Source organism: Anolis sagrei, chromosome Y (genome assembly GCF_037176765.1).
Source record: "Anolis sagrei isolate rAnoSag1 chromosome Y, rAnoSag1.mat, whole genome shotgun sequence".
In the NCBI taxonomy this organism is placed as follows: domain Eukaryota; kingdom Metazoa; phylum Chordata; class Lepidosauria; order Squamata; family Dactyloidae; genus Anolis; species Anolis sagrei.
Window position 1 is genome coordinate 72592904 of NC_090035.1, and position 71136 is coordinate 72664039.

At 43.0% G+C, this 71136-nt stretch overlaps 2 protein-coding genes across 3 annotated transcripts; both read right to left on the minus strand.

The window, feature by feature from the left end:
• Positions 1 to 218: 218 nt before the first annotated feature.
• On the minus strand, positions 219 to 32746 carry LOC137095711 (CLK4-associating serine/arginine rich protein-like). Of its 2 annotated transcripts, XM_067462510.1 has the most exons (21): positions 32627 to 32746; positions 27615 to 27729; positions 25756 to 25853; positions 25546 to 25647; positions 23879 to 23958; positions 23519 to 23603; positions 22786 to 22931; positions 20814 to 20910; positions 18516 to 18594; positions 18155 to 18228; positions 17771 to 17812; positions 15672 to 15917; positions 13940 to 14194; positions 12413 to 12595; positions 10658 to 10697; positions 4766 to 4826; positions 4597 to 4655; positions 2471 to 2517; positions 2269 to 2351; positions 510 to 534; positions 219 to 422 (listed from the first exon to the last, which is right to left on the minus strand). In XM_067462510.1, the coding sequence occupies exons 2-21, from the start codon at positions 27711 to 27713 to the stop codon at positions 380 to 382; spliced, it is 1944 nt and encodes a 647-aa protein (XP_067318611.1). In that variant the 5' UTR covers positions 27714 to 27729; positions 32627 to 32746; the 3' UTR covers positions 219 to 379. The 2 variants fall into 2 exon arrangements, 1 of the variants encoding a protein (XP_067318611.1); XR_010908885.1 differs by lacking the exons at positions 219 to 422; positions 510 to 534; positions 2269 to 2351 and having other exon boundaries at positions 2475 to 2517; positions 10654 to 10697.
• A 4824-nt stretch (positions 32747 to 37570) lies between these two features.
• LOC137095412 (transcription factor RelB-like) lies at positions 37571 to 59318 on the minus strand. The gene is made up of 9 exons (XM_067462051.1): positions 58763 to 59318; positions 55064 to 55221; positions 49270 to 49361; positions 47483 to 47614; positions 44135 to 44239; positions 42272 to 42487; positions 41838 to 41906; positions 41640 to 41717; positions 37571 to 40649 (listed from the first exon to the last, which is right to left on the minus strand). The coding sequence occupies exons 1-9, from the start codon at positions 59162 to 59164 to the stop codon at positions 40282 to 40284; spliced, it is 1620 nt and encodes a 539-aa protein (XP_067318152.1). The 5' UTR covers positions 59165 to 59318; the 3' UTR covers positions 37571 to 40281.
• Between the last annotated feature and the right edge of the window lie 11818 nt (positions 59319 to 71136).

Consider the following 71136-nt stretch of genomic DNA (forward strand, 5'->3'; position numbering starts at 1 on the left):
TTATAACTCTTTTCATGAGTTAATTTCCCTTCCCAGGGGTAGATTTCTCTCACTTCCTGTTGTCTCACCCCTGTTCTTATCTATGAGTTATCTGAGTCTGGTGTTTGTAACTTGGGGACTCTGCCTGTTTTCAGTAAATACTTCCACACTGGTGTTAATTAATTGCCAATCACCTAATTTCTAAAGGCTTTTCAGAAAGAAAATATGAATACAGTAAATAGATTTTTTGTTTTTTTTTATTTTTCAATTTAATTTTTGACAACTTAAAAACAAAACCAGCAATATACAGCATTATTTCACAGCATGGTTACAAGGGGCTGGGTGAAATGTGGTGAGGAAGAGAGAGGATTGCCAACAGCGTTGCACCAGGAATCGCTCCCTAGTGACGATAGTGGGGACTCCGGGATCGGGATCGCGAATGCCTAGAAAGAGTAGAAGAGCGGGTCAAATTGCAAGATAAATACCAATATACCTCCAGGCAAATGGAGCGATTAAAAAAAAGATTTTACCTCCGCGAAGAGCTATATTCTCGACCTGCAAGGCAAATGGGGAAAAGTTTAAAAAAATAATTAATATACATATCTAGATTACATCCCCCCGAATTATTGAAATCTGCGTATTGAAGATAAAAGAATTTCCACAAGTGCAGTAATGGAAGGGTGGGAGTGGACATGAGGGTCAGTGGCTAAGAGCACATCTCCGACACTGTCAAAGAGAATTAAAACACGTTCTATGCTCCTCTTCCTATCTGGCAATACATTTTGGGGATCTTAGGTACCCCAAATCCATCCAGAATAGGAACGGAGGAGCTGCCTTTCAGAAGCAAAGGCTGGAAGCACTATTTTGGACAAATCTCCCAGAATAGTATAAGTAGCCTTTGCACTGCAGGAAGTCGTTTGAAAAACCATTTCCAAGCCTTGCCACATCCATATCCTGGACTGGGCTGTGGCACAGCTAGTTAGTAGCCAGATGCATTAAATCACTACTGACCGAGAGGCCGTGAGTTCCAAGCCAGCCCAGGTTGGAGTAAGCTCCCAGCCATTAATAATGTAGCTTGCTGTTGACCTATGCAGCCTGAAAGACAGTTGCATATGTCAAGTAGGAAATTTAGGTACTGCTTTATCCAGGCTAATTTAACTATTTTACGACACCATAAAACATTCCAGCAGCATGCAGAAGAATGCGGAAGTACTCCATCAAGGACTCGATGTCACAAGTACACAGTGAAGCGACAGTTCCCCTTGTGGCCAGAATCGAGCATACCCTCATGAAGCCGGAAAGCTGGAATGTTAAATTGCCTCTTGTGTCTGTCTATATATGTTGTATGTCTAAGGCATTGAATGTTTGCCATGTATCTGTGCCTTGTAATCCGCCATGAGTCCCCTGCAGGTGAGTAGGGCGGAATATAAATACTATAAATAAATAAATAACCCCAGAAAGAGAGTGTAAACGCTGCTTTTCCATGAAGTCCAAATATAAGAGAACAAGGAGAAATAAAACAGATCATATTGATTAACATTGTTTGTTTATGCTGTATCCTCCACCAAACCAAGCTTACTTTTGTTTGTTTGTTTGTTTGTTTACAGTATTTATATTCCGCCCTTCTCACCCTGCAGGGGACTCAGGGCAGATTACAATGTACATATACATAGCAAACATTCAATGCCATAGACACACAACATATAGACAAACACAAGGAGGCTATTTAACATTCCAGCTTTTTCATGAGGGTATTCTGGCCACCAGGGGAGCTGTCGCTTCACCGTCCGTTTGTGACACTGATGAAGTACTTCCTCATTCTTTGCATGCTTGCTGGAGATTTTTATGGCACATTCAAAACTGCAAATACGGCACCTGTACCACCCCAGATACCTCCACCTGCACTTCCTCTCAAAATGGCAACAGGAAATGAAGCAACATCAGTTCCTTTTGCCATTTTGAGAGGAACTGCAGAAAACAATTAGAGGTACCTGGGCTCATTGGATATTGGAAGGGAAAGGTTATAGCTTTGGAGTCATCTGGAAGAGACACTGGTCTGAGGTGCTTCTGCAATCCCTCCCTTTCCTGGGCACCAAAGACACAGCCAGCTGTATTTGCAATGCCTCCATCTCCCCACTAGCAAGTAACCACTAGTGGAAGAGAGGCCTCTGAAGAAGAAGAAGGGTGAGATTATCATTGTTCTGCTTGTGTGGATCATGCAGGATTGTGGCACTATTTTGATTCCCATGGTCCACACCCCACTCCTCTTTCTCAGCACTAGGCACTCACTGTAGCGTGGGGAAGGAGAGCGGCTCTGGCGGCTGTACTGCCTCTCCCATTCCTCCCGCTCCTTCTCCCGACGCTCCCGCTCCCTGCCAAGAGAAGAAGTTGGGGGTCAACAAAAAAGGACCACTGATTCATTCCCTCCCCCCGCTGCATTCCCTTCCCACCACTCCACATCGAGGCTAAGAAAAACCCCAAGAGGCATTACTTCATCCGGATCTTCCGAGCCATGGCACGTAACTCATCTTCTCGCTCCTGGAAGAGAGAAGAATATACTGTGCTCAGCTGACGGACAACTACAACAACCAGCAGGAAACACCAACAACGTTCAGTTATTCCCACTTAAGTGAAAGAAGCTTGGCATTCCACAGTTGCGCCTCCACAGTTACAGGTTTAACTTTTGAGGATTTCATTATTTGCAGATTGGATTGCAATTGCAATTACAGCTGCTAATTCAAACAACCATCCTCTGCTAACCAATGTATTTTTGTAGTGGCATGTCTTTATCCTTGGCAGTTGACATGGTTCTTCAGTCTAACAGCTGAGTTACCTGTGTGCCATTACATGGATGTTTATGAATTATTTATTTATTTAAAACATTTATATTCCATCCTTCTCACTCCGCAGTGGAATCAGGGTGGAGCACAACATATATACGGCAAACATTCCATGTCGGGACATAAAATCATAAATATATGCAAACATTGAAATCACTTATATTCACATTGCTTAAAAACCATCTCAGGACAACATTTTGCCTCACTGCACTGCCTCAAAGGCTTGGTCCCACAGCCAGGTCTTCACCATTCTTCTGAAGGACAAGAGGGAGGGGGCTGATCTAATATTGCCAGGAAGGGAGTTCCATAACGGGGGCAACCACTGAGAAGGCCCTGTCTCTTGTCTCTGCCAAACGGACCTGTGATGGTGGCACGACCAAGAGCAGGGCCTCCCCAGAAGGTCTTAAGTTTCTACGGTGGTTCGCAAAGGGAGATGTGTTGAAGAGTCATGTTTTTTCTTGACTAGTAGTTTTCAAAAGTTGGCCTCCACATGTTCATGAAGATTCACATTTGCCAAACCGATGTGACATCATTTTTCCCTTTTCAATAAGGTTATGGTGCAGTTATTTCCAATAGATTATGGAATTTCCAATACAAACCACTATACCTCAGTAGCCCTTTCACCAATTTGGAGAGTTTTAACTTCACGAAGATAGGTTACACTGGATATTAGTCCTAATAGCTAAATGTGGATGTGAAACATCATACATCTAGAAGCAAGTTGCTGAAGAACAAATGAGCAGCAATGTGCTATTGCACCCATGGCCTACTTATGAACTTCCCATGAAACATGATCCTTCATAGCTGTTGGGGTTCAGCCTGTGTGTGAACCTGAACCTGATTCTCTGATTGTATTTCCTGATGCCAATGAAGATGTTGATTCTGAGGGCAATGTAGAAGATGACGGTTTGTGTATTGAAACTCCTGCAGCCTTAACTCCTGCAGCCTTGGAAAGTGAAAGTCCAAATTCCCATGAGAATGTTTCAGAGCCAAGCGATGAACTTTCACTCCCGTTTCCTCCCAGTCTTAGCTCTCCAGAGAATCTGACACCTGGATAGGAGAGGGCAGATTTGGCAGAGCAGGGGAGAATCTCAAAGTTTACGAAGGTCAGCTAGACTGAGAGAAATGCAAACAAAGTCTGCAGGCGTGTCACGTAATAGATTTCTCGGCCTTAAGTACCTCGCGCCTGGATGTATCTTCAGACCAGGCATCGTTCCAGATTCAAGCATCATCCTTGGCAGGTCTCCTGATTCCAGTGGCCTTATTCCTAAGAGGCTTCATAGATGCTTCAAGTACGGTTAGTGGATTGCTAACAGGTTCCAGGATTTAGCAGTGTTACTGTGGGTTTTTGATCTTGTTCATGGACATTTCTTGTTGCTGATTTTTACTGTGGCTTGCATATTACCTTGCATATTTCCCCTATTTTTGTTCTCATCTTTCTTCAATAAAAAAAGGATTGTTTTTCCTGAAGTCAAGTGTGGTGAATTGTTGTCTGAGGGTCCTGTTTCCTGCTCTGGGTTGCAACAATAGCATTGGACTTGCACCATAATAAGACATGACTTCTCCAAAGGGACAAGTGATAAGAAAGTACAAATACACCCAGACTAAGCAGCTCAATTCTTGCATCAGTTGCCCAATTACACACTTCCCTAGTTTCCCGTTACTGCCCATTTGGTCTATAATAAAGAACACAGGGCTGCATCCCGGATCCATGCCAATCTAATTGAGGTAAAGAACAGGCTTTTCCAAACTTTGTAAATTCATGGCTGCCAGTTACCTGTCTCTCATGTTCCTGCTGTATCATCTTCTCCTGGGCGGCTTTTTTATCTGCTTTAACTGAAGAGGCAAAAAGGAGAGATTAACTAAGTGGGACTCAACAAAGAGAAAGAAGGAGGAGACCCTTGCCTTGCATCCCTCCTTACCCCCACCACCCCAAGGATGCTTACACTGCCTGTTAAGCGCCTTTTGCATGCGCAGCTTCAACTTCTCCTGCGGGGTCAGTTTTGGCTATAAGCAGAAGGGAAACAAAAAGGTGTTAAAAGGTCTGCCTCTTGGCTGAAGCTACAATAACATTGGGAGGTGGCCAGGTACATGCGAAGAAAGGCAAGCCTCGAGAAGCACAAAGCACACAAGTTGACCAAAAAAATGTATGTTGATGCAACCCTGGAAGGGAGGACAATGGGATTTCTGCCAACTAAAGAACTCATCCCCATAATAGGAAAAATTGAGAAGATTTCAAGTCCCAGGAGATTCAGTAGCTATACTCTCTTCACAAAGAGGTCACCCAGTACAACTGGGGAGACTGACGACAACAATCAATGGGGAATTCATTGAGGTTCATGAGCTCTTTTGCCTATAATCGTATTTTAGAGGGAGCTTTTTCATCAGCTTGAAGAGCTGAGGAAAAAACAAGAATTTCTTAGCAAGCCACACAGTCTTTGAGCAAACTAGGTTGAACATCTCTGGCTTGAATGAAAGACAACTAGCAGAAAGATCTAAATAAAGCCCAGATTCCCCAATGCAACCAGCCCAGCCTCCCCAATGAAACCATGTCTAGAATAAAAATAACCTCCAGGCAAGTATTCTTTTTTAAGAGTTCCCCTTCATTCTTCCAAGCAATTATGTCCCCTTCCCTGCCCCCAAAATTACTGTGTTGCAGGCAAGGTGACCAATACAAATCTCTTGACAAGTAGCTCTTGTTAGAAGGGTTAGCTAGGTGCCCTTTTAAAATGATCCGGCACTGGATTAAATATGATAAGTTCTAAAACAACTTAAGGCTGAAACATTTTGAATCTTGCCAGAAATATTAAAAATTAATTAGGTATTTTAATTACAAAAATGTGAGTCAACCACTGAAAGGGTTAAATGGATGCAATGACTCAACATACACTGCAGGTTTGCCTGTAGCTTAGTAAGCCTCTGTAACCTGCAGTTCTATATAAGCATGGTTGCCTGTAGCTTAGTAGCTGTCAGTCTGAGGTAAACCTCAGTGGGAGAAAGGCCTTTGTCTATGAGGTATGCCTCACAGTGTGATGTACGCCTTAGTCTATGAGAAGGAGGAGTGTGAGAAGGCCTGCTGTGAGAAGCTTCAGTGAAAGAAAATCCAAGTTGAAAGCCTCATGTGTTAACTTCATGTGTAAAGCTCTAGTATAAAGGCTACTGTGTGTAAAAAGCTACAGAGGCGGCTCTGTGAGAGCAATGCTGTTTATCTGCATGAGGAAGAAGCCCAGCATGGAAGCAAAGAAGGGAAGTATAAAGGACTTTGTGTTGTGGAAACCTTGTTCTTGTAAATAGTGCAACCAGATAACAAAAGCATCTTTTTTTTAGCTTTGGATAGCATAGGGAAGGGTTAATACTCCAGTGGTGTTTGCTTTGCTTTCTGTGCCCCTGTTTAGAACACTTTGTCAAAGTATTAAATATTAACTAGGTATTTTGAATTACAAAAATGTGAATCAAGCACTGAAAGGGATAAATGGATGCAATGACTCAGTAAAACCTGCAGTTCTATATAAGCATGGTTGCCTGTAGCTTAGTAGCTGTCCGTCTGAGGTAAACCTCAGTGGGAGAAAGGCCTTTGTCTATGAGGTATGCCTCACAGTGTGAGGTACGCCTTAGTCTATGAGAAGGCGGAGTGTGAGAAGCCCTGCTGTGAGAAGCTTCAGTGAAAGAAGCCCCAAGCTGAAGGCCTCGTGTGTTAACCTCTAGACTGAAGAACCAGACACCCGCAAACAAGAGCCTACTTCATTACTCTTACAAAATTAACAGAGTATCAGGTATCATCAGGACTGACTCTCTCCTAAATATCTGAGACAAATATCTTCACAGTCAACACAACGTGCAAGAAAGATGCACTTAAAACAGGCCACAGCAAAAACTGCATTCATCTCAGGAAGTTGGTTACTTCAGCTTCTACACTTCTGTGCTTCTCTGAGGAATTCAAGGCATTCTCCGGTCGCCTCATGCAGGGCAGAATTCCAAAAGTCTTGACGCTATAACCTTCAAAGCCTGGAATATTTCTCCAGCCCTCTGACTCACTATACATTTTCTGGCTTTGCTCAGTGTTGAATGGTATATCCGCTCCTGACCAGGAGCCCACATCAAGATAAACAGCTAAAAAGTTGGCCTTTGATTGAACCCACTACTAGAGCTTGGAATTTTTTTAACCATAGTCCATGCTGGATACTGGAGATGGGGGGAAAAGGAACTTTTCCAAGCTCGACCTACTATCTCTCCTACCTTCCACACTAAAAATACTGCCAATGATTACTGACCCTCTTTTTACAGAGGAAATAAAGCTGGGACATGGAGCAAGATACCTCCAAAGTAATTACCATATATACTCTAGTATATATGGTAAAAAGACTGTAAAAGCTCCCCTCAGCTTATACTTGAGTCAAAGTTATTTAGTATTTTACTATTATTTTTATTACATGTATTATTTTACTCCATTATTATTATTATTATTATTATTATTACGCTATTTTACTATTATTATTTCTTTTATTACGTTTATTATTTTACTCTATTATTATTAATGTATTATTTTTCTCTATTATTGTTAGTAATTTATCATTTTACTCTGTTTATTATTATTACTAATTTATTCTTTTAACTCATTGTTATTATTATTATTACAATTATTATTTCATAGAATGATAGAGTTGGAAGATACCTCATGGGACATTCAGTCCAACCCCCTGCCAAGAAGCAGGAAAATTGCATCCAAAGCATCCCCGACAGATGGCCATCCAGCCTGTTTAAAAGCTTCCAAAGAAGGAGCCTCTACCACATTACGGGGCAGGGAGTTCCACTGGTGAACGGCTCTCACGGTCAGGAAGTTCTTCCTCATGTTCAGATGGAATCTCCTTTCTTGTAGTTTGAAGCCAGGGCACCAGAAAACAAGCTTGTTCTCTCCTCCCTATGACTTCCTCTCACATATTTACACATGGCTATCATATCTCCTCTGAGCCTTCTCTTCTTCAGGCTAAACATGCCCAGCTCCTTAAGCCGCTCCTCATAGGGCTTGTTCTCTAGACCCCTGATCATTTTAGTCGCCCTCCTCTGGACACTTTCCAGCTTGTCAATATCTCTCTTCAATTGTGGTGCCCAGAATTGGACACAATATTCTATGTGTGTCCTGGAGTTTCACTCTACTATTATTACTACATTTATTATTTTACTCTATTATTACAAGTTATTATTACATTTCCAATATTTTACTTTATTATTATTATTTATTACTTTTATTATTTTACTCTATTATTATAGGAAAAATACATAAGCACATTTACACTGAAGAAGATTAGAAAAACGGTTTAATCAGAGTTGGACAGTCTTGTCTTAAATTACAGTTTTATGTAAATATTCAAAAACATTTAACCTATGGATGCCTCAATTAATGTAATTTTATTGGTATCTATTTTTATTTTGAAATTTACCAGCTGCTGCTGTGTTTCCCACCCTCGGCTTATACCCAAATCAATATATTTTCCCAGTTTGTTATAATTAGGTGCCTCGTCTTAAATTCGGGTCAGCTTATACTCGAGTATATAAGGTAGTATTATGCCAGCCCTAATCCAATGGGTCTGAAAGACAATCATTTGGAGAAAATGGGCTTAGAATGGATACTTTTGGGTGCTACATATATTTGTAGAGAAGGGGAGAAGTGGGGATTTGTTGCAGTACTTGTTCTGATGTCCTAAAACAGAGTTGTCTATTTTTCCTCCCTGAGTTGCTGAAGAGTTGGATTGCTTTTATTGACAATCTGACAAAATCAGCTACTTCTGCATTAGCCCTGGCGAAAGCAAGGCAGTGTTTTGGAAACACCGACGTGCTCAACATTTCCTTGGATTAAGTGATGGCTGCAAAGCATGAATCTGTGGTTTTGATCGCACTCCCTGTTCTTGTTTACTGTTTGCTTACTATTTTTTTAACCTAACGTGAGCTTGTTATGGCTTAGAGCTTGAACAAATACAAAAATTAAAAAAGGGTATTCACCTGCAGACTCCTCAAAAGCCAACAGGCAAGCTCCACTTCTACAAGGTACCAGACACACAACACCCTACAGTTGTACCATGGCTTAAAATACATCCTAGACCTCTGGGGGCAGCCTTGCTCACATAAATAGAACTGTTAATAATACTAAGTCCCCATAATGTTATTTGAGAGTTGTTTCATTAGCATTCAATCAAGGAATTCAAACTTCTCTCACACAGAGGAGTATACATGCACTTGTTGTTGGAAATCGCAACCTTCTTCAAGCCTCCACTAGTAGTTTGTTTTGTATCTGATTCTGTTTGCTTACTGTATTGTATATGTATGTTTTGGTATGCAGCTTTCCCTTTACTCTGTTTCTTGAGGTTGTGGGAGGGGCTGCAGACTGCATCACCAAATCTGGGACTGCTGAGATTTCAGACTCCATTTCAGAACACAGAGACTGTTAATAGTTCTGTGTGCCAAGTTTGGTTCAATTCTATCGTTGGTGGTGTTCAGAATGCTCTTTGATTGTAGGTGAACTGCAACTACAGGGTGAGGCAGCAAAACTTCCTTTTTTTAAATGCGCGCCATTCAGTAGGTTGAAGACATATCGGAGCGCTAGTGGTCTCGTTCGAGAGGCGGGAGTATAAAGTTTTGTCCTGACACAGTTCAGTCACCATCATGCGTTGGGACAGTGAGGAGCATGCTTTTGCTGTTGAGGCCTACTTTTCAAACGGATTTGGAGTGGCCGGCCCGCTCTCCAGATTTGGCCCCTCGTGGTTTTTTTCTATGGGGTTTTTTGAAATCCCGTGTTTCTGTGAATCGTCCAAGGACCCTACAAGATTTCAAGACCAACATCCAGGAAGAAATTGCCAACATAACGCCTGCTATGCTGGCAAGAGTCGTGACAAATGCCAGAAATCGGTTTACTCAGTGTATGGAGAATGGAGAATGGGGGACATCACCTACCTAATTTGATCTTCAAAACTACGTAAAAACTATGTAGGTATGCGCCTACATTATAAAAATAAATAAAAAATCCTGATTCATACAATGGTTTTATTAAGTTTTGAAAAAAGGAATTTATGCTGCTTCACCCTGTACAACTCCCAAATGACAAAATCAATCTCCCCCAACTCCACCAGGATCTAGGCGTATCAGGTATTTGTGCCAAATTTGGTCCAGTGAATGAGAATATATCCTGTATATCAAATATTTCTATTAAGATTTATAACAACAGCAAAATTACAGTTCTGAAGTAGCAACAAAAATAATTTTATGCTTGGGGGTCATCACAACATGAGGAACTATATAAAGGGGCCACAAAATTAGGAAGGTTGAGAAACACTGTCCTAACAGGATCCAAAAACTTTGTTTTTTTAAGGAGCTTCTTGAACTTAAAATGGCTTGGGAGACAAAATAATAATAATAATATTAATAATAAAGGTGATGGAAATGCTCCCCCAGGGGGAATTTTCAAGCATTTGGTGCAAAATTTTCACTGCAATAACAAAATTGCTAAAGTCAGTAATCATGCAGAAATACGGTGAGGAATCGTACGCCTATTGTCCATACATGGAGAAAAAAAATCTAACTTTTACCTTGCTTGGGAAAACCTCCTCCCAACTTGCAAAATACCACTCTTTGACATCCAACCCAGCAACGACCAAATTTACAGGTGGTTTTCAAGTTTAGAAAAGCCATCAGCAATCTGACTGTATCTCCATCTACCCTCTGACTAAAGTCTGAAGGAACCAGGTACATCTGCCCAAAAACACACTTTTCCTGCACCGCTATTGCTTCCCCGAGTCTTTTTCTGTACTGATGGGAATTTAAAAGGTGAGGTTTAAATTCTTACTGACTTTGGCAGCTCCTGTCTCTTTACCACCAGCAGTTTCAGCCCTGGAAAAGGAAAAGGGAGGACCGATTAGAGCACAGCACCAACCAATTCTATCAGGGACAGAATCAGATATAAATCCTGTTGGAAACAGCAACCCTCCAAGCCTTCACTACTTCTTTGTTAATGTATATATTTGTTAACCTGTATTGTATGTATATATTGATTTGTCAGTTTAACTGTACTTCTTTGGGGTGGGTGGGACTACAGACATGTAATTACTGAGCATGTTCAGACTCAAGACTCCATTTGTCATCAGTATGTTTTGAGATTTCAATGTTAACAGTTTGCTTTAGACCTCAGTGGAAGTGGATGCAGTATGCTTTTGGACTTCAATGGAAGCAGATGTCTTTTGGAATAGTTTAGTATATGTTTACTTTGAGAAGCAGTGAGTACAGTTACACAGTGAGTACAGTCAGCCTTTCATAAGATGTATATTTAAAGACTTTGGATTATGGACTATTGATTAAGAATGATGCGCGTTCTCAAAACTGAGAAACAACATCCTATCTGTAATTGAATGAATAAGAAACGTGCCTATATACTGAATTAATACAAAACGTTTGTGAATAAACAAGTTAAGTGCATATTTTAAACTAAGAGGTTTCAAGGCAGAGAATACGTTTTTAAGCCACTGCAATTTCAACTTCAACTTTACAGAAACATTTAAAGCTCTGTTAGCTAAGTATATGTTTGGGTTTTTTTGTGCAGTGGCATGTCTGTGTCCCTGGCAGTTCAAAGACATGGTTTATCAGTTTAACACCCGATTTACTTGTGTGCTATTACATGAATGCTTCTGAACATCACTTTTCAAAGGGTTGACTTCTAACAAGGTCATGCCTCTCCTTGACTAGTGGTTTTCAAAAGGTAGTCTCCAGATGTTCATCGAGATTCACATTTTCCAAAAGGATATGGACACCATTTTTTCTTTTCACAAAGGTTGTGAATGCCATTTTTCCAAAAGATTCAAGGTTGGGTTGGTTTTTTAAGTGGCAGATGCTAACACATATTACTGCCATAGCATAATTATTAGTGATGATAAATGATGCAGTAGACCAGTGGTTCTCAACCTGCAGGTCCCCAGGTGTTTTGGCCTACAACTCCCAGAAACTCCAGCCAGTTTGCCAGCTATTAGGATTTCTAGCAGTTGAAGGCCAAAACATCTGGGGACCCACAGGCCGAGAACCACCGCAGTAGATAGTGCAGAGAAACATTCCAGCCATTTTGCTAATGGACACGCCTCCCAACAATTGAACTTTCAGGCTTATCCCCTGGCTGGCAATCAATTCAAATCTCTATTCCTGGACATGCCAAAGCACCATGACTGGGTGCTCTCTCAGTAATGCCGATAAAAGTCATGCTCCCATGGGTTATATTCTGCAGGGGAAAACAAATAAAATCAAGCATAACCCACCTCCCCTCTGACAGCAATGGGAACTGTGCAAGCGGATTTGGCACAAATAATGACTCCTACACTTTCTCTCAGCCTTCTTATCTTCTTCCAAGCTGAAACTACAAAGTGGCTACAAAAAGAGCCCAAGAAGGTCACCTGCAGAAGGTTAACACTTTCAGGCCACTGGTCAGCTGCTAATTATTTGGCTACAATGCTGACTAGGACTCTGAAACCTGACAAAAGAGGCCAAGTTCTCTGCAATCCTCTGTTGAGATAAAATGAGAAAATCAGGAGAACCAATGAGGGGATATCCATTCACATGCTCACTTTTTCAATTTTTCCCCTACTGCAGGAGAAGCCGGAGGCCTCAGCTGTTTCTCTCGCGCTGGAGACGCTGACCGGCTACGGCTTCGCATCTCGCTGTCGCTCCGGCTACTTCGGCTGCTGCTCCAGTGCCTCCCTCCTCTGCCACTGCTCCACCGATAGCGTTCTCCAGACCGGGAATGGCTTCTGAAGGAGGAGGAATACATTCTGGTCATTGTGGTTGTCCTTATCATGAAGGTTTGATGATATAGTGCCATCAGTGTATACAGTGTTTTAAAAGTATAATAAGAATAAGAATAGCAACAATTTTTTATATCCCGCCACCATCTCCCCTGACTTGGCAGTGGCTTACAAGCAGAACCAAGCCCAATAATAACAAAGTTGAACAAGTAAATACACATTTAAAAACACAACAGACATATAACAATCTAATTAAATAATTAAAACAGTAAAGTATAAAAAAATCATAAAATAAATCAAAGACAACCTCAATAACTACAGTAAGGAATATAATGGGCATATCACTCTATTTGCCCTCAAAGAAATGGAAAATTGATGCTTCTGTTCAATGTTTGATGTTTTGTCTTATGTCTGATATAATAGGTTACGTTTCTTTAAAATTTAATTTTAGTTAAGTCATAATTTGTGTTTATATGTTGGGTTGCCAAATTTCATTACTATGGATGTACTGTTGTGTTCGGGCAATGAATGTTTATGTTTGGAATCCACCCTGAGTCCCTCTGGGGAGATAGGGCGGAAAATAAATAAATAAATAAATATTATATCAAAATTAGAGAGGGCAGGGACTGGGCACGGGCTTGTGCAAAAACAAATTATAGGGCCAAGGCTGGGGGTAAAATGCTAAGTTCAATCTGACAGTCAATTAGGTCTGGGCAATCATAGATAGGGCCTGATCATTTGCAAATGCCCATTGAAACATACATGTTTAAAGTCTATACAGAAGGTCTATACAGAAAGTAGACAGAGTGCTAGCCTAACAAGCAAAAACAGTGGGTCCTACCAAAGGTATGCAATCTAAATTATGTGTACAGAAGAAAGAACAGTAAAATATAAATCTATAAAATAATACTATAAATCAAATTTCCCAGATAAATTCAATACAGTACAATATAAAGCAAACTGCCCAATACATGAAATCAAAATTTATAAAAATAATAAACTGTTGCAAGAGGGGGGAAAAAGCAGTTTTGCTCAGTCTTCACCTGGTATTTCTGCACCCAAAAGCATTTCAGGCAGTTATTCTGTGCAGAAAGTATATGTGGTTTTGTTTGCACAAAGCAGCTCAGCATTTCCAGAAACACTGTGCAACACTGGTGTCATTTGTTCAAGTATACAAAAACGTGTTCTTTGCAAAATTGGTATTTGTGCAAAAACCATCAATTTGGAAGAAAAGTAAACAGGAGGGGTACACAAAATACAGGGTTGTGCAGAAAGAAATAGTTTTAATTTTTAAAAAATCCATGTGCATTTTTATACAAAGTAATAAATATTTTCTATAAATCTACCTACCTAGATCTCCGGCGGGAGCCATATCGCCAGCCCCGTTCCGTTGAGCGTGACCTGGAGTGACGGTGGCCATCCCTTGAGCCTCCTGCAGAGTACCGCCTGCTCCTGCTTCGGGACCGAGAGTACCTGTGGCTGCGCGATCGGCCGTAGCGACTAGCTCTGTGGTACCCACTGGCCCTGTGAGACCGCGAACTGGACCGGGAGCTTGAGGAGGAAGAACTTGAGGATGTGGAGGATGAGGACGAGGTGGAGCGTCGCCTACAAAGAGTAAAGACACGATGCTGGCTATTCACACAGATGTCAAGATGCCTGGAAAGTGCAGGGGGAAAGGGGGCTGAGGACACATGCGAGGATACCCCAACGTGGGCAAATCTCAGACCAGCTGATGGTTCCGTAAGCAGAGAAGCATTTCTAAATTATCAACCACAATTGCGGAGCCAGATAAGCCTGACTCCCATTTCCCATCATCACTCTTCATCAAGCCCAATAATGGAAGTTGGAAGGCCAGGGACCCAACACAATGCCAGACAAAGTCGAGTGCAGAAGGCAAGAGGGGTACTGGTTTCCTGCAAGATCTCACTGTGAACGACTTGAGCCAAAAACTATATCCACTTAGTGTCTGAGTACACCAAATCCCATTTTAGAAATGGAGTGCACATTTTTTTAAAATTATCCTTCATTACAAAGGAAAGCTAATTGAAAGACAATATGTTGAAGTATCCCAAGGGTAAGTGGAAACTGTGCATAGGAACAGGTTTTCCCAAGGAAAACCCACAAATTAGGTAAACGACAAGGACACTGTTATTTATTGTTTATTGTTGTTTTATCACTACTCATTTTAACAACTCTTGTGCCATTTTACCCACTATATATTTTCTTAGGTTCTACAATATGACAGCTCAGCCTTAAAAAGACAAACAGAACCATAAAAGGCAAAGGTTTCCCCTTGACATTAGGTCTAGTCGGGTCTGACTATGTGGGGTGGTGCTCACCTCCATTTATAAGCTGAAGAGCCGGCGTTGTCCGTAGACACCTCCAAAATCATGTGGCCAACATGACTGCAGGGAGCGCAGCTACCTTCCTGCAGGAGCTGTACCTATTGATCTACTCACATTTGCATTTTTTCGAACTGCTAGGTTGGCAGAAGCTGGGGTTAACAGTGGGAGCTCACGCCACTCCCCACATTTGAACCACCAACCTTTTGGTCAGCAAGTTCAGCAGCTCAGCGGTTTAACCCGCTGCACCACCAGGGGGCCCTAAACAGAACAATATCATAGCATTTGGATTTTTCTAGCATAGCACTTTAAATTTCAACTTGCAGTAAACCAGCATTCCAGCCCATGGGAAAACAGAGCCCATATAAACTCAGTGTTGCTTCGCTGGGCCTCTGGCCTTCTAAGTCTTTCACAACGAAACCACGCACCTGTTGCTTTCATTGGAGGTACACAATGCATTCCCCAGCTGACCCCACCCACCTTGACAACCCATACAACAACCACCCTCAGTTTCTCAGCATTTCACAGGAAAGGGGGGAATTCCCTGGGTTTTTTCTGACCAGACTCAGCAATGAAAGTGCGACTTGGCTGGGGACTGGTCAAGAAGAGTGACCAACGGGAGTGCCAATCCCCAATATGGTCAGGGAGGATGAGGGAAAAGTAAGAAATCAACCTTTTGACCCCGGGATGGTCTCTGCTTTAAGGTTTGGGAAAGCGAAGCAGGCGCGAAAATTACCGACCGGGAGGAGGCGCTATGACCTGCCGCAGCGCTGCCTTGCTGCACTTGGCCGGAGCGTGCCTTGCCAAGGGAAACAGCCTTCCTAGGAGTTCCTCCGGCTTGAGTGGCGGCGGCTGCGGCGGCAGCAGCGGCGGCCGCTTCCTCATCGCTGCCCCCAAAGCTGGTGATGAAGGTGATCTTCTCCTCGTGGCCCGGGGAAGGCGAGCGAGAGCGGGAACGGGACTCAGACGTAGATTCAGAGGGCGAGCTGAGGAAGGGAGGAAGGAAGAGTATCACTACAGACAGTGGAGCAGGAAAGTGGGTTTGTGTCAGCTTCAAATGCATTGTGGCTATTAATAGTTTATTTACTTATTTATTTACATCATTTCTATCCCCCCCCCCCCCCCATTTCAGCCCAAAGGCGACTCAGGGTAGCACACAAAGTGGCAACAGAATGTACAAAGCAAATATGAACTAACAACTGTGTTAAATGATTTGGAAGAAGAGGATCACGCAAGTGGCCTACAGGTTACACTCTACCCATTCCTGTGCTAGATGTTGCCAGGTTGGGTCATGAATTGCTCCCTTACATCAGTGTGTTCCATCAGATTTCATGGCTTCTGAAGAGCCACACATAGGCTGAATTTCATGCTGCACTGGCAACAGCAGAAAGTGATTATAAAGTGGAACAAAATGTGTGACTTGAGCCACACACTAAACTGGTAAGGTAGAGTCCTTCCAGACCAACCTGACTTATCTGCCTCTCAGTGGTGTGTGTATATGTGTGCAGAATATGTGAATACTGTTGTAGTTCAGCCTCTGATTGTGCCTGCACCTGATCTCTCTGGGAATTCTGGACCTGTTAGTCAACCTGTTGACACAAGGGATTCTGGGCCTGTTAGTCAGCCTGTAGACAAAGGGGATTCTGGGTCTGCAGGTCAGCTGGAGCACCTAGTGATTTTTAGGTCCTGAAAAGGAACAGTCTCTTTCTGAAGGCCACACTGCAACAGAACTGAGCTCAGAGGATGATCATGGAAGTCCAGGTGGACAGACTAATGAACAATTAGAGAAAAGATTTATGTTTCATCAACATAGAGTTTCACATGAAAAAGTTTGAAAGACAAGTCGCTTGTTAGCAAAAAAGTCATTATCAGTTTCCCAGGGGAGAAGGCACAATTTTCTGCATATATTAGCTAGGCCAACAGCATCATTGGTCAGTGGAAGCAACGTTGGAGACTGAGGATAGAACTCCTGTCAGGTCAAAATTATTTCTAGTGCCATGTTCACATTTTCCTGTTTGTTCGTGTTTCGTGCTTCCAAGTGTTGAGGATCGTTCTTGAATTTCATGTTTTGGATTTATTCTGCTCTTGTATTCCTGGTTTTTGAATGCTACTCATGTACCTTGTTTTTTGTAGATTATCTCTGATTTTTGGACTTTGGTTTCTGATACTATTTTGCTAAATTGCTTCAAAAAACTGCTTGCTATTTTATCTTGGACTGGTGTGTGTGTGTGTGTGTGTTAAGTGCAGAGGTGCTTTCCTGCCTTGGAATACAACAAATACATTTATACATGCATTGAACAAGATCTAGTATTTTCTTGGATACCAATAAAAATCTGCACCACCCGACAGGATGGATCCAAAGATACACATAGTAGCAACTACTACCTAACAGAGGAGAGCGACTAAAATGATCAAGGGTATGGAGAACAAGCCCTATGAGGAGCAGCTTAAAGAGCTGGGCATGTTTAGCCTGAAGAAGAGAAGGCTGAAAGGAGACATGATCAATATGTGAGGGGAAGTCAGGGAGGAGGGAGCAAGCTTGTTTCCTGCTGCCCTGGAGACTAGGACGTGGAAAAATGGCTTCAATCTACAAGAAAGGAGATTCCATCTGAACATTAGGAAGAACTTCCTGACTGTGAGAGCCATTCAGCAGTGGAACTCTCTGCCCCGGAGTGTGGTGGAGGCTCCTTTGTTGGAAGCTTTTAAACAGAGGCTGGATGGCCATCTGTCGGGGATGCTTTGAATGCAATTTTCCTGCTTCTTGGCAGAATGGGGTTGGACTGGATGGCCCATGAGGTCTCTTCCAACCCTATGATTCTATGATTCTATATCCACTCACCGTTTGTAGGGATCGTAGGTGGGACTGTCTCTCCGAGCATAGCTGAAATGATAAGGTAAGGAGGACAAAAAAGACATTAATTCTAGGTGAGTAGAAAGCCAACTAAGTCAGTTTTCTGGACATATGCTGAAGATGGCTGAGTCCAGAAAACCCAGGTCACCAGAACTCCACATGGGAGGATTAATTCAAATTTCACTCTTAGTGAAATAAGAACAGAGAACAATGGAAGACATTCCTGCAGGAAAGAGAGGAGGAAAGCCAATCTCCTTCAGGATGTCCACTTCCATCAGTGAGGGATGCACCAAAACTCCTCATGCAGCAATGGAGATGAACATTTTCAGCTTAACATCAGCCAGGTGAGTTCCCCATCATCAAGAGTCTTACCTCGGAGGACTGATTTTCCTTCCTTTTAAACGTTTTTCTCGGAATTCCCTCCTCTGTCGCCGAGAGCGGCGACCCTTGAAAAGAAAACAGATGGGGATATCAGGGAGGTTACTATGTTAACAGCAAAGGCCTTAAAATTTCATCCTAGTATTGAAGGAGAGACTATTCCACCTAGATCCCAGGTGGACTTGGACCAGGACTGAGATTCATCTCTCAGCATTAGCCAAAGGGAGTCTCTTGGCCCAGCTAGCCATAAATGCACTGAGGAAATCAAAGGATTTATGCACTGATTACCTGTTTCTTTCCCCTAGGGAGGAGGCAACAAAACATAAATATGGGATGGCTCCCAAATGTTACCTACCGAGTACATGGCTTTCTCTTCCTCTAAGGCTTTGGCATGTTTAATGGCTTCTGCCTCCTCTTTGTCCTTCCTCAACATCCTTTCAGAAGAAAAACAGGGATCAGAGGGAAAAGATATATAAGCAGAGTTTCAACCTGCAACATAGCTGAAGGGATCTGTTTATTCCTGATGTAGTTATGCTTATGTCTTTAACCTTTGAAAAGTTGTACAGGCTGTCCTCAATTTATGAACAAGACACCGTATATACTCGAGTATAAGCCAACTCAAATATAAGCCAAGGCACCTAATTTTAAGACAAAAAACTGGGAAAGCATATTGACTCGAGTATAAGCTGAGGATGGGAAATGCAGCAGCTACTGGTACATTTAAAAATAAAAATTGATACCAATAAAATTATATTAATTAAGGCATCCGTAGGTTAAATGTTTTTGAATATTTATATAAGTGTAATTTAAGATATGACTGTCCAACTCTGATTAAACTATTATTCTAACCTTCTTCAATCTAAATGTGCTTATGTATCCTTTCAATAATAATAAATAGAATAAAATTATAAATGTAATAATAATAATAAAGTAAAATAATAAATGTTATAAAAATTATTATTATTATTATTATTATTATTAGTAGTAGTAGTAGTATTACAATCAGCAGAGTGATCTTGTTTGCTGTGGACTCATCTTGTGTTTCTAATAATAATAATAATAATAATAATAATAATAATAATAATAAATAGAGTAAAATAATAAATGTAATAATAAAAATACAGGAAAAATACTAAATGTAATAAAAATAATAAGAGTAAAAAATAAATGTAATAATAATAGAGTATAATACTAAATGTAACAATAGAGTAAAATAATAAATGCAATAAGAGAAAAATACTAAATCAGTAATAATAGAGTAAAATAATAAATGTAATAATAATAATAATAATAAATAGAGTAAAATAAGAAATGGAATAAAACTAATAATAACAGAGTAAAATAATAAATAACTTTGATTCGAGTGTAAGCTGGGGGGGGGGGGGTTCAGCATTAAAAAAGGACTGAAAAACGTGGCTTATACTCGAGTATATATGATAGGTTCTGTAAGATTGTTGTTAAGTTGAATTTGTATGTAAGTTGGAACAGGTACATTTTAAGTGCAATTCCAGCCAAAAATATCTAATTTTTGAGCTTTGGATAGCATAGGCAGGTTAGCACTCCTGTGATGTTTCTTTTGCTTTCTGTGCCCCTGTTCAGAAGATGTCACCTCACTTTCTGTCCCTGTGAGAATTGGATTTTGCAAAATGTGGCTTGTTGAGGAAAAAGGAATTTGTGATAAAGCTTCAGTGGAGACCTCTACCCCGTGATAACTCTTTCAGGAATGAATTTCCAATCATAGGGATAGATATCTCTACTTCCTGTTGTCTCACCCCATTCTTAACAATCAGTTGTTTGTAAGTCGTATGTTTGTAATTCGGGGACTACCTATGATTTCAATTTTACTGCAAAATTTTACCTGTGTGCTTTTAATATCAAGGCAAGCAAGAAATACCATGTGAATGAAAAAAAATAATTTGCACACATGCCTCTGAAAATCTATTTAGCCAACATGGATGAAAACCACTCATAAAGGCATAAGCACCATTCTGGAACAGACCAAAACAAGCCTCTAAGTCAGCATTCTCTTCCCACACATTAACCAATTTAGATACACATCTGGGAAGCCTACAAGCATAACCACAAGGGACATAGCACACTCCCATTTGTGTTTCCAAGCAACTGGCATTCAGAAATATACCAGCTAAAATAATAATAGAGATAATACATAGTCCCCTGACTCATAATTCCTTGACAGCCGTATTCTCCATGCATTTCACTCATCTTCTTTCAAAGCAATCCATATTGGTGGCCACTGCTGTATCTTGTGCCAGCAAATTCCATGGTTTAGCTATGTGCCATAACATAATATCCTTTGGTCTTTCCTAGTCTCTCACCATTCAGCTTCACTGAATTACACCTTAAATTATTATTCGTAAGCAAGAAAGATGGAGAAAAAACTCTCCAATACCCACTTCTTTAGAGAGCATTTATAACTTTAATTGGTTCATACCAACCAATCTTTTGACTACCTCCACTCCACTTTTTTCGTCTGCAGGTAAGCTTCCTGAAGCCAGAAACCACAAGAATACTTGTCTGCAGGCTGGATAACACGATTTATTATCCAAGCTGATCACCCCAAAACCATGTCAACTTATAGAAGAAAAGACTGAGCATAGAAGGCTTGACAACGCTGAAAGCACAAACATCTTACCGGACAAAGTCTCCCTCCGCCATGCCATAAGTGGTTGCCTGCTTGTTGAGGTCAGCTACTTGTTCCTGGTTCAGCTCATCTACATCAACCTCAACATCTGCAAAAAACACAAGGGGCATCAACTGATAGATCAGCATTCACAACAGGAATAAGCAATTCTCAGAAGGCCTAAGGGAACATCATCGAGGTACTACATTTGCTAACCTGTATTCTATGTACCGTATATTCCAGGCGTATAAGACGAACCCCAACTTTTTCAGTTAAAATATAGAATTTGGAATATATTTGCCATATAAGACTACCCCTCTTCCAACTCACACCAAATAAAAATTTAAGAAGCATCAGATTTGATTTCAATATAGTAATTTTCCTATTACTGTAACCTCCTTCTCTGCCTCTCAGATCTCGCACATGCACGCCTGCACCACTTCACTGCAGTCTTCAGGAGCAAGATCTGAGAGGTAGAGGAGCAGATCAGACAGGTAAAAGAGGTGTGTTTGTTTGGGCCCAGAGCCACTCTATCTCTTTTTTCCATACCCAGAGCACCCTGGACACCAGCAGCTTGCTCCGCCCTTCACTTACATCTTCCCGGTGAGGCGCCTCTTCACCGAACCATCGGGACCACATTAAGTCCACGAATCCTGATGAATGGATATTCTTCTACCGTACTTGTACAGCATCGCCCTTAATGCTTTCATACAGTCGCTGCATACTGCAGGAATGCGGGCATTGCCATTTTTTAGCTCCCCCCACCATATGCGGCAACCACAGATTCTCCAATCCGATTGGAAGTTTCAGCACCCGCTCTATAAGACGACTCCCGGCGTATAAGACTACTCCTGCGCATGAGACCACTCCCGCGCATAAGACTACTCCCACCTATAAGACTACTCCCACGTATAAGACGACCCCTGACTTTTGAAAAGATTTTCTTGGGTTAAAAAATAGTCTTATACACCAGAATATACAGTATATAATGATTTTCCAGTTTCACTGACCTCTTTGGTGTGGGAGGGTCTACAGTCATGTGACTGTACTGAGCATGTTTAGACTCAAGACTCAATTTTGTTATTCAGTATGTTTTTGGACTTCAATGTTAGCAGTTTGCTTTAGACTTCAGTGGAGGTGGATGCAGTATGCATTTAGATTTCAATGGAAGCAGTCTGCATTTGGACTTATGCAAGAACAGTTTACTAAATATTTGCTTTGAGAAGCAGTGAGTACAGTTATACAGTTTGGACTTTCTTAAGATGTATACTTAAAGACTTTGGACTATTGATTAAGAATGATGCCCTGTGTTCTCAACATAGAGAAACTACATCCTATCTCTAAATGTGCCTATATGCTGAAATAATACAAGGAATTTGTGAGTAAACAAGATGTGTTACTTTTTAAAGAAGACTTTGTTTTTGTCTCTGAGTGCATATTTTTAAACTAAGAGGGACAGTATATGTTTTGGGCAACTGAAATTTCAATTTCAACTTCAAAGAAACATTTTAAAAGTATGCTAGCTAAGTATATTTTTTGTGCAGTGGCATGTCTTTGTCCCTAGCAGTTCAAATACATGGTTATCAATTTAACAGCTGATTTACCTCTGTGCCATTGCATGAATGCTTGTGAACATCACTTTTTCAAAGGGTTGACTCCTAACAAGGTCATGCCTTTCCTTGACTAGTGGTTTTCAAATGGTGTTTCCAGATGTTCATGGATATTCACAATTGCCAAAATTATATGACATCATTTTTCCTTTCAAAAAAGTTATGAATGCCATTTTTCCAAAACGTTCTCAACGTGGGGCTTCCCAAATGTGACAATTTTTATCACCCCTAGACAGTATGAATCCAGCATAGGGAGCAAAGAAGGTAAAGAGTCAAGAAGATTCAAATGCACCATTCCTTTCTCATGCCTTCCTGTCACCGCCCAATTTCATAAAGGCCCAGTGCCAAATAGCAATAGTTTCTTGGAGGTGTACCAATATCAGGGATGACTTCATCCTCATCTGTGTTGCTATCTTCCTCAGAGTCTTCCTCCTCAGGTCGTTTCTCAGATGGGTTCTCAAGTTCAGCCACTGTGCTATCTTCATACGTGTAGCCAATAGAGGCCTTTTTTTCTGCTAACCTGGAGAGAAAAAGAAGAAAAACACACTGATAGGCTTCAGGCTGATTGTACTTTATGGTTTGTCCATTTGACATCTCTATGCCCTCGCTGTGTTAAATTTTCCCTTTATTCAATGCCACTGTGGCACATTTGTCTAGGCCAAACTCCATACTGATGCCAGTGTTGAAGATTCTGACTGTGTTGGTCAGTGACTGGACATCATCATCAACAACATTATTATTATTAGAACCAATATTTGGATGACTGATTAAATGCTACAGTGTGCTAAGGGTCTCTGGACCATAATAAAATTTATCTATCTATTGATTAACTGAAAATGATACAAGTCCTTAAGTCAAGGACAATGTGCAAGTCAATGGTTTATCCGCTTTAAGTCTCTTTTAAAATAGAAAAGGCAGGAAATAATAATAATAATAATAACAACAATACTAAGTGCCTTGGGAATCCTCCAAATGTTTGGGAGTACCATTTTTCCCAGCTCAAGGCAGCCCTTTCGACCAAATAAAATAGTACAAGCCAGAATCATGTACTCTCCCCTCCAGGACAACTCAGTCCTATCTCACTGACCCCAAAGTATAAACACTTACTTCTTTTTTTCATCCTCATTTGGCTTCTGGAGCCCCCCGTACAGCTCATCGATATAGATCTGATAGAGGCATTGTTCTTCTGAGACTATGAGACAAAGGTTAAGACAAAGACTTCTCAAAACTTGATTTAATAAAAGAGAGACAATTGCAAGAAAAATATACAGCAACCTCTCTCACACCTTGATGGTGTCTTCATGCTACTCCTTACCCACATAATGACTGCAGTTTGGAAGAAATCCTTCTTTAGATAGCAATTTGCATAAGTCCTCTCCCCCCCCCCCCACCTCCCCAGCTAGCTAGCCCAATTGCCATGTTGGTAAAAAAGTTCAAGAGGGATTCGAAAAATCTATGAGAACTTACTGCCAGCAAAGTCATTCTGCACCAAACCTCTGTATCTCTCATAGTTGCATTTCCTTTCATCAGACTCATTTTCTTGGGATCTGTAAAAGTAGAAGGGAGAATAATGTTTCTTTGATCAGTGAAACAACTACATCAATAAGTTTATCAAAATTACTGTCTTTCTTTTGTCCATTTGTGACTACTGGAAGGCAATTTTAGCTTTTTAAATCTCTTTTTTAAATTTAATGAGAAATGAGTAACAACATAAAGAATAAATTTTGTGGGTTTTATGTTTTTATTTTATTCATTTTTTCGTATCAAAATCACTGCATAAATAAATATAAAACAGATAAAAATAGAAGGAGCACAAGCGGCTAAATACTCCTTGACCAAAAACAGCCAACAGTGACTGCATTGTCTGCAGCTTTCAACAATTCTTCCCCTGTACATGAGGCAGGACACTGTGGACAAGCATACAAGTGTGGAATTGTCTGTTCTGCTCCACAGTTGCACAAGGTGGAGGATTCTTCTAGGTAGTGCCATTTAGCCAGGTTGTCTTTTGATCTGCCCACTTCAATTCTGAGTCTGTTCAGGGACTTCCAAGTTGCCCATTCTTGGTATGCCCCTGGAGGAGGACCCTCGTGGGGGACCATCCAATTGGGATTTCCTGCTCTAGCTGCCCAGAGGAATACTCTTGTTATTGCTAGGAGAACATTAAGAGGAGTGGTGGTTCCCATGAAACGTTTCCTTTATTTGAGTCTACTGGTAGGAGGCTGCTAGCCATGCAGTAAGTGGCTTTCACAGTGTTCAAACTTACTTCTCTCACAGTTAGCAGCAACATCCCGTTGCACATCGCGGCCGGGGGGGGGGGGGGGGCAATGCCAGCTAGATTGTAGAGTTTATCAAAAGGTGGAGGTTTGAAACATCCTGTGATTATTCTGCATGTTTCATTCAATGCTATGTTCACCTGCTTTGCATGGGCAGACTTGTGCCAAACAGGACAGGCATACTCAGAAGTTGAGTTAGACAAGTCCAGGGCTTATGTTCTTATTATTTTTTTACGTTTAGAAGTTTTGAACTTTCAATTTTGATATAGCTTTGATTAGCACTAACACTAATGTTTCAGAGATTTTGGATACTGGTTGAATCCAAAAATGGTTGTTTGAACAGGATCAAAGTGGCCTCATTTACTCTGTAGTACATTAATAATCCTAGACAAAAATTCTCAAAATCTTGATATTCAGTCATCCTAAGCCAAGAAGTACATTTTTTTTCATATATAGCAGCGTCACACTCCTGGGGAAAATATGGAGTAGGACAGATTTAACTGGAAGTCAAACCTAGTTATGAAAGCTCTCTTTCTGATTTTCAGCCTCCAATTAATCGTTTTTTATGTAAACAACAACAACAACAACAATAATAATAAAAACTTTATTTATATTCCGCTCTATCTCCCCAAAAGGACTCAGGGCGGATTCCAAACATAAAAGGCAAACATTCAATGCCCGAATGCAACAATATATCCATAATAACAAAATTTATATAACCCAACATATTAATACAAATTATAACTTAACAAACTAATTTTAAAAAAAAAAAGCACAGCGGTTAGGAAAAGTCTGAATCTTGGGATCGAAACAAAGAAAGAGTTTGTATCTTGGAATCAAAATATTTTAAAAACACCTTACATTGGGTTCAACAGTGGAGGAGTGTACATGGGGATATAGTCCAAATGGGCTCGTACATCAAAACGGTCAATCATATTGTTGGTATCTCCCTGCCATGGCATCCTGCAAGAAACAATGGAGATACAATACATCAAACAAATGCAATTGTTCTTCATTTACACCACACTGTTTTTTCCCAATCTGTCAGTTCAGAGCATGAAGGCTTCTTACATATTCACAGGGCTTTCAGCTGCAAGAGCCACAGCGGAATCCAAGTGGACTTTGCATGCGCGGCCATGGACCTGCAAGAACTGGGCTGGATCCTTTTTCTGGAAGAGAAGTATGACAGAGGCGGCTCTTTTAAAGAAAGTCAGATCACCAATGTCTATTATCTACACTCTCTGGCAGTAACTCTTAATACTGACTCTCAATATCAGAGTACCCTTCCAAGCATGATCTAGAAATATCTCTGTATCCAAAACTTACATTCTTACAAACACTAAGCTCCAGCCCACTTGTTTATTTCAAAAGATAATTATCACTTTATTATTTATTTATTTCCTGTACTTATACCCCACCCTTCTCACCCCCAAAAGGGGACTCAGGGCGACTTACAAACTATGGCAATAATTCAATGCCAGATTCAGACAATAACAATAACAGTAAAACACAATATTATAAAACTGTAAAAACATAAACGTATCAATTATAAATAATCTTTCAGATGATTAAAATATATCAAAGGTCTAGCATCAACTTAACATTATAAACATTAAACCAATTGCTTCCGCTGCTCTTATACAAGTTCTGTCATATGTATGGGTCATATTGATCCCCAAAGGCTTGCTTAATATTTTTCCTGAAGCTTAAGAGTGAGGGGCTGTTCTGATGTCACTGGGGAGGGAGTTCCACAGCTGTGAGGACACCACCGAGAAGGCCCTGTCTCTTGCCCCCGTCAACAGCGCCTGTGATGGGAGCGGGACCGAGAGCAGGGCTTCCCCAGAAGATCTTAACAATTGCACCAGATCATAAAGCGAGATGTTTAAAAGCAATGCTTTGGGGTTTGGAGAACGTGGCAAAATGGCACAACCTAAAAGAATCCTCCATTTTCTGCAACTGTGGAGCAGAACAGACAACTCCACATCTGTATGCTTGTATGCAATGTCCTGCCTCATGTACAGAGGAAGCATTGTTGGAGGCTACAGATAGTGTGGTCTGTAGTTGCCCGTTTTTGGTCAAAAGTTATTTAGCCACTTGTGCTCCTTCTATTTTTATCAGTTTTATACTAATTTATACAATGCTTTTGATATGAAATAAATAGATATATGTTTGGACAGGTAAGCTGGACCAGAACCATTTAGGAATTTATAGGCTAAGGCCAGAACTTTGAATAGTGCTTGGAAGCAAATTAGCAGCCAGTATTACTGACGTAAAAGGGTGTTGTACATTCCCTGTTTTCCACTCAGGTTAACAATCTGGCTGCCACCCATTGGGACTATTTGGAGCTTCCAAACTTTATACTGATTATTACATTTCCTTGTGAATTTTTAGACTTTTTAAATATTATTTTAATGTTAATACATTGTATATTTTAACAATTGCTGTAAACTGTCTTGAGTCCTTGGGAAAAGACGATAAATAAATTTCTCAAATAAATAAATAATCCTTACAAACATTTTCCTTAGATGCTGTCAGGATTGTGGGGACAAAGTGGTGGTGGGGGGGGGGGGGAGTAATAAGGAAGAACTACAATGGCATAACCCCCACTGGGATGGTCTAGGAGTTTGATATTATAGAACAGGGCACCCATAGAAACGTCTTTTATAGTCATCCCTTCCCAATATACGAGGCTGCTTTTCTGAACAAAATTCAGCCACCAGGAGAAAATCTGCAGTGGTCCTTCTATGTGTCCTCATTACTTGAGGTAGACAGGAGCAACTGGGCAGAGGGTCTCCTCTATAGTGGTATCCAAATTGTAAAAGTCTCCCTCAAACAAGGACTGAGATTCTACATTGGCGAACAGCCATGAGATACCATGAGACATTGCCAACCCTCTTTTTAGATTGCAGATCCATAAGGAAAACACTCACTATCTTTTCATAATACTCTCTTCGACGTTCGGCGCGTTTCTTGTAATCCACCATCATCCCACGGAGCTTCCGCTCATGCTTTCGGGCTTCGTGCCACATCTTGCCCTTTTCCAAGCTGTTGAGGAGAAGAAAAGCACACGAAGATGTAAAAGGGGAAAAGTCAAAACTTTCTCCCTCTGTTTGTCTATCTGTCTCTCTCACACACAGAGAGAGTGTGCCTTTCCATATAACTCTTATAAAGTTTGGGTGCTGGCAATGTGGGAATCCTCATTAAGCATTTGCCTGAAGAAATTGCAACAATTTGAATCAGCAATTCCCAAAACGTTCACCAGGAAAAACTCTTGTATCACAAGAACGAATCCTCTTTAGTGAACTCTCGCTTGTTGTTGTTAATGCATTTACTTCCTCCAAGCCTAATCCAGCTGGAATGTTATATTCAGCATACTAGATAAATAAAGAGGACAATAAAATGTAGTCTGGCCTAACCACTTTTCAACTGGAAACCATTCCATTTCTCCATATTCTGTCCTGACAGTAGCCTCTTGTCCTGAATATAGATTACCAGGACCTCATTTATTTTAAGAGCAAGCCATAGTTTTTCATGATAAATACCATCAACAGCTGTTCTGTAATTTATAATTTGCTATAATCTACAATCAAGTTTTGCCATAATCTATATTGCTTGCGTCTTGTCTCCACTATATTTTAATCATAGTTCTGTGAATTTTAATATATGTATTTTGTAGAAATATATTTTAATATATTTTACATTATGATTATGATTTTTAGCTATGTTGTAATTTGCCTCAAGCAAATTACTTTTATTGGTAAGAAATAAAAGTATTATTATTTGTTTGTTGTCAAAGGCTTTCATGGCTGGAATCACTGGACTGCTGTGAGTTTTTTGGGCTGTATGGCCATGTTCCACTACTGACAAATGGCGATACTGTCCAAAAAACTCACAGCAACCCATTATTATTATTTAGCACAAACCGATTTTCTTTTAAACTTTTTGGTGTGCTCCATGAGCCACCATACATTTGCAAGATTATAATCTGTTACGGGTTTATACATTTTTGAGAGATGCCCTGCATGTATGCAGAAGCTTTTATAAGCACACAGATATATGTATGTGTGTGTGCGTAGAACCTTATATATGCATATATACCTATAAAATTATACAAGATGCCTTCAAACAGTTTCTGCATGTTTATATTTTCATTGCAAATGGTGAGGGTGGGAGGAAAGCCTGGAAAGTCAGTTAAACTTGCAATTTAGTTTAAGAGTTGTCACACTGTGCGCGAAGATAGCTGTGAAATGTATACATTGCACCAAAGACGAACAGAATTTTGTCATTTGCTTTTTGTAGGCAGAAAGTGTGTGAGGAGCACAAATTCATCTCCGTATGTGTACTCAGTGTGGGGATAAAGTTTTCTCTCATAGAGTCATCTATGAGTGGACTGAAATGTTCATAAACGGCCATGCTGGTGTGACTGATGCAGAGTACTCTTGAAAGCCAGCTACAACGAATAAAGAAAGAACTCTGGCACTGATTTGCAAAAGCAGAAGAAGAATAGCTGAAGAAGTTGCAGGGAAGCTGAATGTTGGATCTGCCTACGCCCTGATTCCTGACAGCCTTCAGTTCTGTAAAGTGTGTGCCAGGCAGGTGCCTAAGCAACTGACAGAGGATCAATCAATTCTTAAAGAGGAGGAAATCTGTCAAAAAGAATTGTGTTGTTATGGTACAATGCCTGCCCCCCACACTGCAGTCCACACACTGGAAACCCTTAGACCAGTGGTTCTCAGCCTGTGGGTCCCCAGATGTTTTGGCCTTCAACTCCCAGAAGTCCTAACAGTTGATAAATTGGCTGAGATGTATGGGTGTTGTAGGCCAAAACATCTAGGGACACACAGATTAAGAACCACTGCCTTAGACCAAGGGTCCTCAAACTATGGCCAGCAGGCCAGATCCAGCCCACCAAGGTCATTTCCCTGGCCCCTACCCTAAACTGCCACTGCCATTCACGCCCCACTATCACCACCTTGTTGCTCCTTAACTCTTATTTCCTCTCCTCTATCTCCTTCCAAAACGGAGGGATTCTCTGAACTTCCTTCTTGCTCCTTAACTCTCTTTTCCTTTTCTCTATCTCCTTCCAAAATTGAGTAAATCCTCTCCATTCCATTCTTGCTCCTTCCAAAACATAGGGAGGGAGGAGAAAGAGAAAGAAAGAAAGAGAGACAGGAAAAAGAAAGGGAAGGAGAAAAAGCAAGAAATAAATTTTAGGCAGGAAACAGTTAAAGAAGGAAGAGGAGAAAGGGAGGGAGGTAGAAAAAAAGAGAGGGAAGGAATTCATAAAGTGTGGCGTAGTGGTTTGAACCTCGGACTATGGCTCTGAACCCACTGGGTGGAAGAGAAAGGCAAATTTTCTTTGAATAAATCTTGACAAGAAACCTTTGTGACAGAGTTGCCTTAGGGTCGCCTTAAGTCTGACACAATTTGAGGGCACACAACAGCAGCAGCAACAAATTATAGTCTGACACACACATCCCAACAGTCTGAGAGACCTCTATTCAAAAAGTTTGACTCTTGACTCAGACAATTGAAGTGGGAGATTATGGAACACATGCACATACATATTTGCAAACACACATATATACGTATTTACATAAATGTCAAAAGCAGAGTGAGAATTACAGAATCATAGCATAAAAGAGAAGACACTACATGGGTCAGCAAGTCCAACCCCCTATCAATTTTAATCCTGCACTTTTAATCCTGTACCCTTTACTCTGGCCCGGCCCAGTTTTATTGTGTCTTAGTGTATTGTTTATTGCTTTTTGTTTATATTGCTTTAATTGTTTTTAATTTGCTTTAGGTTTTGTAATGTTATATTGTGTGTTGAGGCCTTGGCCTTTGTAAGCCGCATCGAGTCCTTCGGGAGATGCTAGCGGGGTACAAATAAAGTTTAATAATAATAATAATAATAATAATAACCCTTCGTCTAAGTCATCAATAAAGATGTTGAACAGGACCGAACCCAGGACGGAACCCTGCAGATGGCACTCCGCTCGTCACTTCTTTCCAGGATGAAGAGGAAGCATTGGTGAGCACCCTCTGGGTTCGTCCATTTAACCAATTACAGATCCACCTCACCATAGTTTTGCATTTTGGACTACAACTCCCACAATCCCTAACAGCCCACATGAAAAGCCGAAGTTTGTGCATGCCTAATATGACACATCACATAATAAAGATATGTGCCTATAGAAGCTCCAAAGCAAGATATACCGGATCTGAATGCAGCTAGCTCAGGCCTGGGCAAACTTGGGCCCTCCAGATGTTGTGGGCCTTTTTTTGCCGCCACATCACATTGTTGGCTCATGTTCACCTTCCTGTCCACAAGGACTCCAAGATCTTTTTCACACGTACTGCTCTCGAGCCAGGCCTTGTCCCCCATTCTGTATCTTTGCATTTCATTTTTCCTGCCAAAGTGGAGTATCTTGCATTTGTCACCGTTGAACTTCATTTTGTTGGTTTTGGCCCATCTCTCTAATCTGTCAAGATCGTCTTGAATCCTGCTCCTGTCCCCTGGAGTATTGGCTATCCCTCCCAATTTGGTGTCGTCTGCAAACTTGATGATCATGTCATCTAACACCGCACACTGCACTTGCCCTATAATCCTACATACCTCCTGTCACATCAGCACTTTTAATCCTGTACCCTTTACTCTGGCTCGGCCCAGTTTTATTGTGTCTTAGTGTATTGTTTATTGCTTGTGGTTTATATTGCTTTAATTGTTTTTAAATTTGCTTTAGGTTTTGTAATGTTATATTGTGTGTTGAGGCCTTGGCCTTTGTAAGCCGCATCGAGTCCTTCGGGAGATGCTAGCGGGGTACAAATAAAGTTTAATAATAATATTTATTTATTTATTTATTTATTTCGAGGTTTTATATACCGACCCTCTCACCTTCAAAGAGGGATTCGGACCGGTTCACAACATGTGTTAACATACAAAGAATATACAATAACAACACAATGCCACTTCATTACACGATTAAAATATCAGCACCATACACATTAAAACATTATCATCACAGTTAAAAGAGCCAAATCGTCCAACACCATCGCAATCCCATTCATCATCCTCCTTTCATGTGGGCAAAGAATTAAATCAGTTGTCAAATGCTGCGTTCCACAACCAGGTCTTTGTTAGTTTTCTGAATGTCATGAGGGAGGGGGCAGTTCTGATCTTTAATGGCAGGGTGTTCCAAAGTCGAGGGGCCACCATCGAGAAGGCCCTGTCTCCGTGCTTGTGCAGGTGGTGGGACCGAGAGCAGGGCCCCTCCAGACGATCTTAGTGGTCTTGATGGTTCGTAGGGGAGAATACGTTCGGAGATAATAATAATAACCCTTCGTCTAAGTCATTAATAAAGATGTTGAACAGGACCGGGCCCAGGACAGAACCCTGCGGCACTCCACTCGTCACTTCTTTCCAGGATGAAGAGGAAGCATTGGGGAGAATCACCCTCTGGGTTCGTTCATTTAACCAATTACAGATCCACCTCACCATAGTTTTGCATTTTGGACTACAACTCCCACAATCCCTAACAGCCCACATGAAAAGCCGAAGTTTGTGCATGCCTAATATGACACATCACATAATAAAGATATGTGCCTATAGAAGCTCCAAAGCAAGATATACCGGGTATGAATGCAGCTAGCTCAGGCCTGGGCAAACTTAGGCCTTCCAGATGTTGTGGGCTTCAACTCCCACCATTCCTAACAGCCTCAGACCCCTTCCTTTTCCCCCTCAGCCGCTTAAGCTGAGGGGGAAAAGGAAGGGGCCTGAGGCTGTTAGGAATGGTGGGAGTTGAAGCCCACAACATCTGGAAGGCCTAAGTTTGCCCAGGCCTGAGCTAGAGTGAGAGAATGAGCCTGGGGCAAAGGCACTCCCTTCAGGGAACGCCCAGCCGGCTCTGAATCCCCTCCTGGGCCTTTTCCCTCTTCTCACCTGCCTCCGAAGAGCCTCCTTCTTCCGGCGGCCGAAGCCCCGACCGCGTCGCCAAGAGGCTCAGAGGACAGGAGACGCCTCTTCCCTTCTCAGCGCCTGGACCGGAAGCGGAAACGACGCACGCAGGGAGCGCGAGAGAGAGCCTCCCATTCGCTGAGGAGGGTCGCGTGACGGCCAACGCAGCAGCCAATCACAATCTGCCTCCTCCTCCTCCTCCTCCTCCTCCTCCTCCTTCCTTAAGCTTTCAATTAGCCACTAACGCTGCGGATATTTTTTTTCTGTTGGAAACGACCCCCCTCTAGTGGTCAGCAGTGGAAGTGCAATGCATCTGCACTGTAGAATTCATGCAGTTTTGTTTAGTTTTTTTTTTTTTTTTGCACCACTGCTATGGAGCCATGCAATGAATGCAGGCATGGGCAAATTTTGTATAGGTAAAGGTGTGCAGGTACAACTCCAATTTTGTTTGCTTTGCATTTAATGTTTCTTATAGTCCTAAGTTTCAGGGACTCTGCACATAGGTGTCTTCTTTTGGCTGCAATCATAGGGCAAGCCACTTGTCAATTATAGTTAGGTTCCCTGGTCCCGCCTCCTTTTTGGGTTTCTGGAGGGAATAGGAACCTTTTTGAGTCAGTCCACACAGAGCAGCTTTCCATACAGGACATGAAACCAAGAGCTCCTGTAGAAAGCTTTGTCTTCTATGGTTTGGCCGGGGTTATACAGCCTACAGCTTGGCTTGGCTGGGGTTATACAGCCTACAGCTTGGCCGGGGAGAAAAGGCCCCACAGCTTGGCTGAGGATTTTACAGCTTTACAGCTCCTTTGCTGAAGGACTTCAGCCAGCCATCACTGAAATCTGAACTCCTTCTTTTCCCCTGGAAGTCTACAAAGCTCTGCTTGGTAAGGGTCGCTTACGGAAGCCAGACGCAGTTGGTACCGGGTGTAGGGGCTCCACGCCAACAGAGGCAAAGACAGATTGCCCAGATTAGAAGTTAAGGATTTCCCCATTAGTTAATGTACAGTTTATGAAGATAGTGCCTGTTCCCTGTGGACAAGATTGCAAGAGCCAATAGACTGTTAAGAAAGCTTGAAAGTACCCGTTTGTTTTCCTTAATAAAGAACATTGTTGAACCTTTAAGCAATCTAAAGACTCTGTGTTTTAAGGAAATCCAAAGGCCTTTAATCTGAGGCAGCCCCGGCGTCCCGTTGGGCACACAGAATTTATGTCCTGTCTATAGTCTGATGTACAGGCCCAGCGTGCGACAGCAAAAAAAGGTATGATCAAAAATGATCAAGGGTCTGGAGAACAAGCCCTATGAGGAGCGGCTTAAGGAGCTGGGCATGTTTAACCTGAAGAAGAGAAGGCTGAGAGGAGATATGATAGCCATGTATAAATATGTGAGAGGAAGCCACAGGGAGGAGGGAGCAAGCTTGTTTACTGCTTCCATTGAGATTAGGACAAGGAACAATGGCTTCAAACTACAAGAGAGGAGATTCCATCTGAACATGAGGAAGAACTTCCTGACTGTGAGAGCCGTTCAGCAGTGGAACTCTCTGCCCCGGAGTGTGGTGGAGGCTCCTTCTTTAGAAGTTTTTAAACAGAGGCTGGATGGCCATCTGTCAGGGGTGATTTGAATGCAATATTCCTGCTTCTTGGCAGGGGGTTGGTCTGGATGGCCCATGAGGTCTCTTCCAACTCTTTGATTCTAAGGTAAAGGTTGTCCCCTGACATTACATCCAGTCATGTCTGACTCTGGGGTGTAGTGCTCATCTCCATTTCTAAGACAAAGAGACTGCATTGTCCATAGACACCTCCAAGGTCATGTGGCCAGCATGACTGCATGGAGCGCCGTTCCCTTCCCGCCGGAGCAGTACCTATTGATCTACTCACATTTGCATGTTTTCGAACTGCTAAGTTGGCAGAAGCTAGAGCTGACAGCGGAAGCTCATGCCGCTCCCCGGAATAAAACCTGCGACCTTTCGGTCAACTAGCTCAGCAGCTCAGGACTTTAACATACTGTGCCACCAGGGGCTCCTTTGTGTATTTTGGCCATATACTTTATTTATTTATCTATCGTGCCAGGAGCAAACCAAACAATTGTATTGCATTTTTAAACAAACAAACAAAACACAAAGTTTGCAGGCTTGGTAGTTGATTAAATGTCATTTGACCACTAGCTGGCCACTTGGAGTGCCTCTGGTGTTGCCTCAAGAAGGTCCTCCATTGTGCAAGTGGCAGGGCTCAGGTTGCATTGCAGCAGGTGGTCTGTGGTTTGCACTTCTCCACACTCACATGTCGTGGATTCCACTTTGTAGCCCCATTTCTTGAGGTTGGCTCTGCATCTCGTGGTGCCAGAGCGCAGTCTGTTCAGCGCCTTCCAAGTCGCCCAGTCTTCTGTGTGCCCAGGGGGGAGTCTCTCACTTGGTATCAGCCATTGGTTGAGGTTCTGGGTTTGAGCCTGCCACTTTTGGACTCTCGCTTGTTGAGGTGTTCCAGCGAGTGTCTCTGTAGGTCTAAGAAAACTATGTCTTGATTTAAGTTGTTGACATGCTGGCTGATACCCAATAGGGGATGAGCTGGAGATGTCTCTGCCTTGGTCCTTTCACTATTGACTGCTACTTCCCAGCGGATGTCAGGTGGTGCAATACTGGCTAAACAGGATAATTTCTCCAGTGGTGTAGGGCAAAGACACCCCGTGATAATGCGGCATGTCTCATTAAGAGCCACATCCACTGTTTTAGTGTGGTGAGATGTGTTCCACACTGGGCATGCATACTCAGCAGCAGAGTAGCATAGCGCAAGGGCAGATGTCTTCACTGCGTCTGGTTGTGATCCCCAGGTTGTGCCAGTCAGCTTTCGTATGATTGCTTCTAGTGTTCCAAAAATGGGAGCAATTGCAGAGAAAGCCCTATCTCTCTTGCCCACGAGCTGGGTTAAATCAAGAAATAGTTTTCCAAGATGTACAGAGATACTTGCAGAAACACCCCAGCAAGCATGAGTCCAAAAGTGGCAGGCTTAAACCCAGAATCTCAATCAGTGGTTGATACTGAATGACAAACTCCCTCCTCGGCAAACAGAAGACGGGGCGACTTGGGAGGCGCTGAACAGACTGCGCTCTGGTGCCATGAGATGCCGAGCCAACCTTAAGTGGAGTGCGCAAACCACAGACCACTTACTACAATACAGTTTGAGCCCCGTCACATGCAGTGGAGGACTTTCTTACAGCGACATCAAAGGCATTCTTAAGTGGTCAGCTCCTAGTCAAAAGACATTTATTTGGCCATGTGCTAGAGACATTCTCTCCTGACGTTTCATCTATGGCAAGCATCCTCAGAGGTAGTGAGGTCTGTTGGAACTAGGAAAATGGGTTTATATATCTGTGGAATGACCGGGATGGGACAAAGAACTCTTGTCTGCTGGAGCTAGGTGTGAATGTTTCACCGCCAGGCCATCAAATGCTAATCAAGGTGGTCAGTTGAAACATTCACACCTAGCTCCAGCAGACAAGAGTTCTTTGTCCCATCCTGGTCATTCCACAGATATATAAACCCATTTTCCTAGTTCCAACAGACCTCACTACCTCTGAGGATGCTTGCCATAGATGCAGGCGAAACGTCAGGAGAGAATGCCTCTAGAACATGGCCATATAGCCCGAAAAAACCTACAACAACCCAGTGATTCCGGCCATGAAAGCTTTGACAATAAAAATACATTTAGCATAATGCCAAGTTTTTAAGTTTGTTTGTGGGTTTTTATACATTCTAATTGTATTTTCAATTTGCTTCTGACATGATTAATTAGTAGTTTGGTGAGGCACCAGCCTTTTTTAACAGAGAAGACTAAACGCCCACAATTCCATAGCACTGAGACATGGCATTTTAAGCTGTTTCAAACTGCATGAATTATGCAGTGTGGACGCACTCTTGGTATCTCTTCCGGCAGGCAGTCTTTAAGTATGAATTTTAAATGTGTGCCTTGTGTTTAATCTCTATTTTGCTTATTTTAACATGTATTTTATAAAAATATGCTTCAATGTGCATACAGCTTTTGTAGAAATACATTTTAATATAGGGATTTGCAGTATTTTTACAATGTTTATGTGTTTTGCTGTGAGTTTTCTGGGCTGTATGGCTATATTCCAGAAACATTTTCTCCTGACATTTCACCCACATCTATGGCAGGCATATTCAGTGGTTGTGAGGTCTGTTGGAAACAAGCAAGTGAGGTTTATGTAGAATGTCCAGGGTGGAAGAAAGAACTCTTGTCTTCTTGAAGCAAGTGTAAATGTGGCAATTGGTCACCTTGTTTACCATTTAACAGCTTTGCAGCTTCAAAGCCTGGTAGCTAGATTTAAAAACTCTAACATCAGGACAGTAGATAAAGGTAAAAAAAAAAAAGGCAAAGGTTGTCCCCTGACATTAAGTCCAGTCATGTCTGACTCTGAGGTGTGGTGCTCATCTCCATTTCTAAGAGCCAGCGTTGTCCATAGACACTTCCAAGGTCATGTGGCTGGCATGACTGCATGGAGCGTTGTTAATAAAGAGCAACACTCAAAAAACGGGAATTCCAAACAAGAACACCTCCCAGCAAGCTAATACCTCCCAACAAAGGATTCCCCCCAGGCAGGTATCAGCCAGGCTTTGAAGCTGCAAAGCTTTGCAATGCTAAGCAAGGTGATTAATTGCAACATTCACACTTGCCTTCAACAGACAAGAGTTCTTTCTCCCAACAGATATATAAACCTCCCTTGTCTAGTTTCCAATATACCTCAGAACCTTTGACGATGGTTCACCAAATTACAAATCCCATAACTCCATAGAGGAAACAATTAAAGTGGGATCTTAGAATTATAATTCTGTAGCCTTAAACATCTCCTGCGTCCTTCCCTTGAAAACTTCTAAGACAAAGAATAGCAGCAGGACTCAGAAAAAAACCCACAAGGGCAGACTCAGTACAAAGCAGCTTCATTTACATTTTGCCTTCATAATTTCATTCAAAATAAGCTAAAAACATTGTGGAATACAGAGGCCACTTGGCTGTATCAGAGCGATGGACATATGAGCCACCCATTAGCTCCCCTTGCAAAGGCATTCGGGGTAAGACACAAAATATTCAACAGCAGTTTGGTCTAAACCATCCCATGGCAGGAAAGAGACAACTATTTTGCCATGATATTAACCAAACACATTGGGAGATGTTGACGAGCTGAAATGTGTCCACAGGAGGGTGACTAAAATAATCAAGGGTCTGGAGAACAATCCCTATGAGGAGCGGCTTAAAGAGCTGGGCATGTTTAGCCTGCAAAAGAGAAGGCTGAGAGGAGACCTGATGTCCATATGTAAGGGGAAGTCATAGGGAGGAGGGAGCAAACTTCCTTTCTGCTGCCCTGGAGACTAGGACGCAGAACAATGGCTTCAAACTACAAGAAAGGAGATTCCACCTGAACATTAGGAAGAACTTCCTGACTGTAAGAGCTGTTCAGCAGTGGAACTCTCTGCCCCGGAGTGTGTTGGAGGCTCCTTCTTTGGAGGCTTTTAAACAGAGGCTGGATGGCATTCTGTCGGGAGTGCTTTGAATGTGATTTTCCTGCTTCTTGGCAGGGGGTTGGACTGGATAGCTCATGAGTTATCCTCCAACGCTATGATTCTGTCTGCATTATGCAAACATTGAACAACCAAAGCAGTTATAACCAGCCTGGAAACAGAGGAAATACAGTGTTTCCTCACTACTTCGAGGTTCGGTTTTTGCGGACTCGCTGTTTCGCAGGTTTTTAAAAAAATATATTACTTTAAAATATAAAGTAGTAGTAGCAAGGGAACAGTGGATGGATCCCCGCATGGCCTGGATCCAGATCTGGGAGACCACGCAAGTCTAGGCTGGCGGCAGCCTCTTTACCTTCCTCCTCCTTCTCCTCTGCACCTCCCTTCCTGCTAATAAGACCCTGGCGCAAGGAAGGCGGGCCACAGCTTTCAGTGGACAGCGGCATAGTCCCAGGCAGCGACGAGGAGCATCTTCCGCCGGGACTATCCACTCTGGAGACTTCTGGAGCAGCAGCAGCCAGAGGGAAGGAGAGCTGTCCAAAGAAGGCTGCTGCAGAAGTCTCCGGAGTGGATACTCCCGGCGAAAGATGCTCCTCATCGCTGCCTGGACGTATGCTGCCTCCGCCGAAGGCCATGGCCTGCCTTCCTTGTGCAGCTCTTCTTCCCTCTGAGGGTTCCCTTCAGTGGGCGGCAGAGAAGGCGATGAGGGGCCTCCTTCTCCAAGGATTCCTCAACTTCAGAGGAGGAAGGGGAGCAGGAAAGTGCTCAGGAATTGGAGGGAGAAGAATCAGATGATGGGGCTTTGCAAGTGCTTACATTTTTAGAGAAACGAAAGGAGACAGAGCACAGGCACCGTTCAGCTCGAATAGCTGCTAAAAACGCTGAGTTAATTTGGAGACACCCTAGCCCCTCCTGCATGGGGTATAAATCAGAAGCAGGCAAAGTCAGCTTCTGCTGCTAACGACAACTCTGTTGCTGACTGAACCTGATTTGTGTCTGCTGCTAAGGACTTTGTGATCTTTGCCCATTGCCTGCTGTTTCTTTTGGGACTTTTGTAAGAGACTTTCATTTGTGTCTGCATTAAGACTTCCTGGTTTTTTTCAATTGCATTTGTTTATAATTGTGTTTGCTGAAGTAAAGCATTTTTCTTTTGGAGGGAGAAGAAGAATTGGAGGGAGAAGAAGAATCAGATGATGAGGCTTTGCAAGTGCTTACATTTTTAGAGAAACAAAGGGAGACAGAGCACAGACACCGTTCAGCTCGAATAGCTGCTAAAAAAGGCTGAGCTAATTGGGAGACTCCTTATCCCCTCCTGCATGGGGTTTAAATCAGAAGCAGGAAGTCAGCTTCTGCTGCTAACAACGACTCTGTTGCTGACTGAACCTGCTTTGTGTCCGCTGCTTAGGACTTCGTGATCATTGCCTATTGTCTGCTGTTTCTTTTGGGACTTTTGCAATAGACTTTCATTTGTGTCTGCATTAAGACTTTCTTGTTTTTGCAGTTGCATTTGCTTATCATTGTGTTTGCTGAAGTAAAGCATTTTTCTTTTACTTTCAATCTTGTATTAAGGCTGTTTTTGAAGAGCAAAACAGGACACTCTCTGCTTCAGAGACTTCTGCAGCAGCAGCAGCAGCCGCAGCACCTGCCGCAGCACCTGCCTTCTCCTGGAGCGAAGAAGAAGAGCCACTCAAGGAAGGCAGGCCATAGCTTTTGACAGGCAACGGAGGCGGCATAGGCCCAGGCGGTGACAAGGAGCCTCCTCTGCCGGGACTATCTGCTCCTGAGACTTCAGCAGCAGCAACAGCAACAGCCAGAGTGACTGAGAGAGAGGGAGGGGGGAGAGGGCAGTCCCTACTTCACGGATTTTCACTTATCACGGGTGGTCCTGGAATGGAACACCCGCGATAAGTGAGGGAACACAACCGTTGGGTGTTATGGGCCATGTCCTGAGACTACTGTCTCATCTACTATGAACTATTAGTGCAATTTTTCCTTCCATTCATTTCCTATTTCCCTTTCCCAGAAGGAAACATTTCCTGTATTTCAGCAGGGAGGATATCCCCATTGATCAGGGGGTTCACAGGCATGCTTCAACTCTGAGAGAGATGCATAGTTCCTTCATAAAGTTCCAGCACTGTCTGCCGCCGTGAGGTTGGTCTCCATTTCCAGCTGTGCCTCGGCCTCTTTGTACTGGCTTGGAAACATGCTGCTGCCCACGAGGCTGGCGGTGCCCTCTGTATCACAATCCCCAGGCAAAGTCAAGGGGACAGAGACACCCGAATGGACGGAATATGCATCCAGCAAGAACTCCTGCTCTGACATATCAGGGAAGTCCATGGGAGATGGTAGCAGAACATCACTCAGGCTTGGACCAACGATGGAAGGGAAGTCAGGAGGCAATCTGAAGTCCTCTAGCATGTCTGGCACAGAGATGTGATCCAAGCTGATCAGGAAATTCTGGTCTTCGGAACCCGACGGGAAGCCAGCTGGAACCGGAGAAAAGAAACTGCTATGAATGAGAAAGGTTTCACTGCTTAGTAACCCTTCCTTGGTTCCCCTGGAGAAAAATTGAAAATCTACCCCACAAAATGGAAAGAGGAAGGGGAAAATAGAAAGGGGAATAGGGCAAGGATGGAAGAAAGTAACCAAGAAATGAACCAAGGAGAAAAGGAAGCAAAGAACCAAGGGAAGAATGAACCAAGGAGGAAAGGAAGCAAAGAACCCAGGAAAGAAGGAAGCAAGGTGGAAAGGAAGCAAGGAAAGAAGTAAACAAGGAGGAAAGGAACTAAGGTAATAAGGAACCAAGGAGGAAAGGAAGCAAAGAACCCAGGAAAGAAGGAAGCAAGGTGGAAAGGAAGCAAGGAAAGACGTCAGCAAGGAGGAAAGGAACTAAGGAAAGAAGGAACCGAGGAGGAAAGGAAGCCAGTTTATTTTTTATCTCTGAATGCATATTTTAAACTAAGAGGTTTCCATATATTTAGGGCAACTGCAACTGCGGTTTCAACCTGAAAGAAACATTTTAAAACTCTGCTAGCCAAATATATTTTTATGCAGTGGCATGTCTTTGCAGTGGCAGCTCAAAGACATGGTTTATCAGTTTAACAGCTGAGTTATCTGTTTGCCATTAAACGAATGCTTGTAAACATCACTTGTCCAAAGGGTTGACTTCTAACAAGGTCATGCCTTTCCTTGACTAGTGATTTCAAAAGGGTGGTCTCCAGAAGTTCATGGAGATTCACATTTGCCAGAAGGATATGACATCATTTTTCCTTTTCAAAAGGTTATGATTGCCATTTTTTCCAAAAGCCTGTCAAATTATTTGGGTGCATAGGGTCAAGCATCCCATCTGCACCTTTCAACAACCTTGGAACTATGGCAAACTCAAATCTGCTGTTGTGAGATGGCCTCCTCTTTCCGCCCAACAGCTTGGCCAGCATTCTTCTCCTTGGAAAGACAGGTTTTTGTTACTGACTGACCTGCAGATGGCATCAAGTTGAAATGGTCCATGTACCCTGGCTTCTTCTTCTTCCTCTTAGCTTCGATCCCATGAGGGTCTGTGGAAGCAAAGAGAAATGTGTCAATCCCTAACCATGAGTAGAAGGCTGTATAAAGTATCATCCGTGCCCAATGGCACAAATCAAGTGGGCTGCATTTTCACTCAGATGTACACCAACCTGGGCCAGAGAGCTCCTCCAACACATCAGGCATGCCTTGCTTCCTTTTTTTGTTGACCCGATAAGTATCTGAAGAAAGATAAAGTCATATTATTATCATTACATCTATTACTTTTCTATCAACGTTGTACTATGACTCGAGTTCAATCCCTGCGAGATAAAAAGTCTGGGCAGCGAGAAAGATGGGGGGAAATTGTCTGTGCCCTGAGAGGACACCGCTGTTGCTGTTTCCAGCAGCTCAAAACTTTCATTTCCCTGCATTTTTCAGGAGGAGGAAAGAAGAGGAGGCATGAAGCAGCATGATACCATGAAGCCCCTTACAATTACCCATGGAGCCCCAAAGGCTCCGCAGAGCACATTTTGAGAACCCCTGGTATAGCCAAAACATGGACTGAGCTGCTCATAAGACATAGCTTCCAATGTTCCTGACGTACCCTGGTCTTTGGGCAGGTAGGTGAAACTGAAAGGGTCACTGGAGACACTGTCCGTCAGGCGCCGTAAGTACACTTCCACCTCCACCGGTTCTGTGATGTCGAGGTGCTGGTACGGTGGTGTCTTAAAGACGATGGCAATCTGTCGGTGGACATCAGCTTGCGAAAAGTCTGCTTTGCCCTCCCACGTATCCTTCCGGAAGATGATGGAAATATCTTCTGTGTGAAGAAAGCAAACAAGTGAAAGTGTAAAAGGTGTACAGAGTGAACAGAGGGTGAGGATGGCATTTTTCTGTCTTGTTTACAGAATGGCACTATGCTCAGTCTTCCACATTCACTGCAATTCGGGGCACGGGAATCCTGCAAAACCCAATTTGGAAAACTAGGTGGGTTTTGTTTTTTTTAACCTTAAAGATCTCTCTACGTCGTCCAGCACAACTCAATAGTCAACTGTTATCACATGTTGGTCAATGAGTTGTGCTGGAAGAACTAGAGAGAAGTTGACCAGAGAATTGCCCTGGAAATTCCAGGAAGTTACTTGAAGCCAGTACTTTCTGTATAGATTTCAGATTTCAATATTAATGCCAAAAATACGTAGTATGATTTTACATAGAATGTGTGCTACATTAGAACAGTAAAGACAAATATCACTTACTGTATATACTTGAGTATAAGCCTAGTTTTTCAGCCCTTTATTTAGGCTCAAAAAATCCCCCTCGGCTTATACTCGAATCAAGGTTATTTATTATTTTAGTCTGTTATTATTACTGTTTTTATTAAATTTATTGTTTTACTCTATTTATTGTTATTTTTACATTTATCATTTTACTCTATTATTATTATTACATTTATTATTTTCCTTTATTATTATTATTATTATTACATTATTATTTTACTCTCTTTATTATTGGAAGAATACGTATACACACTTACATTGAAGAAGGTTAAAATAATGGTTTAATCAGAGTTGGACAATCTTAACTTAAATTACAGTTTTATGTAAATATTCAAAAACATTTAACCTACGGATGCCTCAATTAGTGTAATCCTATTGGTATCTATTTTTATTTTAAAATTTACACGTAGCTGCTGCATTTCCCACCCTCGGCTTATACTCGAGTCAATCCGTTTTCCCAGTTTTTTGTGGTAAAATTTGGTGTCTCGGTTTATATTTGGGTCGGCTTATACTCGAGTATATACGGTAAGTAAAATAAACATTAAATATTAAATATTAAATCTCCTCTGTGCCCGCCCGACCCCCCAACTCTGGAACTCATTGCCCGGGGAGATTAGGAAAGCCCCCACCTTAGAAACCTTTAAAAAGAATTTTAAAACCTGGATTTTCTGTTGTGCTTTGGAGAGTAGCCGCACAACTTTACTCTATTGCTCCCCTCAACGTTATTGTCCCTGGAGAATACTTCCCCCTTGAATGAAGGCCTGTTTTTACAACCCAGTTTCTTTATGAGTTCTCCCTCGCAAATCTGCTCCTCTTCTATCTCACCCTAAGTTTTAGCATTTTATCTTGAACATGCGGCCCGCTCATTGTCATTGTGATTGTGAATACTGTATTTGTATATTGTTTATTGCTTATTGTATTCATATGTTTTATGTATTTTACTGTGTTGTTGCTTGTGTTTTGGTTTTTATTCTATTGTAATTCGCTGTTTGGGCTTGGCCTCATGTAAGCTGCCCTGAGTCCCCTTTGGGGAGATGGTGGCGGGGTATAAATAAAGATTATTATTATTATTATTATTATTATTATTATTACTATTATTTAACCAGAAAAATAAAATAAGGTGTAAACACTAAACTAATCTGGGAATCCGCTACTGCAACACATCCAATGAGAGCAAAACCAATGCTTACCTTTCTGAACCTTATCACACAACAAATAGAACTCTTCTCCACCACTGCAGGCCCCATACTCTTTATTCATCCGGTAGATTTTCAGCTCTGAAGTATTTGTGGATTCTGTGGACACCAAACCCCAATGTTAGAATCTGTCTTCCTTTGTATTCTTAAACAGAGCACTACTGCCTCCTTAAACAACAAAACCCAGAATCCCATGACTGTTAAAATAGAATCAAAATACTAAAACTACACAAGAATGATCTAGCACAGGCATGGGCAAACTAAGGCGCGGAGACCAGATGTGGCCCCTTGGGTGCCTACTTCAGGCCCTCCTCAGTTTCCCTATCCTTTTGGCATAAGGATGACCGCTGCATCCTTATGCAGAAAGAGCAGAGGAGGGAGGCATGCAGCAGCTGAGAGCCCTCTGAAGCGCTCTCAGCCACCGTGTCCTCCTCCTGGCATAAGGATGGTACAAGTGGCCTTGTACTTATGCTGGGAGGACAGTTTGAGGAAAGCACGCAATGAGTGAGAGCCCTCCGGAGTGCTCTCAGACGTCACCTGTCTCACTCTAATCCCGGCACAATGCTGAGAGGACAGCCTGAAGATCAAAAGGAGGAGGATTGGGGAGGAGGATTGGGGTGATTGTCGCATGTCGTGCCCTCCTCCCAACATAAGGGTTGTGCAAGCGGCTCTGTATTTATTTTAAATATATATATGCTATTGTGATTTTTTATGCTTTATATTGGTTTGTTAATTTTATATTTATGTTGCTTACTCTGTATGTATTGGTGATGTTGCTTGGCAACCGCTCTGATTCCCCTCGAGGAGACAGAGCAGTACATAAATAAAGTTTTGTTGTTGTTGTATTTATGCCAGGAGGATGGCTTGAGGAAGGCAAACACTGGTTGAGAGCCCACCAGAGTGCTCTCAGACATTGTCTGTCTCGCCCTCCTCCTGGAAAAATGCTGAGAGGAAAGCCTGAAGATCAAGGGAGGAGGATCACGGCAATAGCTGCATGTCTTGTTTTCCTCCCAGCATAAGAATGGGGTGAGCATCCTTGTCCTTATTCCAGGACAACCTGAGGATGACCCAGGCCCTGCCCCACCCCCTCTTGTTTCCTCCCTTTCCTGGGCTCATCAATGTCTCCCCAAGGCAAAAAAGTATGCTCACTCCTGATCTGACTAGCACCTTGTTGTTGTGCACCTTCAAGGCATTTCCAAGTTATGGTGACCCATAGGTGACCCTGTTATGGGGTTTTCTTCACAAGGGTTTGTCAGAGGGAGCTTGCCATGCCTTCCTGTGAAGCCAAAATAATGCAACTTGCCCAAAGTCACCCAATGGGCTTCCAAGGTGAGGAGGGATTCAAATCGGGACTGTGGTGCAGCTGGCTGGGAGTCAGCTGCATTAAGATCACTACTGACTGAAAGGTCATGAGTTCGAAGGCAGCCCGGGTGGGAATGAGCTTCTGACGAAAATTGTGTCGATTGTTGTTGACCTTTGCAGCCCGAAAGACAGTTGCACCTGTCAAGTAGGAAATTTAGGTACCACTTATGTGGGGAGGCTAATTTAACTGATTTACGAGGTCATAAAAATCTCTAGGAAGTATGCAAAGAATGAAGAAGTACTTCATCAGTGTCACAAATGGATGGTGAAGCGACAGCTTCCCTGGTAGCCAGAAGCTGGAATGTTAAATAGCCTCTGAGTGTCTGTCTATATATGTTGTGTGTCTATGGCAGGGGTCCTCAAACGTTTTAAACAGAGGGCCAGGTCATAGTCCCCAAAATTGTTGGAGGGCCGGATTATAATTTGAAAAAAACATGGATGAATTCCTATGCACACTGCACATATCTTATTTGTAGTGGAAAAAAACACTTAAAAACAATACGATAATTAAAATTAAGAACAATTTTAACAAATATAAACTTATTAGTATTTCAGTGGGATGAGTGGGCCTGCTTTTGGCCGATGAGATAAGATTGTTGTTGTTGTGTGCTTTCAAGTAGTTTCAGACTTAGGTTGACCCAGAGCGAGGGCCGGGATAAATGACCTTGGAGGGCCGCATCTGGCCTCCGGGCCTTAGTTTGAGGACCCCTGGTCTATGGCATTGAATGTTTGCCATGTATATGTACATTGTAATCTGCCCTGAGTCCCTTGCGGGGTGAGAAGGGTGGAATATAAATACTGTAAATAAATAAATCCTCATCTCTCTGAGTCCAAGGATGCATCTACAGCAGTGGTTCTCAACCTGTGGGTCTCCAGGTGTTTTGGCCTACAACTCCCAGAAATCCCAGCCAATTTACCAGTTGATAGGATTTCTGGGAGTTGAAAGCCAGAACATCTGTGGACCCACAGTTTGAGAATCACTGATCTACACTGTAGAATTAATGCAGTTTAATACCACTTTAACCATTGTTCAATGGCAAAGGAAGCTAAAGGTTCTGCAAAATGACAACATGCATGACTACATAGCATTGAGCCATAGCAGTAGAAGTGGTGTCAAACTACATTAATTCTACAGTGTAGATGCACCCCAATTCTAATTACCACCAAACTATAAACCTCAATATTCCACAGAATGCAGTCATGGCAGCTAAAGCAGTAACATACTATATAATACTGTATTTTTGTAGTGAGAAGTAAAAATTAGAGTCTCAACCCCAAAAAGGTAAAGGTTTCCCCTGACATTAAGTCTAGTCATGTTCAACTCGGGGGGGGGGGGGTCATATCCATTTCTAAGTCGAAGAGCCGGCGTTGTTCATAGATGCCTCCAAGGTCATGTGGCCAGCATGACTGCATGGAGTGCCATTGCCTGCCCGTAGAAGCAGTACCTGTTGATCTACTCACATTTGCATGTTTTTGAACTGCTAGGTTGGCAGGAACTGGGCTTAACAGTGGGAGCTCACCTTGCTGCCCAGATTAGAACTGCCAACTTTTTGGCCAGCAAGTTCAGCAACTCAGCAGTTTAACCCACTGTGCCACCGGGAAGCACTACAGAGGCACAATTTTTAACATGCTATCACTGGTCTTTTCAGGTTTTGCTCCAGTGCCCTTCCTTTATCTAATGATGATGATGATGATGATGATGATGATGATGATGATGATGATAATCTTTATTTATACCCCGCCACCATCTCCCCGATGGGGACTCGGGGCGGCTTACATGAGGCCAAGCCCAAACAACAAATTACAGCAGCATAAAACGGAAACCGCAAACCGAAAACGCAGACAATAAACAACAACATCATAATTACATAAAACATGTGAATGCATAACGATATAAAATTACAATAAACACAATCACAATCTAGGATTTCCTTGTCAGAAATAACTCTTCCCTCCCTTCCAGATTTCCCCATTACCTACTCTTGTCAAAGATGGGTTCGGAAAGAACAGGGTTGAGGTGTCGCGTCTTCCCTGTGCAGTCCTGGTAGGAAGCCAGAAAGCAAATCCTGACCACGTTCATGTCAACCTCCTGGTGGTTTTTTAATGAGCCGGCTGTGGAGTGGAAAAGAAGATGGAAGTGAAGGGCAGCAAGCAAATGGAAAAGCTTCTGCAGCACAGAAAAGAACCAGGTCCTCACCCCCTTCATCCACATCCTTACCCAAGCTACACAAATAACTTCTCTTTTAACTATCACAGAGGTGGAATGGGGTCATGTTTATGGAAAAACCCTGAGTAAAAAAAAGTCAGAAGATCGTCCCTCAAAAAGTGCATTCATGGACGACTCTAAAAGTAACATTTAACCTTTTAAGCATGGGCCTTGCACTCTTTTTGTCACCAAAAAGCTGGCTTTGAACCAAAAGCGGGTTTCTGACTGCTTCCCATTTTAATGTAGCCCTGATATTGTGAAGCAGAATGAAGACTCACAAGAACGTTGACAAAATCTTCAAAAAGAATGGGAACTCTATATGGAATCAGGAAAGAATTAAAAGAAGATAACTATAACAGGATTTGTTGATCAAAAATATGAATACTGCCATATATGTGTGATACACACACACATACATATATATACATATGTATATACATATATGCATATATATACATATTAGCCGTCCCCTGCCACATTGCTGGTCCAATCTGTGTATATGTGTTTTGTGTGTGTATATACTATATGTGTATGTGTGTGTTTGTTTACTTACTTAGGCGATCCCCCATTGTCTGAGTAAGATTGTCCTCCAAGTTCAGTGTTTGTGTATATGTGTATATAGGTGATTTTGTGCATGCGTTGTAATGCTTTTTTGTTTTTTGGATTTTTAAGTCTCTTCTGCTGTGCTTTTCAGTGTTCTTTAGAGTGATGGACACTTGTTGGCCTGATAGGTGTATTGTGTCTGAATTTGGTCTCAATTAGTCCAGTGGTTTTTGAGTTATATTAATCCCACAAACAAACATTACATTTTTATTTATATAGATATATACTGAATTATCTATATATAATTCAGTATGTATACACACACACACACATATATATACTGCCATATGTGTGTGTGTATACTGAATTATATATATTGAATTATCACATTTAAGAAACCTTGGACAACAGTATGTTCATCACCTTTTAATTAGATTTGGAATGTTTATACAGACATACAAATTTTGTACTATTCATCTACCCCACACTTAAGAGATTTTGGAAATGGGTGATTTAACATCTCTTAAATATATCAGGAATGTTTACATAGAAATATATAAGCTTTGTGTAGTACTAAGGGGAGAAAGAATCAGGACAGTAAATAAAGAACAACACTAAGAAAACAGAGGAAATTCAAACAGGAAACAATCAGGGCCAGCTAACATCTCCCAGACAGGAAGCAACCAGGCTTTGAAGCCACAAGGCCATTCAATGCTAACCAAGGTGTCTAATTGCAACATTCACACTTGCCTCCAACAGACAAGAGTTCTTTCTCCCACCCTGGTCATTATTCCACAGATATATAAACCTCCCTTGCCTAGTTTCCAACAGACCTCACAACCTCTGAGGATGCCTGCCATAGATGTGGGTGAAACGTCAGGAGGGAATGCTTCTGGAACATGGCCATACAGCCCCAAAAACTCACAGATACCCATTATATTTTTCTGTGATTGTCACGAGACAACAGATTGGTTTGATAAAGTCCTTAAGAGTCCTCTTAATTCCTCTTCCCGCTCACCTTTGAATGGATCAATTCCAAGCTGCAGCTTTTTCTCTATGGATTCTTCAATGTCCTTCTTCTTCACACACTGGATCCCAAGGTTGTTGAAACTAATAAGAAATCAGAGAATTATTAAAAGTTTCAGGGAGGACCACAAAAGAAAATAGTTGGATTATATCACAACAGATCATTTCTCCATCTAACTGTGAAGGTTAAACACGAATCTTCCAAGCAAGGCTCCCATGAGACAAAAGCAAGAACTTAGCAGGATTCTAAATGATGCTTCATATGACTATATTTCCCATGCTTGGAACTTTATATCCTCACATTAAGCCATTCCAAGTACTCAGAAATTGGTTTCGTTTTCCCTGAATGCCTCTCATCCTTATCTGACGAAGCCTGGCAGAACGCCGAAGGCCTTGGTCGAGCTGTCTGTTTTGACTAATTTCCACCGGCCGCCTATATGCTCACTAGTTCCTGCAGGTGCCAAGTTATTTTCAAGCCCCAAATCCTGGGAACTCTCTGGGAGCAATTCAAGGAGTAAACCATCATCCCTATACCCTGTAGGAACATTCTCATGGGAAACTACACTTTGAACAGGTGTCTCTATGTCATTCCCTGCATCAGTGTCATTGACCAAACCATTGCCATCCTGAACCTCATTGACATAATTCCCCACTTCCAAAGCACCTTGATCTTGAAACATAATCACAGGCCGAACTCCAACAGTACCCTCAATATCAGAGATGGTTCATAGGGGTTCATAGCCTGCTTCCTCTTCCTTACGACGTCCTTTCAGATATTTAAGTTGGGCCACCGCCGCCGGGCCGCCGCCGCCGCCGCCGAAGGGGAGGCCGAGTGCCGACGCCGCCGTGGGGCCGAGGAGGCCAAGCCATCGCCGCTGTTGCTGCCAGGCCACCACCGCCACCGAAGGGGAGGCCGAGTGCCGAAGGCAGACGCCGCGGAGGAGGCCGAGGAGGCCTTACCACCTTCAGGGCTACGGAGACCGCCCAGGCGAGTCCGCCCCCCCGCCGGCGCAGAGGCCAGGATCCCGCTGGGGCCGCTCTGGACAAGACCGCCGTCGCCGCCGCAGGGGCCTTCACTGAAGCCGCCACCGCCGCTAAAGAGGCCTAGCCGTCGCCGGGGGCCGTCGCCGCCACAGAGGCCCGAACCACCTCAAGGGCCGCCATCGCCGCTCCGAGAGAGACCGCCGCCGCCGCTGCAGAGGCCGAACCACCGCCGGGACCATCTTAGCGGCCGGCTCGCCCCCCTCCGGGGCGAAGCGGCGAGGCTGCGGAGCGAAGAGGCTCTGAGGTGAGCTGTCTGGTTCACTGGGGGCTGGCGGCGCCATTGAGCGCTGCCCTAGCTAGGCCGCGGCTGTGTAGCCTTTCCATCTGGCCGCACAGGACGCGGCTGCTGAGTCAGCACTACTTGTTGCTCCCACTGGCAGGACTCCTTCCATCGTGGTCCCAGCCTGGCTGCTGGGCTTCTGCCCCCTCAGGCTCCTGCTGAGCGGGCTGTTACATCGTAGGAGCTCACTGGAGCCAGTGGAGCTGGACTCTGGCCCATAATCTTCTCCACCATTTGGGCCCACCAACACTGTGTAGACCTTTGTGCTGACCCTCTCTGTGTTGATCCTCTTTGTGCTGATTGTTATAGTGTAGATCAATTGTTAGACCAACTGCGCTGACCACCACCGTGTCGTCACCTCCGGAAACCCATCCGCTATTTGACACCAATCGTCCAGTTTACATCTGAATCATAACGCCTTGCCAATTGTCAATCTTTTGATTATCGTGTTTACATATTGTGAATATCGCACGTTATAGTTCCTCCATACTTGCTGCTAATGTGGGAATAAGACCATTACATAGCACCTTAAAGGCGCCTGCCTCCATTGCTGACTGATTTGCACTTTACCTTACCCGTTTCCTCCTGCTGCACCTTAGTAACATTGAGGGCTAAATTTTGGCTTATTGCACTTTAATATCCTGACGCACTTTAAACCTGCACCTTAAGAACTATTCTTGTAGCCGTGGAATTTGCCACTGTTATGACTGTTATGACTGTTGCACTTAAGACCCCAGCACTCTAGGGACCACCCTGTTCTCGGCTGAACGTTTACTACCTGTACCTACCATCTACCTAAGTGTGTCGTTTCCATCTATGTGGTCCCCTACCCTCCTGTGTATTCTGTCTCTGACACTATTGACTGGGGGAAGGAGCAGGGGAGGAGGAGGGCTGGAGCCGGCGAAGAACAATGAGGAGGGGAGGAGGGATAAAGGAGATCAAAACAACTGGCAAGAAAAAATGCCAACATCTCAAACATCTGATGGAGTAGAGATTAAGACCCTGGACATGAACTGCGGCATGGAGGAAGGGAGGTGTTCCATTAGCCGAGGGGCCCCCATAGAGGTCGTGGTGGGAGGGAGGAGATGCGGGAAAAGGAGACCTCAAATTCGGCCAAATTCGGACCATTTACCCAAAACATTAACCATTCCAACTCGGTCTCCTAAGGTAAATTGGTGTAACCAGGTGAGCGGACCCTCTGGACTGAAGGTGGTGCTGTTGAACGCCAGATCTGTCAACGGAAAAACGACCTGGATCCAGGACCTAATCCTGGACGAGCAGGCAGATCTGGCGTGCATCACGGAGACCTGGTTGGATGAAGCTGGAGGAGTAAATCTGACCCAGCTTTGTCCTCCGGGCTTCTCCGTGCAGCACCAACTGAGATCCGGAGGGCGGGGAGGCGGGGTCGCAGTGGTCTATAGAGATTCCATCCATCTGATCAGGTGCCCCATCCCGCAGACCGCAAATTTTGAAAGCGTCCACCTGAGGGTGGGTGACCGGGACGGAATAGGGATTCTGTTAGTGTACCGTCCACCTCGCTGCACTACAGTCTCCCTACCTGAGCTAGCGGGGGTGGTCTCGGGCCTGGCGTTGAAATCTCAACAGCTCCTTGTGCTGGGAGACTTCAACATCCATGCCGAGGCGACCCTCACAGGTGCGGCTCAGGACTTCATGTCTGCCATGGCAACCATGGGGCTGTCCCAACAAATATCTGGCCCCACCCACTGTGCTGGACACACATTGGATTTGGTTTTCTGCCAGGGATGGGAACAGGGTGGCGGTGTGGAGGAGTTGTCCATCTCTCCGTTGCCATGGACCGACCACTTCCTGATCAGATTTAGGCTCACTGCGCCCCCTAACCTTCGCAAAGGTGGAGGACCTATTAAGATGGTCCGCCCCAGGAGGCTGATGGATCCGAATGGATTCCTGACGGCTCTTGGGGATTTCCCCGCCACTGCGGTAGGTGACCATGTCGAAGCCTTGGTGGCTCTCTGGAATGGGGAGATGGCCAGGGCTATTGACATGATTGCTCCGGAACGTCCCCTCTCAAGTAGCCGAGCTAAACCAGCCCCTTGGTTTACTGAGGAGCTGGCAGTGATGAAGCGAAGGAAGAGGGAACTAGAGAGCGTGTGGCGTTCGGATCCGAGCGAGTCAAACCGAGCACGGTTTGTGTCCTTTCTTAGGGCATATGCCGCGGCAATAAAGGCCGCAAAGAAAACTTTCTTTGCGGCCACTATTGCGTCTGCAAAGAACCGTCCGGCGGAGTTGTTCCGGATTGTCAGAGGTCTTTTAACTCCCACCCTGACAATTCGGTCGCGCGCTGTGAAGCATTTGCTCGGTTCTTTGCAGACAAAGTCGCCTTGATCCGTTCTGGGCTGGACGCCGCGTTAGATGCAGTCTCCGAGAATGTAACAAGAGCACCTGCTTGTCCTATTTTGATGGATTCTTTTCAGTTTGTGAAACCCGAGGATGTGGACAAGATGCTTGGAGGAATGAGGCCCACCACGTCCATCCTAGACCCCTGCCCATCCTGGCTTCTGAGGGAGGCCAGAGGGGGATTGGCTGAGTGGGTAACGGTGGTGGTTAATGCCTCCCTTCGGGAAGGCAAGATTCCAGCGAGCCTAAAACAGGCTATTATAAAGCCGCTGTTGAAGAAGCCATCACTGGACCCCACTAAATTGGACAACTTTCGGCCTGTTTCCAATCTCCCCTTTCTGGGCAAAGTCATGGAAAGCGTGGTGGCCTCACAACTCCAGGTATTCTTGAGAGACACGGATTATCTGGATCCGGCACAGTCTGGTTTCAGACCGGGGCATGGTACCGAGACGGTCTTGGTCGCCTTAGTGGATGATCTGCGCCGGGAGCTAGACAGGGGGAGTGTGTCCCTGTTGGTGCTCCTGGACCTCTCAGCGGCCTTCGATACCGTCGACCACGGTATCCTTCTGGGGCGCCTTGCGGAAATGGGTCTTGGGGGCACTGCTTTGCAGTGGCTCCGGTCATTTCTGGAGGGTCGCACCCAGAAGGTGTCATTGGGGGACTCCTGTTCCACACCACAACCTTTGACTTGTGGGGTGCCACAGGGTTCCATACTGTCCCCCATGCTGTTTAATATCTACATGAAGCCGCTGGGTGAGATCATCCGGAGTTTCGGGGTGAGGTGTCATCTGTACGCAGATGATGTCCAACTCTGTCACTCCTTCCCACCCGCTACTAAGGAGGCTGTCGAGGTCCTGAACCGGTGCCTGGCCGCTGTAACGGTCTGGATGAGGGCGAACAAACTGAAATTAAATCCAGACAAGACAGAGGTACTCCTGGTCAGTCGCAAGGCCAAACGGGGTATAGGGTTACAGTCTGTGCTGGACGGGGTCGCACTCCCCTTGAAGGCGCAGGTTCGCAGCTTGGGTGTGACCCTGGACTCATCGCTGAGCCTGGACCCCCAGGTTTCAGCGGTGACCAGGGGAGCATTTGCACAGCTCAGGCTCGTGCACCAGCTGCGCCCGTATCTCGGGAAGTCTGACTTGGCCACGGTGGTACACGCTCTTGTCACATCCCGCCTGGACTACTGCAACGCTCTCTACGTGGGGCTGCCCTTGAAGACGGCCCGGAAGCTTCAGCTGGTTCAGCGCGCGGCAGCCATGTTACTAACTGGAGCGGGTGGCAGGGAGCACACAACGCCCCTGTTGTCCCAGCTCCACTGGCTGCCGATTTGCTACCGGACCCAATTCAAGGTGCTGGTTTTGGCCTACAAAGCCCTAAACGGTTCCGGCCCAAAATACCTCTCGGACCGCATCTTGGCCTACGAGCCCACGAGGACCTTGAGATCGTCCGGGGAGGCCCTTCTCTCGATCCCGCCTGCCTCACAGGCACGGCTGGCGGGGACGAGGGAGAGGGCCTTCTCGGTGGTGGCCCCCCGGCTGTGGAACACTCTCCCTGCACACATCAGACAGGCGCCCTCCCTCATGTCCTTTCGAAAGAGCCTTAAGACATGGCTCTTCGAGAGGGCATTTAATTAAGTGCTAACATTACGGCAATGAAGAATTGGAATGGAACATGGAATATGAGACGGGTTATGATTCCACTATGAGACAAAGCGGATTTTTTAGTGTAGTCTGTAAGTGTTGTTAGTTTAGATGTTGTTGAAACTGGCTTTGTAATTGTCTTTTATGTGTACTGTACACTGCCATGAGTCGCCCTTATGGGCTGAGAATGGCGGTTAATAAGTGCATCAAATAAATAAATAAATAAATAAACATGGATATAATGTCTCCTCTCAACCTTCTCTTCTGCAAGCTAAACATGACATGGAAACCCACTGGGTGACCTTAGACAAGTGACACACTCACAGCCCCAGAAAGTCCTAAGACCAGGTTGCCATGTGATAGAAATGACTTAAATGACTTGAACTTCTACCCAATCAAAGTCATAAGCCCTTGGTGAAGGTTCAAGGAAAGCAAAGCATTACCTGTGCTTGGGGTTGATGCGAGGCTTCAGTGTCACTTCGCAGAGGCCGTTGTGACAGTCTTTCCCAACTAAGCTGTGGGGGTGGATTCGGTAAGGCCAGTCCTTCCACACCAAGCAGGCTGTCACTTTCACTTCTGAGATCCCCGAGTAGTTCTGAAGCTGGAGGAACAAAAAGATGTTGCACACCTGCCAGTATTTCACAAGTGAAAGCCTCTAACATGACGCTAGGTCAACTTCTGGCAGAAGCACAGCACAGAGTCAGACTAACACAGAACTCCTTAAACTTTTTCAACTCTTGACTCCTTTTTCAGTTGAGGAATTTTTATGCAGCCCCAGATGCATCTATATAAATTAAAATGTAATGTTCGTTTGTGGGATTAACAGAACTCAAAAACCACTGGATGAATTCACACCAAATTTGGAAACTACATCCTAACAGACCAACAAGTGACAGTCACTCATAAACCCATCCCAAAATATATTGGAAAGGACGTTAAACCCCCCAAAAAGCTAAATGAGGATCCAGCGCATGTGTGAAAATGACAGCTCCAAGTCCACTGTTTCAAAGCTGCAAGCTTGCTTTTCCTTAGATTTCTTTGAGAGCATCCCAATCCATACATACATTATTTTATATTTCCTATTCCTAGACTGCAACTCCCATCAATCCTCCAGATAGATAAGATATACAGAATAGATAGAGATAGATAGTAGGTAGGTAGGTAGATCAAGCAGGACGACTGCTGGGAGTTACAGTTCAAGAAAAGGTAGAGAAGGAAGAAAAAAGAGAAAGAAAAGGGGAGGGGAAGGAAGGAAAGAGGTAGAGAAGGAAGGAAGGAAGGAGGGGATGGAAAAAATGGGAAGGAAAGAGAGAAAGAAAGAAGGAGAGAAAGCGGAAGGGAAGGAAGGAAAGAGGTAGGGAAGGAAGGAAGGAAGGAAGGAAGGAAGGAAGGAAGGAAGGAAGGAAAAAATGGGAAGGAAGGAGAGAAAGAAAGAAGGAGAGAAAGAGGGAGGGAAGGTTGGCCACAACAACGCTATTAGGTATATAAACATATACAGCTATATATATACAGCTATTAGGTATATAAACTAGGTATACAAAACATTCTTAAAATATTGTACAGTTAAATTCGTCAATACAGAGAGCCAGACGTATCGGAGACATAAAAATTAGTACATACTTAAAAACCACATCCCTTAAGTAAAATACAGTGGGCCCTCAGTATCTGCTGGGGTTTGGCTCCAGGACCCTCTATGGATATAAAACCTATGGAAGCACAAGTCCCATCATTTTCAACGTTTGCTTTTTGGAGATACACACACATATGTGTGAGTATGTAAATACTGTATTTCTTTCATCCAGATGCACTATTTTCTCTACACAAACATATTTAAAAAACAGGTTGCGTATTAGAATTGCAGCTGTATCTTATATATTTTTGGTGATAGTGGCCCTGAAATTAGAGTGCATCTTACAACTGATGGTGTCTTATTGTTGAAGAAATACTTTATTTACTTGAATCTAATGCTCACCTTTTTGGGCTAAATTACCTTGCCAAAAAGACAAGCCTTGTGTTTATCAATACCAATTATGAAAGGTCAACATCTGCCAGGAATTTGAGAGGGAAAAAGTATTTCATTTTATTGTCAAAGGCTTTCATGGCTGGGATCACTGATTCGCTGGAAGTTTTTCGTGCTGTATGGCCATGTTCCAGAAGCATTCTCTCCTGACGTTTCGCCTGCATCTATGGCAGGCATCCTCAGAGGTTGTGTGGTCTGAGATCTCACAACCTCTGAGAATGCCTGCCATAGATGCAGGCGAAACGTCAGGAGAGAATATTTCTGGAACATGACCATACAGCTCAAAAAACTTACAGTGACCCGTCTTTCATTAATTTACAACTTTGGGACAACATCAGCGAACTATTGCTATAGAAGAGACAGACAGCAGCACTACTCACCTGCTATGCTCTGCTCCTTGTGAAGGAGAGAGATAGTGTACCTTGGAGTGTCAGATCTGCACTGAAAAGCAGGATTCTGAACACTTTGCCTCTTTTTCTCAAGTAAAAAGGAAGGAGTGTGATTTTGGAGTTTTCCAATTTATGCAGGGAGTCAGGTTCTGCTGTATGGAAAACAGGGATCTGATCCTTGGCATTGTTCTTAGCGAAAGAGGATGCATTTCAGCATTTTGGTGTTATGGAAGTTTTGGAACTCTGTGTTGGCAGGCTGCAGGGAAGTAGGGTCTGGCCTAACAAGTGTTCTTCTCCAAGAAGGGAGAAAATGTATGGTAATATTATAATTATATATTTTCTATTACATGTAATATTACTAATAATATTACAATATAATGGTATAGTACAATATAGTAATATATAATACTGATATTGTACTATGCTAATAATATAATATATTGTATATACATATACCTTGTAAGCCGCTCTGAGTCACCTTCAGGGTGAGAAGGGCGGCATATAAATGTCGTAAATAAATAAATAAATAAATAATAACAGGTGTTCTTCTCCAAAGAGGGAGAAAGTGTACGGTAATATAATATAATATATTGTATATACATATAATATGTATAATATTATAATGTAACACAATATAATACTACTAATAATAATATATATTCTTATTATATATATTTATATTACATGTAATATTACTAATAATATTACTATATAATGGTATAGTACAACATAGTAATATATAATACTGATATTGTACTATGCTGATAATATAATATATTGTATATACATATACCTTGTAAGCCGCTCTGAGTCACCTTCGGGGTGAGAAGGGCGGAATATAAATGCTGTAAATAAATAAATAAATAAATATTGGGATGCCTGAGGATGGATGATTGTTTATATGTGTGTGAATGCTGAGTGAAAATTTAACCCCACTTTGTTTGTTTGTTAGTCAATGTAACTGTAAGTTGTTTGTGAATTCAATGCAGTTACATAGAATCTGTACGCCTAAATAGAGTTCTGTAAACGTTCTGATACCCTTTCTCTTTCTGGAAAATTGCAATAAAAAGAATCTATGCGATAGGTTATTGAAAAATTATTCATTAAAAAATTATTAAGAATTTTCTATGCAAAACTATGGAAGAAGAAGAAATTAGCAATTGGATAGAAAAATTGTAGATATTAAAAATATGGACAGGTTAACATACCTAATATCCAAAAATAAAGGGACCCCAATAAAAGAAACCAACTGGACAAAAGTGACAAATTATTTGAAACAGAAAAATAGAAATATAATAATATAAAAGGAAGAGAAGACAAGAGGGAAGAAAAGATAAGACAAAAGAAAGAAGAGGAAAAAACACTTGGAAGATACTCAGGAAGTCAACAAAGGAGATACACACCATTCTGCTTCTGATTTTTAACCATGTATCTGTTATATATATATATATTTATATATATATATCTTTTTCTCACTACCTCTCTTCTCTTCTTTCTTTTTTTCTTTCTTTCTTTTTCTCTTAAATGCTATGACCTTTTTCTCTCTTTTTTTTCTTTTTCCTTTTTCAATACTTAGTATTTTTTTAAAAAAGAAAACCTTCAATAAAGATTATTTTTTAAAAAAAGAAAAGTTATTCATAACAGTGGCAGCAGTTTCCTATAAAAAAATAAATGAAACCACTCCAATGATAGGAGGTCATATTTTCCCGTTTTAAAGGAGAGTCCACACTCACCTCAATGGTGGGCAGAGTTTTGTTGGTTTCTGTGCTAGCTTCGCCCAAGATGCTTCCCGCCGACCTGCCTTCACACTGGTATCGGAAGCGCATCCCTCTCTGCTTGGGCTGCTCTGTGATCACAAGTTTGAGCGGCTCTGAATAGTTTTCCTCCAGCTGCTTTTGGGGCTTCGTGGGAAGCCTAGAAGAAGCAGGAGGAGACCAACAACTATCTGATAACCCACTGCTGCGCCGCAAAAATAGGGATGAGTTCATCTCTGGCCTCAACGTCAAGTTGGTAAGGTTCTGGGAAAGCTGGGATGCTGAATGATCTGGTGGAAAGCAAGAAGGGGTCGGGGAAGGAGTGCCAAAAGAGTCCAAGCGTAAGAGGCTCATCCCCGCAGGTCCCGGCAATTCCTGCATCGTAGTTGGTGAAACCGAGCTGGGGCATCGGGAGATGAGTCTGGCTGGTTCAGTACATGAGACCCTGGTGGGACGCGGCACAGAGCCAACCTCGAAGCCATCTTCCTTGATCAGTTCATCAATAATGTCTGGATGGGGAGAAAAAGATAGGTGAGTTTTTAGCCAATGTTTCGGGTGTCTCCCTTTGTGGATTTTGTCTGTTTACCAATTTGATTAATACATTCTCTCTGAAAATCTCTAGGGCCTCTAGCACAACTCCGCAAAACTTCTGCTGGAAATCTAAAGTTTACTTGGAGTGATGATCTGAAAGCAAACGTTTATAAGGTGATGTCCATGTGGTGTTTGGCACCAGAGAGTCTCTGTAAGGTGTACAAAGGCAGCTCTCGTAAAAATGTTACCAATTTAAACACAATGTCGAGGCATTTTATCATATGTGTTAGGGCCAGAAAGGCCCAGAAATATTGGACACAAATATTGTATTTATTATTATTATTATTATTATTATTATTATTATTATTATTATAACCAAAGAATGGCCACAGAGTTCGGCTTAACTCTCTTGTTGTTGTTGTTCATTCGTTCAGTCGTCTCCGACTCTTCGTGACCTCATGGACCAGTCCACGCCAGAGCTCCCTGTCGGCCGTCACCACCCCCAGCTCCTTCAAGGTCAGTCCAGTCACTTCAAGGATGCCATCCATCCATCTTGCCCTTGGTCGGCCCCTCTTCCTTTTACCTTCCACTTTCCCCAGCATCATTGTCTTCTCCAGGCTTTGCTGTCTCCTCATGATGTGGCCAAAGTACTTCAACTTTGTCTCTAGTCTCCTTCCCTCCAGTGAGCAGTCGGGATTTATTTCCTGGAGGATGGACTGGTTGGATCTTCTCGCAGTCCAAGGCACTCTCAGAACTTTCCTCCAACACCACAGCTCAAAAGCATCGATCTTCCTTCGCTCAGCCTTCCCTAAGGTCCAGCTCTCACATCCGTAGGTGACTACAGGGAAGACCATGGCTTTGACTAGGCGGATCTTTGTTGCCAGTCTGATGTCTCTACTCTTCACTATTTTATCGAGACTGGACATTGCTCTCCTCCCAAGAAGGAAGCATCTTCTGATTTCCTGGCCACAGTCTGCATCTGCAGTAATCTTTGCGCCTAGAAATACAAAGTCTGTCACGGCCTCCACATTTTCTCCCTCTATTTTCCAGTTGTCAATCATTCTTGTTGCCATAATCTTGGTTTTTTTTTTATGTTTAGCTGCAACCCAGCTTTTGCGCTTTCTTCTTTCACCTTGATTAGAAGGCTCCTCAGCTCCTCCTCGCTTTCGGCCATCAGAGTGGTGTCATCTGCATATCTGAGGTTGTTAATGTTTCTTCCAGCAATTTTCACCCCAGCTTTGCATTCCTCAAGCCCCGCACATCACGTGATGTGTTCTGCATACAACTTAAAAAGGTTGGGTGAGAGTATGCAGCCTTGCCGGACGCCTTTCCCAATCTTGAACCAGTCTGTTGTTCCGTGGTCAGTTCTGACTGTTGCTACTTGGTCCTTGTACAGATTCCTCAGGAGAGAGGGAAGGGGGCTTGGGATGCCCATCCCACCAAGAACTTGCCACAATTTATTATGATCCACACAGTCAAAGGCTTTAGAATAGTCAATGAAGCAGAAATAGGCACCTATCTAAGGCCAAAAACCTAGAAAAACCTGTATGCCACTTCTTTAATTTTTACAATCCTTTTCGCAAACAACAGAGAGTCATTTCTAAAGCTGATTTGCACAGGTAGAACGTCCCCATCTTCCTTTATTCCACACTCGATGGATTGAGTGACTTTGTACATGGCTTTTGTCACATGAAGCCCTCAGAGAGTGCATCTGCACTGTAGAATAAAGGCAGTTTGACATCTCTTTAACTGCCATGGCTCAATGCTATGGAATCCTGGGAGTCGTAGTTTTACAAGGTCTGCCAAAGAGTGCTGGTGCCTCGTCAAGGTACAAACCCATAACTGACGAGGCCTTGGTTTGCTAATGGGATTTAGGGTGCATCTAAATTAATGCAGTTTGACACCACTGCAACTTCCCATAGCCATGATCCTTGGAAGTTAAAGTGGTGTCAAACTGCATTAACTCTACAGTGTAGATGCACCCTCAATCCTAGTAGCAAACCAAGGCCTTCTTTGTTATATGTGAACGAAACTGTACAGCTCTCTCCAATGTCAAGCATTTCTCCTTACCTGATATTGACAACACACCCTGAGACCCAGAATGCTTACCTAGTTCTTCTGTGAAAGGAAAAGAAAAAAAAAAGATAATTTAGAATCAGGACACTGCATATTGGCTATGTTCACACAAAACAGTATATCATCTTATTCCTGGTTAATTCAAATGACGTACAGCTTCTTATCCTTGCACAAAATTAAGGAAAGTTTGGACAAGGGTTTCAGTGGTCATGAGATGTATCTACACTGTACCGTTAATACAGTTTGACATCGCTTTAACTGCCATGGTAGTTATGGTTTGTTGAGACATTAACACTGGGAGTTGTGGTTTGTTGAGACACCAACACTCTTTGGCCAAGAGGGCTAAAGGATGTGGAAAGCTACAACTCCCAGTATTCCGTAGCATTGAGCCATGGCAATTAAATTGGTATCAAATAGCATTAATGCTACAGTGTAGATCCTAGAAGTCTAGGATACCTTTTCCTACCTGTTATCAGCAGACAAATAGCTAGGTAAAGGTTAAGATTTTCCCCTGACATTAAGTCCAGTTGTGTCCGACTCTGGGGGTTGGTTCTCATCTCCATTTCCAAGCTGAAGAAGCGGCGTAGTCTGTAGACACCTCCAAGGTCATGCGGCCAGCATGACTGCATGGAGCGCCGTTACCTTCCTGCCTACTGATGTATTCACATTTGCATGTTTTCAAACTGCTAGGTTGGCAGAAGCTGGGGCTGACAGCGGAAGCTCATGCCACTCCCCAGATTCGAACCTGCGACCTTTCAGTCAGCAAGTTTAGCAGCTCAGTGGTTTAACCCACTGTGCCACTGGGGCTAAAGAACATTAAAAATGATATTGTTAATTATTTGGTAATCATAGACAGACTTGACAATTCCCATTCTTTGCAATCTCTTATCAGCTAGTCTTTATTGCATTTAATTACTTCCTAGAAAAGAGAAAACATTCCAGACACTTGTCCCATTAACCATAATCAAGAATACTTCCTAGTCTTTCCCTTTTATTTTATATTATTATTATTATTATTATTATTATTATTATTATTATCATCATCATCATCATCATCATCATTGTATTGTCGAAGGCTTTCATGGCCGGAATCACTGGGTTGTTGTAGGTTTTCTCGGGCTATATGGCCATGGTCTAGAGGCATTCTCTCCTGACATTTCGCCTGCATCACTACTTCTGAGGATGCTTGCCATAGATGCAGGCAAAACGTCAGGAGAGAATGCCTCTAGACCATGGCCATATAGCCCGAGAAAACCTACAACAACACATTATCATTATTATTATTTTATGTTTATTTATATCTCACTTTTTCTCTCCACAAGAAGGTTCATCACTACTTCATCACTCTAGAGAGAAAAATCCACTTAAAATTCAGTTTCTGCCTCCTGCAGAATTCTGTTAAAGGCTCCTCCCTAAACTACAAACACCAGATTTCTGCAGGAGACAGAAACTGGATTTTTTCTCTCGTGGGATGAGGTCCTTTAAAGCATTCGTATACAGTCGAAGGCTTTCATGGCCAGAATCACTGGGTTGTTGTAGGGTTTTTCAGGCTACATGGCCATGGTCTAGAGGCATTCTCTCCTGACATTTCACCTGCATCTATGGCAAGCATCCTCAGAGGTACCTCTGAGGATGCTTGCCATAGATGCAGGCGAAACGTCAGGAGAGAATGCCTCTAGACCATGGCCATATAGCCCCAAAACCCTACAACAACCCATTAGTATACAATTTAAAATGTATAAATATACAAACATCAAAACAGAATTAAACATCAATGGTATCTTTAAAATTCACTGTTAAAAACTTGATTACAGTAGGAAGAATAAACCCTGGGCCTAATTTTTTAGGGATTTGTCTTACCTGAGGGCTCTACATTTGGCTGCATCATGGACAAACTGGAAGCTGGACGGGCAGCACCTGTGCAAAGATATACACACATGATGCAGAGGATATGTACTTTACCATTTAAGCATTATATGTTATTTAGCTTTGGAAAATGAGATTTCCCCTGTGAGACGCAAATCCAGCTGCAACCCTACTAATACTCCTCTTTGCTCAAATGACATCCAGTTTCTAAATAATCCTCATGATGTCAAGGGCTGGATCTACACTACCCTATAGGGGAGACTCTTTGGGTCCTGTTTAGGGAAAAAAGCGGGATATAAATTTAAAAAAATATTATTATTATTATTATTTGAAACACAAGAAGATGAGTCCACAGCAAACAAGATCACTCTGCTGGCTGTTGTACTGGATCACACTTCGGACACTTTCCAAGTGTCTAGGACGGTGTGATGTATTGGCGAATAATGCATGCAGATCCCAGTAAGGTGGCCTTTTGCAGCTGGCAGTAATTTTGTCAGCGCTGATTGTGTTTAAGTGCAGGCCAAGGTCTTTAGGCACTGCACCCAGCGTGCCAATCACCACTGGGACCACCTTTACTGCCTTGTGCCATTTATTGTTATTATTATTATTATTATTATTATTATTATTATACCCCAGGATCTGATCCCAGATTATCTGCTTTGAGCTGGATTATAGGAGTCTACACTGCCAGATAATCTGGGATCTGATCCTGGGATAAAGGGCAATGTAAATCTAGCCAAGGAGAGTTGAGCTTATTTTATTAAACTCTAAATTCAGGAAAGTTGGGGCAACAGTTTCAGTCATCATCAGTAGCATCTACAATACATGGCAAAATGAATGTGGTTTGATTGATACTGCTTACCCTGGCAGTGATAATTTGCTAGGACCACAACACTCTTGGTCAGAGAAGCTTCTTTCAAAAGGCATGGAGTCATGGTGGTCAAAGTGTGGTCAAAAAGCATTCATTCTACAGTGTAGATCAGTGGTTCTCAACCTTCCTAACATCATGACCCCTTAATACAGTTCCTCATATTGTGATGAACCCCAACCATAACATTATTTTCGTTGCTACTTCATAACTGTCATTTTGCTACTGTTATGAATCGTAATGTCAATATCTGATACGCAGGATGTATTTTCATTCACTGGACCACATTTGGCACAAATACCCTATACTCACACATTTGAATACTGGTGGGGCTGGTGGGGAATTGGTTTTGTCATTTGGGAGTTGTTGTTGCTGGGATTTATAGTTCACCTACAATAAAAGAGCACTCTGAACTCCACCAAGGATGAAACTGAGCCAAACTTGACACACAGAACTCCCATGACCGACAGAAAATACTGGAAAGGTTTGGTGGGCCTTGACCTTGAGTTTTGGAGTTGTAGTTCACTTACATCCAGAGAGCACTATGGACTCAAACAATGATGGATCTGGGCCAAACTTGGCACGGATACTCAATAGGCCCAAATGTGAACACTGGTAGAGTTTGAGGAAAATAGACCTTGGCATTTAGGAGTTGTAGTTGCTGGGATGTATAGTTCACCTACCATCAAAGAACACTCTGAACTCCACCAACTATGGAATTGAACTAAACTTGACACACAGAACTCCCATGACCGACAGAAAATACGGGAAAGGTTTGGTGGGCCTTCACCTTGAGTTTTGAAGTTGTAGTTCATCTACATCCAGAGAGCACTGTGGACTCAAACAATGATGGATCTGGGCCAAACTTAGCACAAATACTCAATAGGCCCAAATGTGAACACTGGTGGAGTTTGGGGGAAATAGACCTTGACATTTGGGAATTGTAGTTGCTGGGATTTATAGTTCACCTACAATCAAAGAGCATTCTGAACTCCACCAATGATGGAATTGAACCAAACTTGGCATACAGAACACCGATGATCGACAGAAAATACTAGGTTTCATGGGCACTGACCTTGAGTTTTAGAGTTGTAGAAATACTGTGTTTTCTTATAGTCTTTGGCGACCCCTTTACATTCCCCTTGCAACCCCCCAGGTTGAGAAACATTAGTGCAGATCTGCATTTCTCAACCTGGGGATCGGGGCCATGAGGGGGTGTCAGAGGGGTCACCAAAGACCATCAGAAAACACAGTATTTTGTGTTGGTCATGTGGAATCTGTTTGGGAAGTTTGGCCCAATTCTATCATTGGTGGGGTTCAGAATGCTCTCTGATTGTAGGTGAACTATAAATCCCAGCAACTACAGCTCCCAAATCTCAAGGTGAATGAAAATACATCCTACATATCAGATATTTACATTACCATTCATAACAGTAGCAAAATTAGAGTTATGAAGTAGCAACAAAAATAATATTACAATTGGGGGGTCACCATAACATGAGCAACTGTATTAAGGGGTCGCGGCACTAGGAACCACTAGTGTAGATGGATCCTTTCGAAAGCAATTCTGGAGTAATCTGCTCTCATCTGATGTTCAGTGAGTTCTTTTGAATAAAATCCCACATGATCTGCTTTGAACTGGAGTATATGGCAGTGTGGACTCAGATAACCCAGTTCAAAACAGATAGTGTGGGATTTTTTGCCTTGATATTCTGGGTTATGGGGCTGTTTTGCAAGGGCCCAACACTCTTTGGCAGAGAAGGCTTGTAAAACTACATGGTCCAGGATTCTGTAGTCTTGAACTTGGGCAAAGAGGTGTCAAAGTGCAATAACTATCCAGTGTAGATGCACCCCTTGCTCTTCTCCCCAGTTTCAAAGGCCCAGAGAGGAAACTAGTAGCCCCTCCTTCTGCTCCCCACCCCCACCCCCTCCATCTTTGTCCTACCTAGTGGGGAAGCCAGCATCCCCTTCTCCTTCTGGCCTGGTGGTGCTTGAGGCAGCTGCTTCAGGCTAGGGCTACTCATGGCCGGCTGGCCAGGCCCACATCGCCCACGGGGCCAGCCCTAAAGCCAGCACTCTTGCCCCCTTCTTCCTCTCTGATCTAACAGCAGGAGGGGGAAAGGAGAAAGGGGAGGAGTCTGGCCCGCCTTGGAATTCCCCTGCTCTGCTGGCCTTCGCTCGCTGATTGGCTGAGGCGGAGTGATGAGGTCATCCCCAATGGAACGGGAAAGCCCCCTCCTTGGCGGTAAAGGGGCGGGGCTCCAGGGCTAAACATACAGAGCCCCTCCTCTCTCATGGGGGTGCCTACACTGTAGCATGAAGGCAGTTTGACACCGCGTTAGCTGCCCCCAGGGATCAGTGCTATAGAACCATGGGTGGTGTGGCTTTAACCCTTTTCTGATGCCCCACCAAACTACAACTCCCATTACTCCAAAGCATTATTATTTATTGGGTTGCTGTAGGTTTTTTCGGGCTATATGGCCATGGACTAGAGCACTGTTTCTCAACCTTCCATGTTGTGGTGACCCCCAACCATAACATTATTTTCATGATTTTGTCATTTGGGAGTTGTAGTTGCTGGGAGTTATAGTTCACCTACAATCAGAGTATTCTGAATCTCCAGCAATGATGGAATAGAACCAAACTTGGGACACAGCATACCCATAACCAACAGAAAATACGGGAAGGGTTTGGTGGGCATTGACCTAGAGTTTGGGAGTTGTAGTTCACCTACATCCAAAGAGCACTGTGGACTCAAACAATGATGGACCTGGACCAAACTTGGCAAGGATACTCAATATGTCCAAATGTGAACACTGGTGGAGTTTGGGGAAAATAGACCTTGACATTTGGTAGCTGTAGTTGCTGGGAGTTATAGTTCACCTACAATCAAAGAGCATTCTGAACTCCACCAATGATGGAATTCAACCAAATATGGCATACAGGACTTCCATGACCAACAGAACACACTGGAAGGGTTTGGTGGGCATTGACCTTGAGTTTGGGAGTTGTAGTTCACCTACATCCAAAGAGGACTGTAGACTCAAACAATGATGGACCTGGAGCAAACTTGGCAAGGATACTCAATATGTCCAAATGTGAATACTGGTGGAGTTTGGGGAAAATAGACCTTGACATTTGGTAGCTGTAGTTGCTGGGAGTTATAGTTCACCTACAATCAAAGAGCATTCTGAACTCCACCAATGATGGAATTCAACCAAATATGGCATACAGGACTTCCATGACCAACAGAACACACTGGAAGGGTTTGGTGGGCATTGACCTAGAGTTTGGGAGTTGTAGTTCACCTACATCCAAAGAGCACTGTGGACTCAAACAATGATGGACCTGGACCAAACTTGGCAAGGATACCCAATATGTCCAAATGTGAACACTGGTGGAGTTTGGGGAAAATAGACCTTGACATTTGGTAGCTGTAGTTGCTGGGACTTATAGTTCACCTACAATCAAAGAGCATTCTGAACTCCACCAATGATGGAATTCAACCAAATATGGCATACAGGACTTCCATGACCAACAGAACACACTGGAAGGGTTTGGTGGGCATTGACCTTGAGTTTGGGAGTTGTAGTTCACCTACATCCAAAGAGGACTGTAGACTCAAACAATGATGGACCTGGAGCAAACTTGGCAAGGATACTCAATATGTCCAAATGTGAATACTGGTGGAGTTTGGGGAAAATAGACCTTGACATTTGGGAGTTGTAGTTGCTGGGAGTTACAGTTCACTCACAATTAAAGAGCAGTCTGAACCCCACCAACGTTAGAATTGCACCCAATTTCCCACACAGAAACCCCCATGACCAACAAAGAATACTGTTTTCTGATGGTCTTTGGTGACCCCTCTGCCACCTCCTCACGACCCCCCGAGGGGTCCCGACCCCCAGGTTGAGAAACACTGGTCTAGAGGCATTTTCTCCTGACATTTCGCCTGCATCTATGGCAAGCATCCTCAGAGGTAGTGAGGTCTGTTGGAACTAGGAAAAAGGATTGATATATCTGTGGAATGACCAGGGTAGGACAAAGGCCTCTTGTCTGTTGGAGCTAGGTGTGAATGTTTCATCTGATCACCTTGATTAGCATTTGATGGCCTGGCAGTGCCTGGGGCAATCTTTTGTTGAGAGGTGATTAGATGTCCCTGATTGTTTCCCTTCTGTTGTTTTGCTGTTGCCCATTGTCCCACCTTGGTCATTCCACAGATATATAAACCCACTTTTTCCTAGTTCCAACAGACCTCACTACCTCTGAGGATGCTTGCCATAGATGCAAGCGAAATGTCAGGAGAAAATGCCTCTAGAACATGGCCATATAGCCCAGAAAAACCTACAGCAACCCAGTGATTCCGGCCATGAAAGCCTTCGACAATACATTATTATTTATTATTATATTATTTCTTTCCTTCCTTCCTTCCCTTTTTTCTTTCCTTCTCTCCTTCTTTCCTTCTCTTCCCTTCCTTCCCCCTCTCCTTTTCTTTCCCTTCCTCTTTCTCCCTTTTCATCCTTCTCTACCTATTCTTGGACTACAACTCCCAGCAGTCCTCCTGATCGATCTATCTCTGTTTAATCTATCTATCTGGATGACTGCTGGGAATTGCAATCCCGGAATAGGAAATTTGAAATATGTAGGGATTGGGATGCTCTTAAAGAGTTCCAGGAGAAGAAAGCTTGCAGCTTGGAATCAGTGCATTTGGATCATCCTCTTCTCCTAAAGGGCCTGGCCTAGGGGATGCTGGGAGCTGTAGTCCAGAAGAGTGTGTGGATATGCTATTGTGTGTGTGTGGGGGGGGGGGGGGTTGGCTGGGGAGTCATTTTTGCGCATGCGCTGTAGCATCTTTTAGCTATTTTGGCTTTTTAAGTCCCTTCCGTTGTGTTTTTCATTGTTTTTATAAGTGATGGTCGCTCGTTGGCCTGATCGGTGCCTTGTGTCCAAATTTGGTGTTAATTCGTGTGGTGGTTTTTGAGTTATAGTAATCTCACAAACGAACATTACATTTTTATTTATATAGACTAGCTGTCCCCTGCCACACGTTGCTGTGGCCCAGTCTGGTGATCTGGAAAATAAAGCAATGAGAAAGTGTTTCGTACTAATATATGTAATTTCCTTATGCTTGTGGGTAAACAGTATTTCTTGTTGTTTCTTTGTCAGTGTTGATGTGGAGAGTGTCTGGTTTGCCTACTCTGGAATATGCCTTTCAAACTTATGAGACTATATCTCTCTGTGTGTGAATCACATATACCAATCTATATCTATGGCTGGATGGCTCTTTGTCAGGAGGGCTGTGATTACATTTTCTTGCCCTGGTGAAGGGAGTTGGACTCGATGGCCTTAAGTATTTTCTGTTGGTCATGGGGGTTCTGTGTGGGAAGTTTGCCCCAATTCTGTTGTTGGTCAGGTTTGGAATGCTCCTTGATTGTAGGTGAACTATAAATCCCAGTAACTACAAATCTCAAATGTCAAGGTCCCCCAAACTCCATCTGTGTTCATATTTGGGCATATGGAATATTCGTGCCAAGTTTGGTCCAGATCCATCATTGTTTGAGTACACAGTGCTCTCTGGATGTTGGTGAACTACAACTCCCAAACCCTTCTAGTGTTTTCTGTTGATCATGGGAGTTCTGTGTCCCAAGATTGGTTTAATTCCATCATTGGTGGAGTTCAGAATGCTCTTTGATTGTAGGTGTACTATAAATCCCAGCAACTACTACTCCCAAATGACAAAATAAATATTTTTGAGTGAAGGACATACATTGAGTTGTTAGGTGTCTTGTGTCCAAATTTGGTGTCATTTTGTCCAATGGTTTTTGAGTTCTGTGAATACCACAAACGAACATTACATTTTTATTTATATAGATTATTATATTTATTTATACCCTGCTTTATTTCCGAAAGGTCAGAGGTTTGAATCCCAGGGAGGGGGGTGAAGTTCCGCGGTCAGCACCAGCTTCTGCCAACCTAGCAGTTCGAAAACATGCAAATGTGAGTTGATCAATAGGTACTGCTCAGGCTGTAAGGAATTGTGGGAGTTGAAGTCCAAAACACCTGGAGGGCGGAAGTTTGCCCATGCCTGATTTATACCCTGCTTTTTTCTATCCACAAAGAGGTGTACAATATCTGCTCTTCAAGACATATAAACAATCAGGATTATTTATTAATGGCAATCCTACTTTGCGTTGGACTACCTCTCCCATCTTATCAAATTTCCTGGATGTGGATGACGAAGCCAAGATTTATTTCAAGGCTCTGTTACACCTTCTTCTGTTCCTGCTGCTGTTATTTTTTCCTCCTCCTCATCTGTCCTTTTCCTTTCAGTTTCTACATTCCCATCTGATTTCTAGGAAGAGGAATGAAATTAGAGATTGGGAATGGCTTAATTTCTAGGAAAATGAAACAGGAGGAGAGAGGGCCAAATTGAGAAGGCTGCCATAATTAGAACTCGCACACCCCTTGCTGCTTTGGATGTCAGAAAATTCATGGCCAAGAGGTTTAGATTTGGGGTGCATCTACACTGTAGAATTAATGCAGTTTAACACCACTTTAACTATCATGCCTCCATGGTATGGAATTCTGAGAGTCTGGTGAGGCAAGGAAGGCTAGAGAGCTTGTAAAACTACAACTCCCAAGATTCCATCACCTTGAGCCATGGGTGTTAAAGTGGTGTCAACCTGCATTCATACTATGGTATAGACGCACCTCTGGTGGAGAACTTCACAAAACTACACATCCCAGGATTACATTGCAGGGAGATTTCGAAGTTCAAGTGGAATCAGTTTACTGTAAATTGTGTGATGCAAAAGGGGTGAATTGGCAAGAGAATGACATCCATTTACGGTCCAACTTCTTCTGAAAATGTCATAAACCTTTAACCTTGTAAAAATAAGAATAAACATATAGTAACCATGCCAGGAAAAGGAAATCGACTGTTATTCATTACATTGTTTTTAAAATGTGACCTTGTTTCACCCCTGGCACTCAAAGAAATGGATGTTAGGTC

Excerpts from the sequence above, each read along its gene's own strand:
- LOC137095711 (XM_067462510.1), bottom strand. The coding sequence starts at position 27,713 with ATGTGGCACGAAGCCCGAAAGCATGAGCGGAAGCTCCGTGGGATGATG. Across the intron at positions 4,656-4,765 it reads AAAGGCGCTTAACAGGCAGT|TTAAAGCAGATAAAAAAGCC; the intron begins GTAAGCATCCTT and ends TTGCCTCTTCAG. Across the intron at positions 2,352-2,470 it reads GCTCGGAAGATCCGGATGAA|GGAGCGGGAGCGTCGGGAGA; the intron begins GTAATGCCTCTT and ends TTCTCTTGGCAG.
- LOC137095412 (XM_067462051.1), bottom strand. The coding sequence starts at position 59,164 with ATGCAGGAATTGCCGGGACCTGCGGGGATGAGCCTCTTACGCTTGGAC. Across the intron at positions 47,615-49,269 it reads TGGAATTGATCCATTCAAAG|CCGGCTCATTAAAAAACCAC; the intron begins GTGAGCGGGAAG and ends TCCACTCCACAG. Across the intron at positions 41,718-41,837 it reads GGAGGAGCTCTCTGGCCCAG|ACCCTCATGGGATCGAAGCT; the intron begins GTTGGTGTACAT and ends TTGCTTCCACAG.